The 72,089-nt window shown below is 31.1% G+C and overlaps 5 protein-coding genes and 2 long non-coding RNA genes across 10 annotated transcripts in view; 2 read left to right on the plus strand and 5 right to left on the minus strand.

The window, feature by feature from the left end:
- Positions 1–7,871, plus strand: part of LOC123267926 (protein max) — a 40,177-nt gene extending 32,306 nt beyond the window's left edge. Inside the window, exon 4 of the mRNA XM_044732816.1 lies at positions 7,418–7,871. Coding sequence (XP_044588751.1) covers positions 7,418–7,599 — 182 coding nt within the window. The 3' untranslated portion in view covers positions 7,600–7,871. The remainder of the gene's footprint in view (positions 1–7,417) is intronic.
- A 3,371-nt stretch (positions 7,872–11,242) lies between these two features.
- Positions 11,243–11,719, minus strand: LOC123258471 (mitochondrial intermembrane space import and assembly protein 40-B-like). The gene has a single exon (XM_044718539.1). The coding sequence runs from the start codon at positions 11,717–11,719 to the stop codon at positions 11,243–11,245; it is 477 nt and encodes a 158-aa protein (XP_044574474.1).
- A 1,319-nt stretch (positions 11,720–13,038) lies between these two features.
- LOC123267856 (transmembrane protein 245) lies at positions 13,039–17,828 on the minus strand. 2 transcript variants are annotated; one of them, XM_044732746.1, is made up of 7 exons: positions 16,675–17,828; positions 15,642–16,604; positions 15,204–15,567; positions 14,932–15,116; positions 14,761–14,861; positions 13,367–13,669; positions 13,039–13,279 (listed from the first exon to the last, which is right to left on the minus strand). In XM_044732746.1, the coding sequence occupies exons 1-7, from the start codon at positions 17,188–17,190 to the stop codon at positions 13,222–13,224; spliced, it is 2,490 nt and encodes an 829-aa protein (XP_044588681.1). In that variant the 5' UTR covers positions 17,191–17,828; the 3' UTR covers positions 13,039–13,221. The 2 variants fall into 2 exon arrangements, with proteins under 2 accessions (XP_044588681.1, XP_044588678.1); XM_044732743.1 differs by having other exon boundaries at positions 13,039–13,284; positions 16,675–17,824.
- Positions 17,829–22,142: 4,314 nt separating this feature from the next.
- LOC123258543 (beta-mannosidase) lies at positions 22,143–55,024 on the minus strand. The gene is made up of 9 exons (XM_044718659.1): positions 54,635–55,024; positions 54,397–54,472; positions 54,205–54,320; positions 53,604–54,134; positions 52,241–53,260; positions 51,828–52,122; positions 51,676–51,765; positions 42,179–42,936; positions 22,143–24,098 (listed from the first exon to the last, which is right to left on the minus strand). Exons 1-9 carry the CDS (start codon positions 54,644–54,646, stop codon positions 22,239–22,241), a joined length of 4,758 nt encoding a protein of 1,585 aa, XP_044574594.1. The 5' UTR covers positions 54,647–55,024; the 3' UTR covers positions 22,143–22,238.
- A 308-nt stretch (positions 55,025–55,332) lies between these two features.
- On the minus strand, positions 55,333–56,119 carry LOC123267952. The gene is made up of 2 exons (XR_006510143.1): positions 55,599–56,119; positions 55,333–55,519 (listed from the first exon to the last, which is right to left on the minus strand). It is a non-coding gene; the product is annotated as an uncharacterized LOC123267952 (long non-coding RNA).
- Positions 56,120–59,789: 3,670 nt separating this feature from the next.
- On the minus strand, positions 59,790–62,579 carry LOC123267944. The gene is made up of 4 exons (XR_006510142.1): positions 62,218–62,579; positions 60,791–61,830; positions 60,295–60,483; positions 59,790–60,209 (listed from the first exon to the last, which is right to left on the minus strand). It is a non-coding gene; the product is annotated as an uncharacterized LOC123267944 (long non-coding RNA).
- A 3,316-nt stretch (positions 62,580–65,895) lies between these two features.
- The window catches only part of LOC123267867 (tumor suppressor candidate 3), a 12,737-nt gene continuing 6,543 nt past the window's right edge, over positions 65,896–72,089 (plus strand). Inside the window, exons 1-6 of one of the 3 annotated variants that reach the window (XM_044732767.1) lie at positions 65,896–66,186; positions 66,295–66,300; positions 66,933–67,108; positions 67,547–67,664; positions 67,731–67,871; positions 67,996–68,136. In XM_044732767.1, the coding sequence (XP_044588702.1) occupies positions 66,975–67,108; positions 67,547–67,664; positions 67,731–67,871; positions 67,996–68,136 (534 nt within the window). In that variant the 5' untranslated portion in view covers positions 65,896–66,186; positions 66,295–66,300; positions 66,933–66,974. Of the gene's footprint in view, positions 66,187–66,294; positions 66,301–66,324; positions 66,722–66,932; positions 67,109–67,546; positions 67,665–67,730; positions 67,872–67,995; positions 68,137–72,089 lie in introns of those variants that run through there. The other 2 variants (XM_044732759.1, XM_044732754.1) reach the window with 2 other exon arrangements.

Genomic DNA, 72,089 nt, shown 5'->3' on the forward strand with positions numbered 1-72,089 from the left:
TAAATTTAAAAAAGCAACCAAAAAAGGGCTTTTTGTAGTTTATTGGAAAATTAAGCGCCTCATTAAGAATATCGCAGAAATCACCAATGTTAAGTGTGCCTTCTACAGTTCAATATAACCACAAAAACCCTACAAAATTTCAACTCCTGATCCAGCCAACCGTTTTTTTGTCCTACTCGATTAAATTTTTAAAAAAATTAAAGGAGGAAGAATTTTACTCCGAAAAGGTCATAATTTTTAGCAAAGTGAAAAAAATTTTTAACTTCCCGCTAAGAAAATTTAAGATTTTCGAAAATCGGGAAGTTATTGGTTTCACCCCGTTTTACGAAAATCGAGTTTTCATCGAATCTCGACGTTTCGAGGTCCTAGGCAGCTTCCCTGACTATTCCCGCGATGGTGTCTGTATGTATGGAGGGAGTGTGTGTGTGTGTGTGTGTAAATCTTTCATAACTTTTGAACGGCTTGGCCAATTTGATCGCGGTTGGTGTCATTCGAAAGGGCTTGACTGAACTTAGATTTTAAATATACTTTGGAACAATTCGGACCGGTAGATTTTGAGGAATCGTAAAAAAAGTACAAAAAAAAATTTTTTCAAATGTTGTTTTTTTGGAATTACTTTTAAACGGCTTTACCGATCAATTCCAAAAACTAATCAGCTCTTAAAATCAAAAAACCACTTCGATCGCCGCCAGTCCGGTCAAAATCGGTTCATTCATTCGTGAGTTATCGTTGACGAAAGAAAACCGAAAAAAGTTTTTTTTCGGAATTACTCCGAAATTTTTCGTTCTATCAATTCAAACTTGAAGATTCTTCATAAAGCTTAAAAAACTGCGTCGAATGCCACCAACCGCGTGAAAATCGGTTTATTCATTCAAAAGTTATTACGATTTGAAAATTTAAAAAATAGTGTTTTATCAAACTTTTGAGCTCGAAGAGCTCAAAAACGTCATAAGTGCAATTTCAAGCGTTTAGGTATAAGATTGGCGGTAAGTTGCAGGGATGGCCTTCAGGGTCAACCGTTTTCCTAATTTTTTTTTTCTATTTTTTTCTCAATTTCGCATCAGTGCCTTGGTAAAATTTGAAAAAGAAAAAAAAACAAAACAAATTCGAAAATTTTTGAAAAAAAATTTTTCATGGGTCAAAAGTACTCAAATTTGAAATTTTTCGAACTATAAAAATATTAACTTTATCGTGAAAAGTCATAGGACCTTTTTCATTTGTATTCCAATAAAGAATATAAATAAAAATTTGTCCGGTTGGAAAATAACAATCCCTTGTAATTGTTTAAAAAATTTCGGTTTTAACAATATACATGCTACATGGCAACATATGCATTTATGTCATCAGTAAGGAAATTTAAAGAGGATCGTATAAAAAAATTGAGGTGAAATAGTTTTCGGTACCCATGCACCGATTCCTCCCTGATTAATGGTGATGAATAAAAATGAATTTTTATTAAGGAACATAGCTCTCTTCAAATGCTTTTTTTCATATAAGTAGTATTTGCGTCGTGTTACTCCCTGGTTAAAAATACTAATTGAAAAGCGGTCACTCCATGCAAACTGTATATCTATATATACAAACAAAAGAATTGAAATTATTGAAAAGAATTCAAATTTCATAATTTTCAATTCTTTTCACAACCAATTATTTTTAAATAGGGCTAAATTTTGTCGAAATATGTTTTATTGTAGATATTCTTGCTGAAAATATTTTGTCCGGGGTTATTAACTCGTGTTACCATTCTATTCAAATATCTTGAAAACTGTGTCGATCGAAATTTCATATTCTGTTTGTTCTTATTAAATATTACTTATTTTTATATCAAATTTTTATTGAAAAAATTTAATGAACAGAATTGATAACTCCAATGAGTAATTTGTGTTAAAATTTTCACCATGGATTATTGATGTTTTGACGAAATTTTATCAAAACATTGCTGCAACTTCATTTGAATTTCATAACAATAAATGATAAGTAGAAAAAATTATTTAAAAAACAAAACGTTTTTTCTAAAAATCACAAATTTTAACAAAAAATCAAATTATTCCAAAAAGTATTTACATTATTATATATTGTGAGTAATTTAAAAATAAGTAATAGCCCACAGAAATTAGCCAAATCGGCTGTGCCAACTGGAAATAGATCGAAAAATTATAATTTCTTAAAATTTCGATATCAAGTAGGTTAATATGAAATTCTAACAAGTATCTAATGGCGGTCTCAATTTGTTTATAAATAATAGGCAAACAAAAAAAAACGTAAATTAAAAATTAAATATCTCTGAAAGTATTAATCTAGCGGGTTAATTTTTTACATAAAATTTGTAGAGCTTAAAAAAATCTAAAATTTTGCTTTTGGGTAAATTCCCGTCAGACTGATAGTTTATTAGTTATTAACAATCGAAGTTTTATAAACAAATTGAGCTAGCAAGCTGAAAAATCAACCGATTTCATTTTTGATTTTTTCCACGTAAGGTAAAAGCCCCAATTATTGACGGGGGTCTAAATATTGACACCCTAAATTATCTTTAAATATATTAAATTATCTGTAATAAGAATAACGATCAAATAAATTTTTATTAAATTCTAATTAATTAAAAAATTGAAAAAAAAAATCACTTTCAGTTCAAAATATTAAATATTAATTATTAAAAAAAAATAAAGTTACCACCAATTCATCAAATCAGCTTACGAGCGTCTATTTTCTTAACAACTTTGGTTAGAAAAGCATTTTTTTTAACTGCCGAGTTTAAATTAATTTTTTCATGTAATTATATGACCTATTTTTTTTTTAATTAACAGTACATGAAATATTTATAAAATTGAATAATCGAAATTAATTGTATGCTTTATAATATTAAAATAATGGGAGTCAATAACTAGTTCATAATTTTTATGGTGAATCCCATATTGACAGTGTTATGCTTCCATCTAGTGGATGTTATTTTTATTTATTGAAAACTTTACTTACTGTAGTTCTTTCGCCCGGGAGTATTAAGATACTCGGTTTCAGCGCGGGAAAGGAATAATTTTAAATAAAAGAGTTCTATTTAGACATTATTTAATTTTGATCAAAATTATTTAGTTGGTTTCAATTTATTATTCAAGTCGACAAAATATTAAAAAGCTTCAAAATATGAAATTGAGGTTTACAATAACGTGATCTTAGCAATCTAAGCTCTCGGTGAAAAGTGTCGTTACATAGTTTTTCCGAAGAGCTTCAAACTCCGTTCTTCTCCCACCATAACTTCCATACATACATCCACTCTAAGGAATACATAAGCACACACATTTTCTACTACATATAAATGATCCTTATATACTAACATGTATTTTCTCTATATCTATATATATTTATTTCAGCCTATCGGCCTAAAAGTTGGACTTCACTAATATACACTTTTAGCAATACAGTCATTATGTTTATTTAACTATTTTTATTAATTTAACAGACCCTTTTTAAAATCTATTTATAATAAAAATTAACTTATAATTAACTTGAAATTAAATTACAATAAAAATTATAATAAACTATAACATGAAAATATATATATTATATTGTATATAATATGTTGGATTAATGTTTGAGTTTGACTAATTAATAACTTGAATTAAATATTATTTCTATTATTTTACAATCGGATTTTCTAATAAAATTATGTCGGTTTAATTATTATCATGTATAAAAGAATAGACATTATTATTTAATTATAAATTAAATAATAATTAAATAATGATTTAATAGTAAATTAATTAAATAATAATTATTAATTATAAATTAAATACAAGATAATAATTACTAATTATTTTAACTTAATTTTGCTTAGCTACAATATTATATAAAGTTAGATTTTAACAGTAAATGTTATTTAACAATATTATTTTTGTTTAGTTACATATGGTTTTTTATTATTCTTTGTTACTTTTAGAACAAGGGTTTATTGGGTTTCACACGTGTCTTTTACGACTTTTCCTCATAGGGTTTTAAATTCCATGTGGCAAAAAATAGTCCTTGAATTACTCAAGTACTTTTTATGGGTTCTGAAAATTCGGTTACAATGTCCTTTTGTACCGAAATATGTTTTTCCCTTATTTTATTTTATTTTATTTTATAAATAAAACAGAGTTAATCAAAAGATGTTTATTACAACTGGTAAGAGTAAAAGCATGAAATAAATGATTTGAATATTTACTTCGAATATAAAATTTAACTAATTTTAATCATTTAATATTTACTAATTTGAATATTTCGTTTGAATTCACGCTCTCATAATAGATAGCGCTCTAATAACAGGTAGCGTCACCTGCTGGATGCACTAGGTGCATCACAACAGCCAGTCAACAGCGCTATGACGCCTTTTTTTTTAAGTATAAAATACGTTACGCGATTATATACAAGGCTTTTAACTGTCAAATAACTCGGCGTGTTTTGGTGTTAAATAAGTTTTTGAATAAATTGTTATATTTTTAATAATAATTAATCATTCATAGAAATTATTATTAATTAACTTTAATAATATTGATTACTTTATATCAAGTTTTGATAAATAAAAATATAACCAAATGATTCGACGCATGCGCAGTAGGGGCGTCAATAATTGGGGTTACGGTACGTTAATATTTAGATCAATCAGTTTTTTAACCCGTCAATAATTGGTGTATCCAGATTATCTATTTAATTATTTAAAATTAATTAGTAAATATCACTGATTATCATTTTAAAAAAAGAAATTGATTAGTTAAAACATTACTTAAGACATTAACACAAACAAAATTCAACGATATTTATATTTGATTGCTTAAAAAAAATCAAATCATACCTTTGTCTCTTATAGCGTCGATAAATGGGGCTTTTACCTTATTTCTGGTAATAAAAGGAACATTTTTCAAAATTTTTATCTCAAAAATTTGATTTTTAAAAATCAAAAAATAGCTTTTTTTTTGGAAGCCAATATCTCTGAAACTAAATTTACTACAGCACTCGCACCTACTCTAAAAAATCTAGAATTTAATTGCGAAAAACTTGGCTATTTTGAAAAAAATTAATTTTTGATTAGGGTCAAATAAGGTAAAAGCCCCAATTATTGACGCTATAAGAGACAAAGTTATGATTTGATTTTTTTTAAGCAATCAAATATAAATATCGTTGAATTTTGTTTGTGTTAATGTCTTAAGTAATGTTTTAACTAATCAATTTCTTTTTTTAAAATGATAATCAGTGATATTTACTAATTAATTTTAAATAATTAAATAGATAATCTGGATACACCAATTATTGACGGGTTAAAAAACTGATTGATCTAAATATTAACGTACCGTAACCCCAATTATTGACGCCCCTACTGCGCATGCGTCGAATCATTTGGTTATATTTTTATTTATCAAAACTTGATATAAAGTAATCAATATTATTAAAGTTAATTAATAATAATTTCTATGAATGATTAATTATTATTAAAAATATAACAATTTATTCAAAAACTTATTTAACACTTATTAACACTTATTAACACCAAAACACGCCGAGTTATTTGACAGTTAAAAGCCTTGTATATAATCGCGTAACGTATTTTATACTTAAAAAAAAAGGCGTCATAGCGCTGTTGACTGGCTGTCAATATGGGATTCACCATAAAAATTATGAACTAGTTATTGACTCCCATTATTTAAATATTATAAAGCATACAATTAATTTCGATTATTCAATTTTATAAATATTTCATGTACTGTTAATTAAAAAAAAAAATAGGTCATATAATTACATGAAAAAATTAATTTAAACTCGGCAGTTAAAAAAAATGCTTTTCTAACCAAAGTTGTTAAGAAAATAGACGCTCGTAAGCTGATTTGATGAACTGGTGGTAACTTTATTTTTTTTTAATAATTAATATTTAATATTTTGAACTGAAAGTGATTTTTTTTTTTCAATTTTTTAATTAATTAGAATTTAATAAAAATTTATTTGATCGTTATTCTTATTACAGATAATTTAATATATTTAAAGATAATTTAGGGTGTCAATATTTAGACCCCCGTCAATAATTGGGGCTTTTACCTTAATAGCGAGTTGAACGCGAGCGGATTTTCGATAAAGCGAGCGCGTTCGCTACCCGGACTGATGGTAGAGAGGGAACTCAACAGTAGTGCTCAACTGATATCGGCTCCCCAAGCACAGTAACAAGCAGTTGTACCAGTTGTCGCAATTAAATTCTAGATTTTTTAGAGTAGGTGCGAGTGCTGTAGTAAATTTAGTTTCAGAGATATTGGCTTCCAAAAAAAAAGCTGTTTTTTGATTTTTAAAAATCAAATTTTTGAGATAAAAATTTTGAAAAATATTAAAAATGTTCCTTTTATTACCAGAAATATGTGAAAAAAATCAAAAATGAAATCGGTTGATTTTTCAGCTTACTAGCTCAATTTGTTTATAAAACTTCGATTGTTAATAAGTTATTAATAATAACTAATAAACTATCAGTCTGACGGGAATTTATCCAAAAGCAAAGTTGTAGATTTTTTTAAGCTCTACAAATTTTATATAAAAACTTAACCCGCTAGATTAATACTTTCAGAGATATTTAATTTTTAATTTACGTTTTTTTTGTTTGCCTATTATTTATAAACAAATTGAGAACGCCATTAGATACTTGTTAGAATTTCATATTAACCTACTTGATATCGAAATTTTAAGAAATTATAATTTTTCGATCTATTTCCAGATGGCACAGCCAAACTGGGTAAAACTGACTAATTTCTGTGAACTATAATAACTTTAACTATAATAAAAAAAAGTTTGACAAATCCAAAAGTGTACGACTCATAATGCTCATTCGTTCGATAAATAAAAAATAGCTGTACTAGGAAGGTAATGCACAGGCGCCCCTGGTGGAATAAATGTTCATAATATGTATAGATATGTCATCATCCATGTAAATTTTACATGGATATACATAGATATACAGTCTTTTGGTTTTTTTATTTTGTTAATTGTGCATGAATGACACTGAATTACCTAACCATTCACATTCAGTGACCTACAACTCTCCTAAAGAATTAAAAAAAAAAAAAAAATTTTACTTAATTGATGCATTTTTTCGCAAAAGTTATAGTGTTTTCAGAGTTTCATACATGACGGACAGGAACATTTTTTGACCTATTTTGATATTTTTTTCCGTTTCTAGTGCACTAAATCAATTTTTGAAAAGTGTCAAATTAATCTCCATTGAATTATCTTGACAATAGTATGCAAAAATATCTTGATTCCGTGAACTAACAAGACTATAATAATGAAAATAGTTGCCGAAATGAGGCGAAAAAAATTTTCCGATCGTAAAGCACTCTCTGATGCTTCGCATCATGCGTCGTGAAATATTATTGACGAAGAAACTACTAAAGTGATCTATAATTTTTTGTTGCAGTTCGAACATTAGAAAAAGCTAAAATAACTGGAAATTTTGCTGCTGAATCTTGTGAAGTATCAAAAGTGGATTCTGTCAACATTGGCAACTACAATGATTCTGAATCTGAGTCGTCAGATAGTGAAACAGGTCGAACTATCCGTCATCCAAAAAAATTAAAAATTTCTAGTATTAATCATTAACGAAAATCTAAAATTTTTAGTCCTAAAATATATGATTTTTTATATTTTTGTTAAAAAATTCCGCAAAAAAGCTAAGCATTTTCTTAACAATATAAAAAAAATTATACTTTGATAAGCAATAAGTATATATTGTAATACTGAAAGTAAAATAAATATTGAATACTCTTTCTTAAGCTCATAAAAATATACTAATATAAACAAATTTATATGAGTAATAATATAATATTATCATTGACTTTAATTGTATTATTAATAAACTAATTTACTTTCAATTTGGTTGATGTTATATTTAAAGTCTGTAAAATTTTTCGCACGACTCAGAATGCAAAGCATCACACTTTTCAAAGAGAATCAGTCTATTCATCCAGTAACTTCATATTTTTCTGTAATTAATGGGCGAATTATATTTTTGTATTTGTCCAGTAATCGGATGAATTATATATTTTTATTTGAACGATAACAATTATTTATTAAAAAAGTAAAAAAAAATCAACTTCCTGTGTCATTTATGACAAATAGTCAAGAAGAATTTATTCAGTGTACGGTCAAAGGAAACTAATCACCACGATTGAGTTGGCTTGGAACTATAAACGCTTAGATTAATAAATAAGTGCTCTTAATTGCTGACAAAATGCTTAATTCAATTTTGCAATTTCTCACACTATTAATTAATTATTTAATTCGCTATTAATAATTAAAAGTATAAAATTATTTTTGCCTATTACCCGTAAACCAATGGACTTTTCTTAAAAAATTTTTTTCTAATAAATTGCTCACCGTATGTTTCTTCAATTTTTTTTTTTTTTTTTTTTTTTTGTGAATTTTATTTTATTATAAACCACTTTTTATTGCAAACCACTTCAAAATTCGTTGGTTTGTTTGACAAACAGTATTTGATTAAACTTCTATTAGACTTTTGAGCTCGAAGAGCTCAAAAGCATAGAATAGCTTACTCTTTGATCTCAGAGAGCTCAAAATAACACATAAATTCTATTTTCGAGCTCGAAGAGCTCAAAAACTTTATGTGCTATTTTAAGCGCTTGGATATGGAATTAGCGGAAAGTTACAGGGATGGCTTTTAGGGTTAACAGTTTTCCTAATTTTTAACTTCCCGCTAAGAAAATCGAAGATTTTCAAAATTCGGGAAGTTATTGGTTTCACCCCGTTTTGCGAAAATTGAGTTTTCATCAGATCTCGACGTTTTAAGGTCACAGGAAGCTTCCCTGACTATTCCCGCGATGGTGGCTGTGTGTGTGTGTGTGTAAACTTTTTATAACTTTTAAACGGCTCGACCGATCGGATCGAAATAGGTGGCGATCCAAAGAGTATCATTGCCATTAAATTTCGTAAAAATTTGAATCAATTCGGTTCGCTAGATTTTGAGAAATCTCAAAAATAAAATTTTCAAAAAATCGTTTTTTTGGAATAACTTCTAAACGGTTGCACCGATCAATTCCAAAAACTATTCCGTTTTTAAGTTTGAAAAACCACGTCGATTGCCACCAGTCCCGTCAAAATCGGTTGATTCGTTCGAGAGTTATCGAAAACAAAAAATTTCAAAAAGTGTTTTTTTGGAATTACTTCGGAATTTCTCGTTCTATCGATTCAAACTTAAAAATCCGTTATGAGGTTTAAAAAACTGCGTCGAACGCCACCAACCACGTAAAAATCGGGTCATTCATTCAAAAGTTATTGCGGTTTGAAAATTCAAAAAATAGTGTTTTATACATATATTCATCAAGCTTGATCTGATTTGATCTAACTTGATCTGATCATATCTAAACTTTTTTTCCCGCGTAATAATCAGATTAAATTATATCTGCATAGATCAAGTCAGATCTATTGATATCTAATTTTTAATTTAATTTTGATCAAACTTAATCTGGATTGGTCTAATTTGATCTGACCGGATCTTGTTTGATCAGAACAGATCTATTCATATCTACTTTTTAATTTCATTTTGATCAAACTTGATCTGGATTGATCTAATTTCATCAGAGTAGATCTAGTTTAATCAGAACAGATCTATTCATATCTACTTTTCAATTTCATTTTGATCAAACTTGATCTGGTTTGATCTAAGCAGGTCAAATTAGATCTGTCCATATCTACTTAGATCTAAATTTAGATGAAATCTGATCTGCTCAGATCAATTTTGATCAGGGTAGATCTAAACTTTTTTTCCCGGGAACTTCTATCAGACTTTTGAGCTCGAAGAGCTCAAAAGCATAACGAAGCTATCTCTTTGAGCTCGGAGAACTCAAAATAACACAGAAATTGTACTTTTAAGCTCGAAGAGCTCAAACACAAAATAAGTAAAATTTTAAGCGTTTAGGTATGGAGTTAGCGGGAAGTTGCAGGGATGGCCTTTAGGGTCAACCGTTTTCCTAATTTTTTTCTATAAAGTACATAAAAAATGACGATTTTGAGAAAAAAAAAAACATACCAATTTATTTGGACCATTATTAAAAAAGAAATGAGCAAAAAATCGGAAAAGAACGATTTTTTTTAAATACAATATATCTTTTAACGGGTCATCGTAGAAATATCAAAATTTGCCGGGAAGGATTTTTTGATAGATACTTAAAAATGTCAAAAAATTGAGAAAATCCAAAATAAAAATTTTTCATGCTGTCCAATTTGGCGTGGAATGCCCCACATACTTACTTACGACTCAATTTTATCTTATGAGAATTAATTTTTGAGTCAAGCATGGATATAAATGATTTCGTGATTCTTCTTATAGTGGAGTGAATCGTTGATAACATTTTGACGATGGAAATTGTTTAACATCGAATGGCGAGAATAGTAGCTGATAGAACTCCATTTGAATAAGCGAGCCCGATACACCCAACCTCTTGATCACTTGGACATAGGCCCGTAAATTATGCTCTGAAATCAATATCGCCGTACATAACATGAGCAGAAGGCAGTGTAAGGGTAGATATAGGGGCCAACAACAATAAAATACTAAATTTACATTTAAACTATTATATGAATATTGTTAAAGTTAAGAGTTGGATAGTAATTTGCGGATTAATGTTGTTCTCAAAGAATATAAAACTCTAAACTTTATATAACATAATATACCTCCATTTATAAAATCTAGACTTAAGTTCATCATGCAATAGAATTTGTTACTTTACGCTGTACATCTGGAATTCATCAAAAAATAAATGTCATCAAATAAATAATGAATAAATCATTGAAACTTACTATTTTCTAAACCAAAAAATATAGGTTACAATAATAAGCAATTAACCATATGCAATATATATAAAAACCTCCATAACACGTTGCACTTTTCGATATAAGTTTTATGTGTATTAGAATTCTAATTTTTTCAGCTAAACACAAAAAAAGTCTCTTCATTTATTAATACAGATTTAAAGTTTATTTCACAATCAGATAAATTAAATATTTCTTCAATTAATAAATAATCATCCATTTATTTGCTTTTGGTTTGATAACAACCAACTATACAATAATTTCCTTAATTATAAACAAATATTAATAAGAAACGACTACGAATATATAAAAAAATTATTCAAATCTTATATTACGAAAAATTTTGTTTTCAGAATTAGAAATACAATTCTTATACAACAATAATTCAAACTATCATGAAAAAATACATTTTCTTTTAATTATTTCCAACAATTGTTGTTTGCTCCATTTCTGTACTTTTTGCAAACGTCCTAGGTTTATCTATTTCATGATTTAAAGAAAGTTCACGTTTCAAACTATTTTCATTTTTACTTGAACTTATTTCTCGTTGTTCTTCCATGTCTATGTCATCTGCTGGATTGTCTTTATTGCCGTAAAGCGCGGGATATTCTGACATACATGTCTGCATCATTTTAAATGCATCATAACAATCTGAACCTTTTGGCTCAGCGGTAGAATAATGAAAACAAGAAAAAGCATCTCTAAATTCTAATCCACAAGGTCCAGTGGCCATGCCTCCTAAACAAGGGCAATTCCAATTGATTTCTCCATTTGGTAAAAGTAAACCTGGTCGTGGTTCCGGTTCAGGGAGATTTATTTTACTCGGGGATGAATGATCTTCTTTGGTAGCAAAAATGATGGTATCTTTTCCTTTCGTTTTAATGATTGACATTGTAAAATTAACTTATCCTTTCACGTGTTACTGTTTATGTTTACTAATTAATGAAAAATCACATCAATATTCAAATAAGTTACTTACTAAGTGAATTGTGATATTTACCTTATGAATAATTTTTTTCAAATAAATTTCAATCCGAAAAGTAATGAAAATGCTGAAATTTAAATTGTATAATTAACGAAATGTTATTAAACTTCAAAGGCTCCTAAATGTCAAAACGAACTATTTTAATTTAAAATTTGGAACAAAAAACTGGTCAATACTATAGAAAAAAACAAAATTTGAAAAAGATTTATGCAAAAAATTGTTAGAAATTTTGCAAAAAAACAACTATGATTGAGCTTAAATTTTTTTTTTACTCACCAGAATATATTTTATAGTGAAAATTTAAATATATCATATATTTTTGTAACGTTTAATAAAATAATAAAATATCTTGATAAATAAATACTTACCAAACAACCCGACGATGATTAATTCTAACACCGTATCTGTAAAATTTCAACTCTAATCTGAAGGTTTCAAAAACTAGTTGTTATAATGAATTAAAAAAAAAATGTTTTTTCACTACTAATTTTTTCTCTTATCATGAATTAAATCCTAAACCGGCCTCTAACAATTTCTTATTCAGAAACACGAAAAGCCTCACACCAAGCACGCATTTAAATTTAAATATCTATATTTCATAGGTTATGCTTCTATACGTATATATATCGGATTTATAACCACGTTTATATCAATACAGCACAAAAAAATAAAAATGGTACATACGAATAAACTATCACGCCAGCTGGTGGGAAAAATATTTCGTTGATTGCTGTCTCAAAATTATATCCGACATTATTTCAGATGTCACTGCTGATGAATTGAGCGGTAATTTGATAGATAATTTAAGTTAAGTATACTCGATATTTGAGTTGTATTTAAATTCGAACTATTTATGATTTTTTAAAGTATTTTGAGAATAAAACATCATTTGCTAGATTTTAAAAATTATTTTCTATGTAATTTTTTGTATTAAGAAAGAATTGAGAAAATTTATTTTAGGATGTTAAAGTATTAATCTTTTGGCAAAACAAGTCCTCCTGTTTTGACTATCTAATCACACTTTTTTGACTAAAGTATTAAATAATGCCACATATTCTCTAAAAGCTGAAGAATTATTGATGAACTTATCCCTATAAGACCGAAAAATAATGTTACTTTACGGTTTGAAACTTCTATTCAAAGAAAACGCAACAAAAAATTATAAATTTTATCGATTATATTTTGTGTCTCTTCTTATATGAATAAAATACTTTTCAAAAAATATATTAGTTTATTAAATCACCGTTTTTGATTTATTTTATTTTTAAGGTGTACATCGCTCAGTAGTTCGATTAATTTGATGCTGTAATGAATCTAACGTTTCTTCAGAAATAGAATGGACGTATCGGCGACTTAAATTTATAGCTACCATAATGCAACAAAGAAGAAGAGGACCAAAAATAGCTCCTTCAACCCCTAAACAAAAAATTCCTCCAGCTATTGATAAACCTGTTAAATACGGATGTCCTGCACTGTTCAACAAAAAAAAATAATCAAATAATAAATTTAATATAGTCAATTCAAAATCAAGATTTGCTTAATAAATTTTCTCACCCCTTAATTTCCTTATAAAAATCAGTAATCACTATATTATAAGGCAAAAAATGAAACATAAAAAATAGAATAGAAACTATTGGTTTTCGAGTAAACCAGAGTTCAATTGTGGCAGGAATACAAGCTAAATATGCATCCAGAAATGGTACTGCTGCTAACATAGCAGCAAAGGCTGACGGTAAATAGATGATTTTTACATAAAATAAGTTATGAATAAACCATGTCCACAAGCCAAAAAATGATGCTAGCTTAAAAGTTGCAGCGAAAACTTCAATGACAGCTTCTTGAAGTGCTACTGCAAACCTGTAAAATTTCAAAAATTGATTATATCATCACATGCTATAAATAGTATAATTACTAATTATTTGTAAAAGATAATAGATTTCCATGGGGCTCGTTTTTGAAAGTTTTTTTTTTTTTTCAAAAACCTATAAAGATCTAGTTTTTAAAGCTATGTAAGAGAAATAAAAATGGAATTTTAAGAACATCTTTTAAATAAAAATATTTTTATTGAACGTATTATTGAGAATTATTTTCAAAATGATACCCGCTCTGAGAACTATTACAGTTACATCATTCAAAAAATTGTATCAAATTAAAATTATATATTAAGATCCACGGAAAAACAATAATACCACCGTTCATCTAACGATCTAAAATTATAGCTTAATATTAGTTTACTATCATTTATTCTTTAATTATGTATAGAATATCATGAAATACTTTTACAGGTTTTAAAGTACAGATAATGTTCGATCTTTTATAATTTTGTTATCAAGATTCACGCAGAGGTATATATAATTCCATAAATCTACAATATCTCTACAATGTAGATAAAGCTGATTTCTGCAACAATTATTCTTAGTTCATTTTTATACAAAAAAAAAACAATTACATGTGTTGAATTTTGGATCTATCGAGCTTCATAAATAATCTTTTAGCATTTTCTTTGTCAGCATTATTCTCACGCTCATGAGTAAATATTTTTTACAAGCTTTTAACATTTCAAGATAACCGTGAGTAAAATGAGCATTTTGCTCATAACGTGAGTTATAACGAGTTAAAATTTTACTTTCAAAATAAATTATCAAATATTTTCTTAATGCTTCTCAAAAAATATCAGCACTTGGATTATTGCGGAAATTAAGGCATAAATGCAAAAGACCACGAGTTCGGAATTTTTTGGAGTTGTTCGTGTATCTTCGATAATTTACAGTATTCCATAAAACATTAGCGCGAAAAATGAGAAAATTTCTTATCATAGCAGTGAATGTTGCTGAAAAATTGTCGTAAATAATCTAGCATTTTTATGCTTTCAACTGGTGACAAAGAAAACTAACTACTACCAACATATTATTATATGAAAATAGAAGAGGATATATTAAAATACTCACCGATAGAAGCTAATGGGACTAAAAACTGCAATGAACTCAATAGGTTTATAAGTGTATCCACTTGAACTAAGCAGATAGAATAATGTGGTAAAAAATACAACCTATAAAAACAATTATTAATTTAACTTTAATTTCAAGCAGGCTTATGCTATTGAATAGAATTATATTTACAGTGCTTAAACTAAAACTTAAAACAGCAGATCCACTGATGAAAACAACGGAAAGTAGTTCTGTTAAAATACTTAAAACTATTGATAAATTTCCTCTAATAATGCTCCACACAGAATCAAGAACAGACATTAAAATACCAACATTATCTTTAGCAAAATTTTGGATACTACTAATATTAAACATTTCTACAAAAAAAAAAAAAGAAGGTTGAGTTAGGAATTATATGATACTGATTAATTATTTAATAAAACTTTGACATTAAATGAACTTACGGCTTGGTGATTTTACGAAACTTTCTTTCAAACTTTCCCACACTGAAAAAGCAGCATCAATATCTACTGATGGGCCAATTGTATCTGAATTATCGTGTGACATCATCCAAGCTTGATAAAGGCGATCCCATAATTCTAAAACTTTTCTCTCCATTATTTCAGCTTTAACTGGTTCTACATCTTTGGCAACATTTTTAACGGCATGGGCAATAGCACTTCTACCGTATGTATAAGCATTATCTAAAACACTGTTAACAGAGTCTTCCCACTGTTCTGGTACCCAGTCAATATCAGGATTATGAACTAACGTCGAATTAATTATTTCTCCTGTTACTTGAATCAAATGTATGCCCTCCGCATAAATCTTATTGGCAAAAATTAAATTCAATTGCAATTAATTGAAACACATATTATAAAATGTATAAAAATTTATCTTACTTGTATGATTATAAATATAGAAGCACAAACAGAAAATATCAACAGAAAAAAAATCACAGCAATTGTTGCAACTGCATCTACAGATCGTTTCAATATCTCCTTCATTTTTTTATCAATTATCATATAAATTTTATATAAACCTCTCACATGGGCTGGAATCAAAGCACTTTGCCTTTCATAATACCACATTTTAGAAGATTGAATCATCTTATTTATATGACGATGAGTAAAGCCCCAAAATTCAAAATACTTTCCTATTTTTTTGCCAACATACCAAGCTATTGGAACTGTCAGTATAGTTAATATCCATTTATGCTTCCACATTACCATTCCTACACACAAATAAAATGCTCCATACATATATTTATTTGTATCGGCTTTATGATTTTCATGTTTTATTATATGTTTGCTAAATTTCCGCAAAAAATAACGTTCATGAATAGGTTTTTGGCCGGTTGAAAAATTAGATTTATCATCTGATCTAAATTTCAACAAAATATCCTCTTTGCGATCCGTATCTAATGACATTGAACTTTTCAAAAATTGTAATGAATGCTTTTTTTTACTATGTACAGAAGGTGATACTTTTATATCTTCAGCCACGATAGGAGTTGACGTATCATCGATGAAAGTTTTATCTTGATCGTGTTTTTCATTAGTTTGTATAGAAGATTTATAAATTTCTTTACCAGTTAAAGCCAACTGTAGAGCTTCAGTGAAAGCCAAAGATGTACCTTGAACTTCCTTATTATCTACAATAAGTACAACCTCATAGATAAAACCAATAATAAATAAAATTTGTAAAATACAAAATATTATGCTTTGATAAGTTCCTAATATATTCGATACGTAAAAGCTAAATATAAGCCAAATCACAAGAGATGCATGATTAAATGAAGTAGCATTATTTTGACTCCAGTGGAAAAACAATATTATTAGATAACTTATAATACTCGTACTGATCTGCAAAAAATTAATTTAATTAATAATCTATTTTAATATTGTTGTAATTAGTAATAATTATAAATTATACCAGATAGATATTACAGTGGGTGACAACTAAATATAAAAGTGAATTACTCAATTCAACAAAGCGCCATATAAGACATGTCATAACGTTGGGAGTGTACCAATATATTATAATAGCAAAACTAGATGAAATTATGATAAGTTTTACATATTTAATATGTCCATAGAGGAAAGAACCAATACATTCAGAAATGGTATCCATAATTTTTATAGGAACCATTGTGAAATTTATGAGTAATATCTCATAAAAATTTTCTGTTTCAGCAAACCAAGACTTTACAGAACTTGTAATGTATAATTTGAATGGAAAAAGAACCGAACCACAAAGTAAAGCCCATATTAATGGTTTTACAAATGGTTGAAAAATCATGTAAAGTCCATACCCAGCAAAGCAAACTAAGCATAGAAGGAACAACGCTACTGCATTGTAAATACTCTGCTTCAAAGCTTTTTCGTGACCAACACTAAAGTTGGATAATACATTCAATAAATTATCTATAGGAGTTCGAGGCACTTCCATATTACTGAATTTTTTTAATCCAATTTTTGTTTTTATTTTATTTATCAAAACATAAACTTTTGGATTAAGTATTACAAATAAAATTTAGTTATATTGAAATATCTTTTTAACTTTATCATTAATAAATATAATAGATAAACGTGTGTCACTGGACATAATTGTTTTTTATTTAACCCTTCGTCACTCGCGTCTTTTTTAGTTTCTCGCTCGCACTATAGTGAGTCTCTATAGGTTGAGTAGTTGTTAGGCGGCGATCTGCTCATGACGCGAGTGACGAAGGTAGTAGTATTAGTATTCTTTAGGCTCTGGGCATTTTTCCATTCGGCCGCTGTACTTGATGCAGCCGATGTACGTGACGAAGGGTTAATATTTTATTGCTTAGAAAACATCTATTTATATAAATACAAATTTTTTTCGGTAAATACATGCATGTTCATCTATAAAAATAGACTGTTATTACGAACTTAGTTGACGTTAAAGTTTTGTTAAATAGTTATAGGTGATATGCCTCCATCTAGTGCACAGAAGTTCCTTCGCATGAGAAAATAACCAACTGGAATCGTAGAATGCTGAAATCCATCCAACTGAACTGATTCAATTTTCAAAATTTCAAAGCTATTTGTTTTACATCGATGTAATATGGATCCATATAAATGACAAATTATAATGTTATACACTGCTGTGTTGTTTCCTAGGGATGTTAGGGATGGGCGATATTAGCAAAAAAAATCGACATCGGACTATCGATTTTCGAAATTTTTCACCATCAAACCATCGATGTTTTGACAAAAACATCGAAACATCGATTGTAGACATCGATGTTGAAAATAAGCGCGAAAATTCGAAAAAATTATAATTACAACCAAATTTGGCGTAGAAAGAAATAATTTTACATTATTACGAATCATAATCTAATCATTAATAATTCCACCGGCACACAAAAAAAAAAGTTGTCAGTACTTTTGACCGGACCTACCTATCTTTATGTATTTTGACGCGCTGAATCCAAGTCTGAAGTCAGTTTTGCCCGTACACCCTCAAAATTTTGAGTAAAATCCAAAAAACCCAAAATAAGGCAAAAAATTGCGAAAAACTGCAGTCACAGCGATGAATAAAATTTTGTGGACTCAAATCACGCATGATTTTTATGAAATTCAATTCACTGAATCTGAATCTTAGTTTGGGCATTTCCGGTGAAGATTCAAAATTTGGCCGGAAGTACCCAATTAAATCTCCTGTTAAAAAATTCTATGAAAATCAAATACATCGTCTCACACCAAAATATCTCAGGAAATGCCCAAACGCAGCCCCTGTTAAAAGCGGAACTCAAAATTCCAATTTTAAAAGGTTCTCCACGGAAGTTACATTTTGGCACACCCTAATATATATATATATATATATAATATATATATATATATATATATATATATATATATATATATATATATATATATATATATATATATATATATATATATATATATATATATATATTTATTTATTTTGGAAAAAAATTTTCAAAAATGCCAAATTTGTCAAATTTTGAATTTTTGAAAATTGTTAAAAATGACGATCGAAGTTAAAATTTTAGCTCAATTTTTTTTGTATGATACATAGTAATCATCTAAAAAATTCTGAAATTTTTAGAAGTGTGTTTTTTTTTTCAAAAATATCAATTTTTGAATTTCAAAAAAAAATTTTTTTTCGTTTTTTGCAACTTCTAAATAAGGTAAAGTTATGCAGAAACATAGTATTGTAATTTTGAGGATTAAAACTTGAATTCATCACGTGGAAATATTGAACAATAAATTAATTTCAACTTTTTTTTATTTTTTTGACATGATCTCAAAGTCATCCTGAACGCATGGAAAATCCATGAAAAAATTTTCCACTCAAATTAAGAAGATTAAGTTCAAATATATTTACTTAATTCAAATAAATTTTTCTATATGTCGGATTTGGAAAACTACAATTTATTATTTAAAAGTATACATAGTAATGACTGTCAATTAGTTTTTTATATGAAAAAATTTTTTGAAGCGCAAAAACGTCAATTGATCAATTCATTGACGGAGTATATGTATACAATGATTATACATGTCTTATTATAATTTGTGAACGTTTAGATTGATCAAAATGTGGTTTGCAGTATTTAAAAGAGTTTCACTGAGATTAGATTTTCTGAAAATTCAAACTAAATCGGTCGAATAAGCTTAGAGAAATCTTAGAAATAAAATTCACGAAAATATTTTTTCTTTTTGTATAATTTTTAAACTATAAATGAAATCTAGATCATTACTGAGATCAAAATTAATTGACTTGTCAAAACGATTTCGGGTTGGAAAACTTTCAAAAAAGTGTTCCTTTGAAATAAATTTAGTTACTAAGCTGATCGATTTTTAGAATTTCCTCGTCTATAAAGAACTGCGCCGAATATCATAAGCTGAATCGAAATTTTTATTAACTTGTTACGCAAAAAATATTTCCTGAAGAAAAAATTTCATAAATCATGGACATTTATAGGATCTCTATGGGTTTATTGATTGACAAGATTTTTTACGGAATTTATTCATGTGTTTGTTCGATTTCTGAGATTTTTTCAACTTCCCGCTAAGAAAATTAAAAATTTTCAAAAGTTGGGAAGTTATTGCTTTTACCCCGTTTTTCGAAAATCAAGTTTCCAACGGATGCTGACAGTTTGAGGTCCTAGGAAACTTCCTCAAATGTTTCCGCGGTGATGTCCGTATATCTGTATGCGCGCGCGCGCGCGCGCACGTGTGTGTGTGTGTGTGTGTGGCCATATGTAAACTGCTTATAATTTTTGAACAGCGTGACGGATTGGAACCAAGCTAGTAACGTTTTAAAGAGTTTCATCAAACTTAGATTTCTTATGATTTTGAACCAGTTTGGACCAGTAGATTTCGAGAAATCCCAAAAAAACTAAAAAAATTTTTTTTTTCAAATGTGGTTTTTTTAGAATAACTTTTAATCGGCTCTACCGATCAATTCCAAAAACTATTCAGCTCTTAACTTTTAAAAATCACCTCGATCACCACCAGTCCGGTAAAAATCGGTTGTTTCGTTGGTGAGTTATCGTTGTCGAAAGAAAACCGAAAAAAGTCGTGTTTTTTCGGAATGACTCCGAAATTCTTAGTTTGATCAATTTAAACTTGAAGATTCTTCATGAGTGTTTTCTTAAACCTCTTTCGGAGAGCTCAAAATGACACGAAAATTATATTTTTGAACAAAAAATAGTGTTCTATGAAACTCATGTCAGACTTTTGAGCTCGAAAAGCTCAAAAGCATAGAAAAGCTATCTCTTTGAGTTAGGAGAGCTCAAAATGACACATAGATTGTATTTTTAGGGTCAGTTTTTCAATCAAAGGTAAAATTTTATCCAGGATAAAATTATCATTGACAGTTTTGCCAGTATATTTATGTTACGTCCCCACCTGCATTCGCAGATGTCTCTATAGTAAATACGCGCGCTAATTCAAAACTCTAATAATTATACTATAATTTCATAAATATTCTTATTTTATAAATAATAATGTAAAATGATAAGTAAAGAATTCCAAATGTTAAATATTAAATACTAAAATATTAGAAATAGAAAATGATAAGAAAAGTGAAACTCAGCCAACACCTGAGTAAACAGAATATTTTTAAGTTCACATTAACATTTTCTCTCGAAGAATGTTAATGGAAAAACTAGAATGATTCATTGTAAGACAACTAGCGTTGAGTACACAAGGTATTCGAGAACATTCGAGGAATGTTCTAAATAAACAAACGATAACGAACGCTCGCGTGTCCTGGACTCTGGAGTTGAGTCAGCGTGCGTCATCCGAGTGGGCCTCGGAAACGCCACGCACATCAACTCAGGAGAACAGGACGTTCGGGGCCCGATACGCAACCCTACTCTTCCCAGGGCGCGGCCCTTGGACGAGGACATATAAGCAGGGTGCACGGGTAGTTCGGGGCTCTTCTTAATCTTAAAGTTACGCACTTAAGACTCTTCATAATTTATACTTGTCGTGAGACTATTAATTCCGGTTACGAAATACCATTACGTACTTCACGGCAGTTGTCAAATCATATTAATTAAACGTGTATTTTAAATAGTTAAATAAAGCTATTTGTTAATTAAATTCACCGAAGTTAGTTATTTCGGAGTTAATTCGAGAACCTCTACTTACGACTCTGGAGGTCGTAACATCTTTATCTCCAGCTCTAGTTGTTCTACCGGCTACCTACAAACCTGTGAGGAAACCGGGACGTAACAGTTATATGTATGAAATATATATATATATATATATATATATATATATATATATATATATATATATATATATATATATATATATATATATATATATTTAATCATTGGATAAAATTTCATCCTGGATTGAAAAACTGGCCCTTCCCTGATAAAAAAAAAGTATTGAGACAAAGAAAAAAGTATTGGTTTTCTAGTCAATCCAATACTTTTCAATACTTTTTTCTTTGTCTCAATACTTTTTTTTATTCAGGGTTAAACTCGAAGAGCTCAAAAACGTAATAAGTGCAATTTTGAGCGCTTAAATATGGAATTAACGGGAAGTTGCAGGGATGGCTTTTAGGGTCAACCGTTTTCCTAATTTTTTTAATTGAGTCGTTATCGTAGGAAATTACTTTTCCAGTTCTGTTGAAAATGCACTCATACCGAACTCTTGATATCACTTCAAACCTGTCAGATGATATACTTTATGTTTACATATCCTACACATAAGTATGTACTGAAAATAACTAATGCTAGTGAATTTTTGTACATTTTTTCATGTTCAATATTAATTATTTACAATAATATCTGAAATTATAAGGTGAATTTATTAATTATGACTAATTGGATATACTTTTTTAATGCTATTTTGATAATTTTAATAATATTGATTACATTTGAAATTTATACACATTATGAAATCTATTTTCTGTCGTAAGTTTTAATAAACTTATTATTTTTTTTTTTTTTAGATTTTAATTTTAATTTAACATAAAAATATAACCATTTAGAGATTGAGACAGTTGATACAAACTTTATTGGTGGGCTGAGGAGTCATGTATAATTGACCTAAACTTACAACTTTCAAATGTTGAATAAATCCAAACAAGTCAAATGTCTCAGTATTCGGATAAAAATAAATTTTTTTGACACCTTGCATGACATGGAATCCATTTTCGGAAAATCTTCCAGATCTATAACTTGAAAAATCAAACCATACAAATAGCTGAATTCCGCAGAGAGATTGAAGAGTAACTTTATAGTCAATAGAATCGAAGGATACTATCATTTCACAAGCTGGTAAGTCGAAATTTTTGAGGGCAGAAGGATAAATATAGTTAGTTGGTGCTATTTGGTTTCCATCATGGTCTTTCAAGTTCATATCAATTAGACAATTCTTTTTCGCTTCAATTAAGGTAGCACCGCAAGAGGCATTTGTGAGTGTTTCTTCAAGGTTTACCGTTGATAATTCATAAGCTATATTTGCATTAATAGTAACATTGTTGAATTTTTGGGTAATAATGTTAGAAAATCTTTCTTTCTGTACTTTGTGGACATTGATTTCGACCGAACAATTATATCTCGGGTTCAATTCATCGGAAACAATAAATATTGTTATATCATTAGTTGGTGATAATCTTGGACTTATAATGATCGGTGCAAAAAAATTCTGAGCAAAATAATGAAGTATTTTCCAGCTGCCCCCTTCGTCAATTGATGACCATGAAGGTGCGGGCCAAACATCATTTAGTTGCCAATAAAGTGCGCCCATTGTATTACCTTCACCCGAGTCATAAGTATAACTTTTGGCTTGGCGATATGATTCTGTTTGTACTTTAACAGATTGGGCTTGATTTATTTGACTTAAATAAATATAATTATCAAAATAATTTAGTGCATCAGTGGTTTCGGGAAGTTTTAAATTTTTTGTTATCAGCGATTTCATAAATTCACATCCACCCGGCAAATGTTGACGATGTTGCAAAAATTGCGAATCTATAGTTAAATCTTTTAAATTATTGACTACAGTTTTTAAACTGTAAATTGATGGCAACGATTGGAAACCATACTCTGACGAAAACCGTGGGCGAGGATAAATATTAATATCCCATCCATTAGCTAAATAATTATAATAGTGAATGTCTCCATAAAAAGTAGAATATGGATCTGTTCCAATCCAACCATTCTGATCTGCCCAGTCTCCATTACTGGGGCTTGATACGACAAAAGGACGGGTTGAATCTAATTTTTTAACTTCTGATTTTATTAAATTTACGTACAGTTCAATGTAATCATTTTTGTAAATTTTTTGCGTTCCAGTACCATACCAATTGCCGTATAAAGCTGCTTCATTTTCGTTATTCCCTGCCCAAATAACGATTGATGCATGGGATTTGAGTCTCCAAACATTCTGCTTAACTTCCTCTTTTACTGAAGCTAAAAATTCAGGTGTAGTTGGATACATAGAACAAGCAAACATGAAGTCTTGCCAAATCATCAATCCTAATTCATCAGCTAAGTCATAAAAAAAATCAGACTCATATACACCACCGCCCCAAACTCGAAGCATATTCATATTAACTTGTTTTGCTGATTCCAAAAGATACCTTGCGTATGTCTGATTCGATGATTTACTTGGATATATACTCATCGGTATAAAATTACTACCTTTTGCGAAAATTGGAATCTCATTAATTTGAAAATAAAAACTCAAACCTTTTTTTAAAGGTTCCTGGACTAACTTAACTGTTCTAAAACCAATACGTTTTTTACGTATTTGTACACCACTTTTGGTTTTCAATTTGGTTGTTATATTATAAAGAGTTTGAGAGCCATAACCGTTTGGCCACCAACGATGTATTTGACTCTGAAATTAAAATTAACGATTATTATCTTGAGATTCATTTTTCGAGAGAGCATTTCTTTTTAGATATTTAAAGATCTACTTTATCTTTTCGAAATATCGCCATGCATGCAAGATTAGTCGATGGAAGACACTGTCATACCTTAATACTGACCAATTATATATATACAGAGTGTCCCAGAAGTAACGGACGCTATTGCAGCATCTGATAAACAAAATAATTCTGAGACGAAAAGTCCTTAGCCATTTTTTAATCAGACTAGTGTCAAGTCAAGTGCGTTCCAACGAAGACGCTTGCACGTGTGAATGTGTAAGTAAATATGTGTGACTACGTTAGCTATAGAAACTAGTTAGTCATACAGTTAGTTGTGTCTTTGTTTGGCACATACTTTACTGGACACTGGCGCTCGCTCTCTAACAAATAAAGAGACGTTATTTTTAATTAATAATGAATTATCTATGCGGTTAATTGAAAAATGGCTAAGGACTTTTCGTCTCAGAATTATTTTTTTCGTCAGATGCTACAATGGCGTCCGTGACTTTTGGGACACCCTGTATATATATCTATATATATAAAAATGAATCCCTATTTCCCTGGGTCACACCATCACGCGTAAACGGCTGGACCAGTTTCACTAATTCTTTTTTGATGTGTTTGTTATTGTCAAGAGAAGGTTCTTATGAAAGAAAAAATTAAGAAAATTGCGCCATATAAAATCTATATCTATATTTATAAAAATGAATTGCTATATGTTAGTATCGCTAAATCTCAATGTTTTATAAAAAAAAAAAAAAAAAAAAAAAAAACATTGAAAAAAAATCATAAATATTAAAAAATCGAAAAATTAAAAATTAAAGTGCAGCCAACATGTCATCGGGAGGTTCTGGGTTTAAGAAGGGTTTACATTTTTTCTCTCTCTCGTCCTCTATTGGACAAACGAAAGTATCTCTGTCATACTAGTACAACTTATGGAATCTTAAAACGCATTTTATGCATAAATAAATGAAAATTTTCTAAAAAAGCGCTTCGCTCTTCGATAGATAATTTAATTATCTATCGAAGAGCGAAGCGTTTTTCTCAAAATTTTATCTCATTCATGAACAAAACTCGTTTGAAAATCAACTATCAACCGCTCTTAAATCCCAGTCCGAACTATCCGAATTTTTTCTCACATCTATCTATCTTCTATCTTCTATCTATATATATATAAATAAATTGTTGTGCGTTAGTCTCGCTAAAACTCAAAAACGACTGGACCGATTTTCAAAATTGTTTTTTTGTTTTGTTCGCTACAGTTCAGAGATGATTCAATAAAAAATTTTTTTTGAAAACCCGAAAGTTCAGCTAAAAAAATCACTATCATCAATCATCATCAAATACACAGTAAAAAATTTTGCGTCATTGCGTCAAAAAATTTTGTGTTAAAAATTTTTATGTTAAATATTTAACACTTTTTTGTGTTAATTTAACATTTTTCTGTGTTAATTTAACACAATTAATGTTAAATTTACACATAAAAGTGTTAAATATTTAACACAAAAATTTTTAACACAAAATTTTTTGACGCAATGACGTAAAATTTTTTACTGTGTAGTAAAAAAATATAAAAATAAATTGCTGTGCGTTAGTCTCGCTAAAACTCAAAAACGGGTGGACCGATTAAAAAATTTTTTTTTTGTTTTGTTTGCTATAGGTCAGGGATAATTTAAAAAAAAAAAATTTTGGAAAACTCGAAAGTTCAGCTAAAAAATCAAAAATTTTTAATTTTGTATCGGAATCGCTATTGTTACGCTTGAGCCTCAAGGTTGCAAAAGTGTACCAAAATTGTTCAATATGTAGGAAGATACGTACAAGTATACTGCAGAGTTATACTATTTACTTATATTCAGTTTGTAAGACATAACTACAAATCTCAAGAAGAAACTCAAGAAGAACGTTTGTCATTACTTTTGTTTTGTTCGTGTTTATTTTCATATTGTTTATATCTATCTATATATATAAAAATGAATAGCTGTGCGTTAGTCTCGCTAAAACTCAAAAACGACTGGACCGATTTCAACAATTTTCTTTTTGTGTTGTTCGCTATAGTTCAGGGATGTTTTCGAAAGAATAAAATTTTTGAAAAACCCGAAAGTTCAGATAAGGAAATCAACAGATCTAAAATTGTTAGTCGGCTATCTTCTGTATATAAGGACAAAAAAAAATTTCATAAATTCAGTGTTCATTTTTGGAATCTTGATTTTCAGACGATAATGAGAAGCGGGTTTCATTTAACAACTTGGCAAAATTCTAACCGCACTTCATGCAGCCAGTATTTATTCTTTATCGAAGTAGATTAGAGTTTAAAAATTGATAATCGCTGTTCGAAAGGTGTAATAAAATATGTTGTAGGTGATATGAAGTTCACCGGGTCAGCTAGTATATATATATTAGGGTGGCGCAAAAAAACCGACTATTTTTTTTTTTGTCTCGAGTGAAAATATGTTAGTTTTTGATGTTTTAAGAGCTCTCTCCAAAGTACAGCTTAAAAAATAATTTTTAAGATGTCGCTACAAATTTTTTTAAATTTCAAAAATCGTCAAAAATCGAATTTTTTTTTTTTTTTTTTTTCTCGTTACGGTATAATTTTATAGACTAAAAAAAAATAAGTTTCTGAAAATTTCAGTTCAAAATTTGAATTTTGAAAGGTCGCTCATAATTTTTTTCAATTTATTAGTGCATTAGTTTAGATTTTTTCGAGCGACCTTTTACTATTCAAATTAAAATTCCATGCATTTTTTTTTTTTTTATTTAGTACAATAATTGATAAAAATACATCACGAGATGAACTAAAAATCAAGCACAACATAGAAAATATAATTTTTTTTTAATTTAATAATTTTATTTAATCAACTGCTAGGCGTGGGATCGAATCCCAAACTGGTCTTAGAAACCAGCTTAGTTGAGATTTGACCTTGCCGCGTAGGTTAAGATTTTTTCAAACCAAAAAGACCCCAACGTACCACACTCAACACTTAAAGTCGGCGATATGACTAATTAAAGAAAAAAAAAAAAAAAATTATGAGCGACCTTTCAAAATTTAAATTTTGAACTAAAACTTTCAGAAACTTATTTTTTTTGGTCTATAAAATTATACCGTAACGAGAAAAAAAAATTAAAAAAAAAAAAAATTCGATTTTTGACGATTTTTAAAATTTTGAGTGACCTCTTAAAAATTTTTTTTTGAGCTGTCCTTTGGTGAGGGCCCTTAAAACATCAAAAACTAACATTTTTTCACTCGAGACTCAAAAAAAAAAAAAATTAGGAAAACGGTTGACCCTGAAGGCCATCCCTGTAACTTCCCGCTAATTCCATACTTAAAATTGGCGCTTAAAATTGCGCCAATGACGTTTTTGAGCTCTTCGAGCTCAAAAGTCTGATAGAGATTTGATAAGACACTATTTTTTGAATTTTTAAACCGCAATAACTTTTGATTGAATAAACCGATTTTCACGCGGTTAACAGCATTCGACGCAGTTTTTCAAGCCTTATAAAAAATCTCAAATTTTGAATTGATCGCGCTAGGAATATCAGAGTTATTCCGAAAAAACACTTTTTTCGGTTTTCTTTCGTTCACGATATCTCTTGAACGAATCAACCGATTTTGACCGGACTGGTGGCGATCGACGTGGTTTTTTGAGGTTAAGAGCTGATTAGTTTTTGGAGTTGAACCATCAAGCCGTTCAAAAGTTATTCCAAAAAAACATTTGAAAAAATTTTTTTTTCAGTTTTTTTATGATTTCTCGAAATCTATTGATTTGAATCGGTCCAAATAGGTTTCAAAACCTAATTTTGGTCAAGCCCTTTCGAATGGCACCAACCGCGATGAAATTGGTCAAGCCGTTCGAAAGTTATAAGCGGTTCACATACTTTACACACACACACACACTCACACACACACACATACATACATACAGACACCGTGACAACCTCGCGGGGATAGTCAAGGAAGCTTTCTGTGACCTTCAAACGTCGAGATATGATGAAAACTCGATTTTTGCAAAACGGGGTGAAAACAATAACGTCCCGATTTTCTTAGCGGGAAGTTAAAAATAGTCGGTTTTTTTGCGCCACCCTAATCCTATATATATACTAAAATTGATGGTAGAATGAAGTTAGCTTAGTATCGAAAACATGGACCCTGATTCCTTATTGGTTCAAGATTAGAGCGCGCGCGTACGCGCGCAAGTTGATTTTCTAGTATATATATATATATATATATATATATATATATAGCATATATGCTATATATATATATATATATACTAGCGGTTTCCCGCCCGCATCGCTGGGCGAATTGAAAAGGAAATAAATTAAATTTTATGTTTTATTTTTATTTATTTTTTTTCATATTTTCTATAACTCAAATTTCTTTTCTATATCTCATGTGTTTAGAAAATGCAATGCTTTTAATCTGTTACATTTTCGCAATCCCGTAATGAGAACAATTCATCGATTATATGATCAGCAAAAATAAAATGTATGTAAAATTCTTAGTCCGTTGACTGAATAGCTATATGTAATGTTAAATTTTGGAAACGTTACAATGACTTTTTTGCCGCTGCCATAGAGACGATTGTTTTAAGAAAATATCACTATTAAGTAAGAAAAATATTTAAATCCGTTGACCTTGGAGGCCATCCCGGTATTTGTCTGTTTCTCTTGAGATTCTATCAAATTTTATATTTGTAGGAACTGTATTTGAAGAATATGAATATTTTAAAAATTATCATTCCCGCACTCCTATGTGGGGGAGGAACTTCGTAAGATCCTATTCGAGATGATTTTTACATTATAAATAAAAGATTCCAACAAAACTTCGAGTCTATAAAAACTATCGATTGGAAATGAGAAATTTTTATTGTTAACGCCCCTACAATCCCTTTTGGGGTTAGAATTCGAGAAAATCCATTTTCAGCTGAACTTGACATTGTACACGAAGATTCTTACCAAATTTAGAATCTGCAGCAGTTACAGTTTGGAAAAAAAAATTTTAGATTTTAATACCCACCCCCGCAATCCCTATCGGAAGTAGAATTTTTTTGAATCCGTTTTGAGATGATCTCCTCATGACAAATGAAAGATTCCGACCTAATTTCGAGTTTGTAAAAGTTACAGTTTGAAAATGGAAATTTGAAATTCTAACACCCAGCCCCGCAATCCCTGTCGGAAGTAGAATTTATTGAAATCCGTTTTGAGATGATCTCTACATGACAAATAAAAGATTCTTACCAAATTTACAGCTTTTAGAAGCTATATTTTGGAAATTAAGATTTTTTTTTGTTAACATCCACCCTCGCAATCCTTATTGGGGGTGATTCGTCGTTAAATCCGCTCTTAGATTATTTCTACATAATAGAAGACCTCTACTAAATTTTGAGTTTATAGGAGCTATAGCTTGGAAATTAAAAATTTTAATTGTTAACACCCACACCCGCGAACTCCTGTGAGGTATCTTAAAATTCGTTCGTATATTATTTCTACATCTCTTAGCGAAAATTCCTACCCAATTGGAGTCTGTAGGAGCTACAGCTCGAAAATTTAAAATTTTAATTGTTAAAACCCACCCCCGCACCCCCCTGTGGGGAGGGATATCGTAAAATTCGTTCATAAATTATTTTTACATTACTTACAGAAAATTCATACAAAATTATGAGTCTGTCGGAGCTGTAGCTCGGAAATTTAAAATTTTCATTGTTAACGCCCACCCCCGCAATCCATATTGGGGGTAGGCTGTCATTAAATCCGCTCTTGAATCATTTCTACATCCCATAGAACAGATTCTTACCAAATTTGGAGCCTATAGAAGCTACAGCTCGGAAATTTAAAATTTTCATTGTTGACCCACCCCCGCACTCCTCTGTGGAGTGGGATATCGTACAATTCGTTCATAAATTATTTTTACATCACTTACACAAAATTCATACAAAATTAGGAGTCTGTAGGAGCTAAAAGTCGAAAATTTTTAATTTTCATTGTTAACGTCCACCCCCGCAATCCATATTGGGAGTAGATTGTCATAAAATCGACTCTTAGATCATTTCTACTTCGCATATAGCAGATACTTATCAAATTTTGAGCCTTTAGGAGCTACAGCTAAAAAATTTAAAATTTTCATTGTTAAGACCCACTCCCGCATTCCTCTGTGGAGTGGGATATCGTAAAATTCGTTCATAAATTATTTTTACATCACTTACACGAAATTCATACAAAATTAGGAGTCTATAGGAGCTAGAAGTCGGAAATTTTTAATTTTCATTGTTAACGTCCACCCCCGCAATCTATATTGGGAGTAGATTGTCGTAAAATCCGCTCTTAGATCATTTCTACATCACATATAGGAGATTCCTACCAAATTTAAAGTCGATAGGAGCTATAGGTTAAAAATGGGAATTTTCTATTGTTAACGCCCCCGCAACCCCCTTTGTGGGTGGAATTTCGTAAAATCCGTTCTTAGCTGACCTCTACTCGGCGAAAGGAATATTCCTACCCAATTTCAAGTCTCTACGCTTTATAGTTCCGGAGATATCGTGATGAGTGAGTATATAGGTGGGAATCTCTTATATATATACTAGCTGATACCCACCCGCTTCGCTGGGCATACAATAAAATTTTATGTTGTAACCTAGATGAAAAATATAAACAAAATGATTAATTTCAAAAAGATAATTAATATAAATTTTGAATTAGAGAAAAGTGATTGTTTATGATAACCGGTGTTAGCGAGTATTAAATATATGAGAAAAGTATTTTATTATTAATAATCAATCAATCAATGGGTCAGTTAGTCAGTAAATCTGTCATTAGACAGATTTCCGCATCACCCATGACGTACTGTGTAGTGAGATGCGTTCCCATTATAATAATGTTATCCTAAACATTTAGTCTAGACCGGATAGGTCAAATGGTAGAGTAGCCGACATGTCACCGGAAGGTTCTGGGTTCGAATCCCTGTCCGAGCTATCTGAATTTTTTCTCGCATATTCTGTAAACTCTTATTAAGAAGGTCCTTCCTATTTCTTTCTCAATCTCTTCCTCCTCCAATTATTCTGTTACGTGAATGTTGGAACGATTCACGTAATAATTATCCGTAACTCCTATTCTTTTCCGCTTCATAGTATTATTTAATTTTAAAAAATGTCAATAATTTTTAATTTTAAAAAATGTTAATAATAAAATACTTTTCTCATATATTTAATACTCGCTAACACCGGTCATCACAAACAATCACTTTTCTCTAATTCAAAATTTATATTCATTATCTTTTTGAAATTAACCATTTTGTTTATATTTTTCATCTAGGTTACACCATAAAAATTTATTGTATTCCTATCGAAGCGGGCGGGTATCAGCTAGTTATTAATAAATTCATAACAAATTAAGTGGTATTAAAAATATATTTATTATTACTCATTTTATTAGAAATTATCTTAAATCGACCGTTTTTATAATAATTTAACGATATCGTTGTAAAATTTTAGAGAAGACGCATCAGACACAATTTACCATTTTAATTTTAATCATTAAAATCAGTATAATCATTTAACAATATCAACTTGATAATATTTATGTTTAATTTATCTGTGTTATGATATAATCGAGTTCATCCTTCATGATTATTCCAATACATATAAGTTATTTCAGTTATTAATGATTTAGCTATTCTTTCTTAAGAAACGTATGATTATGAATTCCTACTGTCCCAACAGTCAATCGATAAAATTTAAAATCAATCATTTTGACAGTTATTATAGCAACGGTAACCATGATAACGGTAACCATGGTAACGGCAACCATGGTAACGGTAACCATGGCAACGGTAACCACGGCAACGGTAACCATAGCAACGGTAACCATGGCAACGATAACCATGACAATGGTAACCATGGCAACGGTTGATTAGCGTGGGTGGTTGTAGGGGGGTTGAGTTCGATAATTTACGGGTGCCACTGATGGTTTCTTAGATTAGAGGGTCAAAATGATATTTCGCTCCCAAAAAAAGAGAGAGATATAGGGAAGGGGAAAGATTATAGGGCACGGGGGGGAGGAGAAGAATGAGAGGGAGGGGAGGGGAGGGCATATGTGATGGTAGACGAAAAATTCATTTTGGCTAGGAATTGCGTAAAATCCGTTCTTAGTGAGCGTCTACATCACGAATGGAGTAACTATGCTAAATTTCAAGTCAATCGGGCGAATAGTTTCGGAGATCTCGTGATGAGTGAGTGGTATTTCGCTTATATATATAGATATATATATATATATATATACATATATATATATATATATATATATGTATGTATATATATATATATTAGGGTCTGCCAAAATGTAACTCCCGTGGAGAACCTTTTAAAATTGGAATTTTGAGTTCCGCTTTTGACAGGGGCTGTGTTTGGGCATTTCCTAAGATATTTTGGGGGGAGACGATGTATTTGATTTTCATAGAATTTTTTAACAGAAAAAATCGGGAAGTTATTGTTTTCACCCCGCTTTACAAAAATCGAGTTTTTATCAGATCTCGACGTTTGAAGGTCACAGGAAGCTTCCCTGACTATCCCCGCGAGGTTATCACTATGTCTGTATGTGTTTTTTTTTTTTTTTTTTTTTTTCTTTTAAGAGGGGGGAATCCTTTTTTCGGATTCTAGGCATAGTTGTTTGGCCTGGATATGTGGCGACTCGACGCAGTGTCATACTAAAACTCGATGCTAGCGCCCCTACTCACTAAACTCTAAGCCCCTTTTCCTCTTTCCCCTAATCCCTCATGGAAACCGCCGTTAGGCATTACTTCGTGAGGGGCGGATCTAGCTACTGCTCTTTCTTCTGGTAGCTAAGGTGTTATTTTACCTTTCTTCTAGTTGTTGTCATTTGGTCTTCTTCTTTCGATGGAACGCAAGTCTATAAGGACTTCTGTTGCAAATGTGCTGATAGCGTTCCAGGAGGCTCTTGATGACAACATTGCTTCTACTATTGTCTCTGGTTGGAATTTTTTCTTCAGGATCATCTCCAGCTCATCGCGCTGTGGGTAAAATCGTGGGCACTCGAAAGAAAACGTGCTCCGCGTCTTCATTGATTCCTGGGCAGGACGGGCACTCCGGTGAATCATCATGCTTGAAGCGGTGAAGATACGTCCGAAAACATCCATATCCTGACAACAACTGCGTCAGATAGTAATTGACCTCGCCATGACTTCGGTTTAGCCAAACGTCGATCTTCGGTATGAGACGGTGTGTCCATCTCCCTGTTGACGCGGCGTCCCACTGCGATTGCCATCGTGCGATGCTGTTTTGCCGTTCTTCAGCTCTGAGTTCCTCGGCACTTTGTGTGGTTGTCCTCTTTCGTTGGTAAAGGTTCCGTCTTTCCTCAGCTAGGACTCTGAGCGGCAAAGTTCCGGAAATTACACACACTGCTTCCTCTGATATTGTTCGAAAGGCGCTTGCAACTCGTAGGGCACTCATACGATATATTGGTCCAGCTTTTCTCCATGAATCTTGCACCTCTAGTGCGTCAGCCCAAATGGATATTCCGTAGGTGAGCACCGATGTGACTACTGATGACAATAGTAGCCTCCTGCTCTGCTTTGAGCCTCCGACGTTCGGCATCAATCGTGCGAGACTAGCTCTCACTACTGACGCTTTCGTACAGCCGTGTTCCACTTGCTGCTTGAAGTTGAGTCGGGCATCAAGCATCACTCCCAGATATCGTATATGAGGTTGTGATGTGATTTCTCGGTCACCGACTTTTAGCTTAATTGTTTCAACTTCTTTTCGGCTGGTAATAAGCACTGCTTCGGTCTTCTGCTTGGCCAGTTGTAGGTTCACTGTATCCATCCACTGGTTGATCTTCTCAAAAGTGATGTCAAACAGATGTTGAATCTCGTCGAGGTGTTTAGCGACGATCACTGCGGCAACAACATCCGCATACGCTACCAGTTTGACACATCTTGGAAGCTTCAGTCTCAGGAGCCCGTCATACATGATATTCCTCAGAAGTGGACCAAGAACAGAGCCCTGTGGCACACCACCGGTTATATCATACTCTTTCGGACCATTCTTTGTATCGTATTTCAGCACTCTATCTGTAAAATAGCTAATCACTAGTCTGCGAAGATATGTTGGCACGTTTTTCTCGTCGAGAGCTTGTATGATGCAGTCCCAATTAGCGGAATTGAAAGCATTTTTGATGTCCAAGGCAGCCACCAGGCTGTACTTCTTCGTTCCACCCTTCCATCTAGTTCCTGCGATTTGTGTGTGTGTGTGTGTGTATGTGTGACTATGTGACTCGCTTATAACTTTTGAACGACTTAACCGATCGGAACCAACCAAACGACATTCTAAAGAGTTCCCTCAAACTTAGGTTTCCTGAGAATTTGAACCGATAGATTTTGAGAAATTTTGAAAAATCTAAAAAAAAATAAGAAAAAAATCATTTTTGAAAGTGGTTTTTTTGGAATATCTTTTAAACGGATCTTTCGATCAACTTAAAAAACTAATCCGCCTTTAAGCTTGAAAAACCACGCCGATCGTCGCTAATCCGGTCAAAATCGGTTGATTCGTTCGAGAGATATCGTGAACAAAAGAAAACCGAAAAAGTGTTTTTTTGACATAACTTCGTCATTTCTTCTCGGATCGTTTATGATACAGAATAATTTCAGAGCTTAAAAAACCGCGTCGATCGCCGCCAAAAACGTGGAAATCGGTTTATTGGTTCGAGAGATATCCTCGATAAAATATTTGGAAACAAGTGTTTTTTTAACATAACTCCGACATTTTTTGGAATAACTTTTAAACGGCTGCACTGATCGATTTCAAAAACTAATCAGCTATTAGCATGAAAAAATTACGTCGATCGCCGTCAAGCCGGTCAAAATTGGTCAATTCGTTCAAGAAATATCATGAACGAAAGAAAACCAAAAAATTAGTAAAACGGTTCACCCTAAAGGCCATCCCTGCAACTTCCCACTAATTCCATACCTGGGCGCTTAAAATTGTACTTATGACGTTTTTGAGATTTTTGAGCACAAAACATAAGTTATGTGATATTTTGAGCTCGCTGAGCTCAAAGAGATATTATTTCTAAGCATTTAAGCTCTTTGAGCTCAAAAGCCTGATAGAAGTTTCATAGAACACTACTTTTGGAATTTTCAAACCGCAATAACTTTTGAATGGATCAACCGATTTTCATGCAGTTGGCGGCATTCGACGCAGTTTTATCAGCCTCATAGAATATTCTCAGGTTTTAATTGATCGAACTAAAAATTTCAGAATAATTTCGAAAGAACACTTTTTTCGGTTTTCTTTCGTTCACGATATCTCTCGAACGAATTAACCGATTTTGACCAGCTTGATGGCGATCGACGTGGTTTTTTATTGTCTGGAGCTGATTAGTTTTTGGAATCAATCGGTAGAGCCGTTTAAAAGGTATCCAAAAAAAAAAAAACATTTGAAAAAATTTTTTTTCTTAGTTTTTTTAAGATTTCTCAAAATCTACTGATCCGAATCGGTCCAAATTATACTAAAAATCTAATTTTGGCCAAGCCCTTTTAAATGGCATCAACCGCGATAAAATCGGATGAGCCGTTCGAAAGTTATAAGCGGTTCACATACGTTCACACACACACACACACACCGTCTCGGGGCAGAACAGATACTGCTACCGGGCGCGTCTCCCCGAGCGGATGGGAGAACGCTCGCTGTCCTTGGATGACACTTAATCTCTTAGTTGATGAGGTACAGCGGGTAGGAGCCAAGCAAAATAACCAAACAAAATAAGCTCCCGTGGACAAAACTCCCTTTTAATGGGTTGGTCACACTAACTGACCTAGCAAGACGATTGATTCCTGCTGTAACTCACTGGGAGTGTCCGGAACCTGTATCGTAGTTTCCGATGATGCAGGTCACGGCTGATGTGAGCTTGCTCTGCCGAGGTGAAAGTTGGAGCAGTGGATCAGGAGCCAGCCACTTCGGGCCTTGATCAGGAAGTACGCAGTGAGTGTTAGAGATCGGAATCTTCACCGCTCCGAGCGAGTCTAGTCCGTCCGTGTATTCCGGGACTAGCTAAGTGTCGGCTAGGCCTCAGGGAACTGAGGTAGGAGTACTATCTCCGAGGGTACACCCGTTCCTAGTTATGGCAACCCGCTCCACTCCGTACGATGCGCTGGTAAATCAAAAAAGTATGAGTAACCCACAGGAAACAAACAAGAGTGGAAACGGGCTACATGCCCAACAAGCAGCGATTGAAACGAGCGCTGAAATGAAGCGGTCACAAGCATTGGAACGCCTAGAGAAACTGACCAGCGAGTTAAATGTTTTCGTTCAGTCAAAGGTCAACATCCACAAGGAGATAAAAAACAAGACGACTAATGTAGCGAACGCACTTCAACATTTCAAAAAACTGGACGAAGAATGGCGCTCATCATTACACCGCACCCCTTGTGCTACATCGGAGAGAAACAGTCAAGTGGTTGTTGAAGAAGCGATGGACACTGGATCCGAAGGTGACGGAGAATCAGTCGCTGAAGAAGAAAGTGAAACTATCACAACGGCAGAGACTGAATCCTTTGACCAAGACGGCCGCAACCTGACGAAGTTGAAAAGAAAAATTCGTTCTCCCGAAGTCGGAGCTTTTCATACTCCCAAGAAGCTGAAAGACCTTGGTCCTGGTCATCCCATCAAGAAGCAGGAAGTGGTTAAGGATCTTCCACAAAACTCTGGTGAACAGAACAAGAAGCCAGGCTGGGAAAAGGTGCAGTCCAGAAAGGACAAGAAGAAGGAGCGCAGGAAACTGCCCCCAGAAAAACCTCTGGTGCCTCCACCGAAGCCGAACCAGAAGCCAAGAAGAACAGCAACGAGACCGGAGGCACTTATTATCCGTCCAGCGAACAAAGATAAGTATTCTGAAATACTTACACGGATCAAGGCGGACGTTCGCCCGGATCAGGTCCGCAACACAGTCGAGAAGATACGCAGGACCGCGACAGGGAACATTCTCATCACGCTGTCGAAAGGCAGTAGTGATAGAGGTAAAGACCTGCAGAAGACTATCGCGGGAATACTTAAGGAGGACGCAAATGTCATTAGTACAGGACCTGAAGAAGACCTGGAAATTCGCGATATTGACGATACTACAACTAAAGATGACATTCTAACAGCTTTACAAGAGGCAGCTGGAAACGATTGTGGTATAACAGTAGAGGACATTAAAATTCGTAAGGTCTTACGTAGCAGAACACAAATTGCGTCGGTGACTCTGGCAGCAACGGTAGCGCAGAAAGTGGTAGGAGAACACGGCAAGATTAGGATCGGCTGGACCAATTGTCGTATTAGAACAGTACTAAGACCAGTCCGATGTTATAAATGCTGGCATTTTGGACACCGTGCAGTTCAGTGCACAAGTGAAGTCGACCGCTCCAAACTTTGCATTAAATGTGGAGGAGGGACACAAAATCGCCGAATGTAATAAGCCTGCTAAATGCACACTGTTTGCGGATCAACCCGGTACAGAGAATAACACCCATCATGCCGGCACAAGCAGATACCCAGTATACCAAGAGGCACTCAAGAAGATAACTGATAAACGAAAATGAGAATACTGCAGCTAAACATCAACCACTGTGAGGCGGCACATGATTTGCTCATGCAGACAGTACGTGAACAGAAGCTTGACCTTGTGCTTATATCGGAACCGTATAAACACCTCGGCGGCCAACCATGGGAAACTGACTGCACCACAAAAGCTGTCATATGGTCCTGTCGCAAGCTCCCCTTCCAGAGTGTCGTTAACAATGGCAGCGCCGGCTTTGTAGCAGCATCGGTAGATGGCATCCGCTTTTACAGCTGCTACGCACCACCTAGCCTCACTATTGTTGAATTTATGGACTTTCTGGATCGACTGACGGAGGACGCGAAGCAGTACTACCCAGTGGCAATAGCTGGAGACTTCAACGCCTGGGCAGTGGATTGGGGCAGCAAACACACCAACGCTCGAAGTAAAGAACTACTGGAAGCTTTTTCTACGTTAGATGTAGTATTGTTAAACAGCGGCGATGCGCCGACGTACACTAAAGGAGACGCAAGTTCTATTGTGGATCTTACTTTTGTCAGCAGCAGCCTCATCAGAGGAAACTACGGCTGGAAAGTGATGGAGATCTACACGGCCAGCAATTACAATTCGATTCTCTGGGAAGTATCAAAGGACCAGAATCCTAGAAGACCGGCTAAGAAACTTGACATCGTTGGGTGGAAGGTGAAATCCTTTGACCCAGGTGCTCTAGTAGCTGCCCTAAATAGTGAACCGCTTACTACTGGATCTGCAGAAGAAATGACCAAGGACTTGATGAAGAGAGTGACCCAGGCTTGCGACACCTGCATGCCCCGTAAACGGAGCATGAACCAAAGACCTTCGGTGCACTGGTGGAACGAACACATCAGCTTCCTACGGAAAGAGTGTCTCAAGAAAAGAAGAATATCTCAGCGTGGTTATCAGCGGCCTGACTCAGCGGAACTAGTCGCAGAATACAAGAAAGCTCGTCGACATTTAAACAAAGCCATCAAAAATAGCAAGAAGAACTGCTGGAAAGAGCTAATCAACGAGGTGGACAAAGACTTGTGGGGTAGACCTTACAAGGTAGTCATGGCACACCTGAAATATCAGCCAATGCCGTCTCCTACGTGTCCTCAACTCTTACAGAAGATCGTGACTGCGCTGTTTCCACGACAGCGCGTTTTCAACTATCTGTTGACACAGAACGAACTGAATGATATTCCACCTGTCACGAAAGAAGAACTGATGGAAGCTTGTAACCGCGTCGGGAATAATAAAGCATCGGGATTGGACGGAATCCCTAATATTGCCTTGAAAACATCTATTAAAGCAGCGCCAGCGTTATTCCTCGACGTCTACAACATCTGCTTGAAGGAAGGGATTATTCCTCGGAATTCGAAACAACAACGGCTGGTACTACTTCTTACAGGGAAAAAGCCACCGGAAGAACCGTCATCTTATCGTCCACTCTGCATGCTGGATACAGCCGGTAAGATACTAGAACGTATAATCCACCAAAGGATAGAAGCAGTTGTCGATCCACTCTTAGCAGACAATCAGTACGGATTTCGGAAAGGACGATCAACCCTGGACGCGATCAACCTGGTTGTCGGTATAGCCAAAGACGCAATCGCCGGTACCAGATGGAAGGGGGGAACGAAGAAATATTGCCTGGTGGCAACTTTAGACATAAAAAATGCCTTCAAACTACCAAGAAATGTCAAACTGGTAGCGTACGCGGACGACGTAGCCGTAGTAATCATCGCCAAGCATCTTGATGAGATAGAACATATGTTCGCTATCACCTTTGAGCGAATTAACCAGTGGATGGACACAGTAAATCTACAACTGGCTAAACAGAAGATCGAGGCTGTACTTATCACTAGCAGAAAAGTGGTGGAAACGATTAATCTAAACGTCGGAGACCAAGAAATCACATCCCAACCATTCATTCGATATCTGGGAGTGATGCTCGATGCCTGACTTAACTTCAAACAACAAGTTGAACACGTGACCGCCAAAGCATCAGCAGTAGTAGCCAACCTAGTACGATTGATGCCCAACATCGGTGGCCCGAAGCATACAAGGAGGTCATTGCTACCATCAGTAGTTACATCGGTCCTCACATATGGTATATCCATTTGGGCCGACGCACTTGAGATCCAAGAATCATGGAGGAAAGCATGTCCAGTTTACCGACTGAGCGCGCTAAGAGTAGCCAGCGCCTTTCGAACAATATCAGAGAAAGCAGTGTGTGTCATTTCCGGAACTTTGCCGCTCAGAGTCCTAGCTGAGGAAAGACGGAACCTTTACCAACGAAAGAGGACAACCGCACAAAGTGCCGAGGAACTCAGAGCTAAAGAACGGCAGAACAGCATCGCACGATGGCAATCGCAGTGGGACGCCGCGACAACAGGGAGATGGACACACCGTCTCATACCGAAGATCGACGTTTGGCTAAACCGAAGTCATGGCGAGGTCAATTACTATCTGACGCAGTTGTTGTCAGGACATTGATGTTTTCGGACGTATCTTCACCGCTTCAAGCATGATGATTCACCGGAGTTCCCGTCCTGCCCAGGAATCAATGAAGACGCGGAGCACGTTTTCTTTGAGTGCCCACGATTTTACCCACAGCGAGATGAGCTGGAGATGATCCTAAAGAAGAAAATCCAACCAGAGACAATAGTAGAAGCAATGTTGTCATCAAGAGCCTCCTGGAACGCCATCAGCACATTTGCAACAGAAGTCCTTATAGACTTGCGTTCCATCGAAAAAAGAAGAGCAAATGATAACAACTAGAAGAAAGGTAAAATAACACCTTAGCTACCAGAAGAAAGAGCAGTAGCTAGATCCTCCCCTCACGAAGTAATGCCTAACGGCGGTTTCCATGAGGGATTAGGGGAAAGAGCAAAAGGGGTTTAGGGTTTAGTGGGTAGGGGCGCTAGCGTCGAGTTTTAGTATGACACTGCGTCGAGTCGCCACATATCCAGGCCAAACAACTATGCCTAGAATCCGTAAAAAGGATTCCCCCCCCCCTTAAAACAAAAAAAAAAAAACACACCGTGACAACCTCACGGGAGTAGTCAGGAAAGCTTCCTATGACCTTCAAACGTCGAGATCTGATGAAAACTCGATTTTTGCAAAACGGGGTGAAAACAATAACTTCCCGATTTTTGAAAATCTTCGATTTTCTTAGCGGGAAGTTAAAAAAGTCTTTTTTTGGAATTACTCCAAATTTCCTAGTTTCATCAATTCAAACTTGAAGATTCGTCATGAAACTAAAAAAATTGCGTCAAATACTGCCACCGCGTGAAAATCGGTTGATTCATTTAAAAGTTAGTGTGGTTTGAAAATTTAAAAAATATTGTTCTATGATACTTCTATCAGACTTTTGAGCTCGAAGAGCTCAAAAACGTCATTAGTGCTGTTTTATGCACCTAGGTATGGAATTAGCGGGAAGTTGCACGGATGGCCTTCAGGGTCTACCGTTTTTCTAATTTTTTTAATAGTCATTGCGATGGTAATTTTCGAAATATTAGCAATTAAAAATCGTACATCTAACATGTATTCTCTATCCTTCCCGTAGTTAGAGTGAACATTTTATTGAATAACAACCATACTTTTCTTCAAATTTTTTTAAAAAACTGAGAATATTTAATTGAAGTTATAACAAGTATTTTTTATCAAAAATAACATAAACGAGCGGTATTCATTTTTTTATAAAAAATGTTTGAAGTTAGCGACTTTCGATATTTTACGTGAGTGGAAGTAAGTGAGCGATAATCTGTAAAGAGAGGCAGCACACTAGTGCGTGAGAAAGAAACCAATAGCCATAATCTATTGGTGTCTTTATTTGCCGCAGTGCCTCCGTAAATTAAAAAACACATAGAATCGTAAATTTTTAAACTTCAAATGAAAAAAAATCACCAAAATATTCAATTTTTCACACTCAAAAATATGTCGAGCCCCACTTCTGCATAATTACCTCAATCAACTTTTATCAATATCTTTTGAACGGTTATCAAAGGTGACAGTGAAACAAAATAAAGTAGTGCATCCTAAGGATAAATAAAAAACTTGTTTGAAAAGATTAATGTCAATCCGTTGCATATGTTTTCTTGAAAGAGAGTAAAAGAAAAAGATTGAGTGAGCTTGTCGTAATTTTCAACAAATTAATTTCTTAAAAAAACTAATAAAAAAAATTTTTTTTAGTATCGTATTGTAACTATATATTGTACTGATTAACTCATCAGTTTTATTTCTTAAAATCTGCATTATTAAAAGTTTCACATACCGAATCAAAATTTATCAATTCACTAAAAAAAATCATATTATCATTAAGATAATAGTAAGAAATAGTTTGTTTTCAGTAACATTTTTTGAGTTCAAGATTAGCTGAAATATGAATAAAGAAATACCTTGAAGATTGAATCGTTTTTCAAATTTTTAAACTTTTAAAAAGAAATACTCCCTTTTATTAAATTTATTATTATCATCATACCTCAAGAACATCTAAAGATATAGATTGCTGTTGACTATTGAGCAGATTAATTGTTTTTGAATTATTTAAATAAGAACTATTTATTTTTAAAATGATCGATAATTCACATTGAATCGGCTCACTTGGACTAATGAGAGCTATTTCGAGAAAAACAGTTACATTTATTCTCCAGTTCGTTTTATTAATTTCATACAAATCTACTGTATGATCCAATATTACAGCATCTTGCACTATCATAAGATCGACATCACGCCAAATTCCACTAGTAGGTATCGCTGGACCCCAATCCCAACCGAAGCTTGCTTGCATTTTACGAATATGATTAACATGACACTCGCCATGATATGTTTTTGGAACACATTTTGGATAAACAATGTATTTTTGACTATGATTATAATATAAATCTTTAGCTAATTTCATCGAAGATTCAATTATTACCATCAACTTGTTACTTGAGCTTGCATTATTTTTTATGTAATCTTTAATATCAAAAACATATCGTGTAAACATATTATCCGTTTTGCCTATTTCGTGACCATTAAGTTCTATTTTAGAAAAAGTATCGATCCCATGAAAAATGAGTAAAAGCTTCTGAGCCTGAAGCATATTCAAGGTTGATGGGAATTGACTTCTAATTAAAAAGGTGCTATTGCCAACCCATCTATTTTTTATATCATTATCATCAATAAAAGTATTATTAATATATTGTTGTTCTTCAAGAAAAATATACGATTCGACAGGGACCATCACGTTAGAACCTTGAAAAATAATTAAAATCAATCACTTAATTTTATCCTTTATAACTGGAATTCGAATAAAATTTATATTAAAAAAAAACTTCTTATGTATTTTTATAGTTAATTGAAATTGAATATAATAATTATTGATATTTACTTTATTTTGAAAAATAGGAAACATTATGATATATAATATTCATATTGATAACATTTTGTTACACGTAGAATGTAAAAATTTATACTCTAGGTATAAAAGAAAATTTTTATAGATTTACAAAAATCACTTATCGAAAATTTATAAAACTGTGGGATTTAAAATTAAATACATATTATATGTGGTAAAAAACTATCGTTTATTTATCTTCTAACAATTATATATATTTAATATTTTTACTGTACTTTTTTGGATAGACACAAAATAATATGTAACAAATAGTTACATGACCTGGCTTATACGCAGATTATTTACAGTTATAATCATCTCTATTGGATACATCATGTATTTTTTTTTTTTTTATAAATATAAATAAATAAAAGTGTGGGTATCACCTCGGAGATATGTAAAAAGTAAGAATAATGCTTGTCTGTAAGGGATCGAAAGTGAAAAATGAAAAATAAACCAAATCTATTGATAAGATTTTAATAAAAATAATTAATTAAGAAAAAAGTCATAAAATTTGTATTGAAATCTTACCGAAATTCTTTATATTTGCATACCACTGAAAATTGAAGTCGCTACACATCGAAAACTTAAAAATACCGATTAATATTAAGGAATATGAAAATTTTTCCATTTTTAAGTTCATTTAATATTATGGTTTAATTAATATTAATATGAATACAGAAAATCTTAAGCTACTGTTATTTTTGGCAAAGTAACATATAATCTCCAAGCTAACCTAGAAAAACATTGTCTCATATACCTATCTCGAATATGTGATTATTCCTTTCCAAGATAGCTTATATCTGTTGCTGTTGTACTATCAATTTAATCAGTATAGATATATTTTTGAAAATTAAATAAAAAACAAAATTTATTGGTAGCGAGCTTCAACTAAATTTTAACAATTTATTTTTATGTTATAATATTGATTGTAATAGGTAACACTTTAACAAATTTTTTCGGAATAAAAATTTTTCTTACTATAAAATGATAAAAAATTTGGATAGTAAGGTAAAAGCCCCAATATATGATCATGTACCAGTATATGATCACTCCATGTATTTGTATACCTATATTTGTGAATATAGATTTACAAAGATATACAAATACATGGAGTGATCATATACTAGTACGTGATCATCTATTGGGGCTTTTACCTTACTAGATATCTCTCAAAATCATAGAAATGCTTTTATTTTAAAAAAATTCGCTATCATAAATAATTTTCATAGAATATATGAATTATGATAAAATACTACACAATAACATATATAAAATAATAAAGCGAGCAAAATAAATTGACTTAAAAAATTCGGAATACTTAAGGAGGTCCTTTCGCCATCAATGTTAAATAAAAAATATTAGATTATGCATAAACTTAATTTTTATCTAATAGTTAAAGTCCTTATGTATCTACTAGTGAAGTTTAATTTATTCTTCACCGTGCAAATTTTTGAAAAAAAAATTTCTAAAAATGTTAGTATTTTTTCCGAGTCTTACGAGAAAGTCAGACCTTAACAACTTTCTCGAATTATGGCATTAACCACCGATTAGATGGAGTAAAAAAAACTCAAAATAAGGTTTTTGAAATATTCAGGTTTCATTTTTTGCAATAAAATATATAGGTTGCCGTGGAATTTATGGAGAAATTATAATTATAAAATCACAGAAAATTTTTAAGTAACCTACTTTTAAGAAGATCCACGCGAAGTAGTCAAGTTTTTAAAACTTCCTGAAGATTTGTAAATTTAATCTACATAGCCTAATAATCAATAAAAAAATTAAAAAACAGTAGGTTTCCGGGATATTTAATGAAATAATTAGGTTTGAAAATTTAAATTTTTACATGTAGTTAAATGGAGGTTTCACCAGCCGTGTATTTGGTTAAGAATTTAATGCAATTAACGATTTAAAAAAAAATTTTTTTTCATTGAATTTGATAGAAAATTTAATAAGCTTTCGAATAAAACAATAAAAAAAGTAGGTTTCCGAACGTTTTACGGAGATATTTTATATTTTTTATGAAAAATCACAAGGAACTTCCGTTCTTTAAATTCTTGTATTTGACTTGGCAACACCGCTTGCGCAGTTATCCGGCGCATAAGTAACCGCGGTTTTTTAAATGCTAGAAAATCTTAGTCATTTTAGTTAGACAGTAAACATATTTTTTTAATAAAGTAAGTTAAAAATACAAAGATACGTAGGGCCAGTTTTTCAATCCGGGATAAAATTTTATCCGAGATAAAAGTACTGTCAATATAATAAAAAAAAATAAATAAATAAATAATTTAGCGACGTAATATTGCTCTCAGTTAGTTCTCCATGAATTTGGTCATTTATTTAAATAAACAATAAATATATCATACAAATAATAATAACCTCTTATTGTGTCATTTAAATTATTTTAAATTAATTAACATAATTATAGATTAATAATAGATATGTCAAACGCAAAATGTGAGCTCGAAGAGTTCAAAAGCATAGAACAGCGACCGCTCTGAGCTTGGAGAGCTCAAAATAACACATAAATTGTAATTTGAAGCTCGAAGAGCTCGATAACGTTACAAGTGCAATTTCAAGCGCTTAGATATGGAATTAGCGGGAAGTTGCAAGGATGGCCTTCAGGGTCATCCGTATTCCTAATTATTATTTTATTTATTTACAATCAGCAAGTTATCACAGTTGGAGATTAATATTTCTGTGACATGCGGCTAATGTTTATTTATTTTAATTAAAAATAAGTGACTGATTCAGGGAGAACTACTCGTATGCAATATCACTGTGCTGAATTATTTAATTTTATTATTATATTCGCAGTACTTTTATCTTCGATAAAATTTTATCTTGGATTGAAAAACTGGCCCTTACAATTAAAAGTTGGAAATCATTTAATCGATGAGTAAGGAATATAATTTAATTAACAGGATTGCATAAATAAAATTATATATTTCTTTATAAAAAAAAAATATACATTTGTACGCAATTTAATGCAAAAAATATTTGATAAACCAAACTGTTTTTCATTCTGAATATTTTTAAGAGATAAGGGAATGTCACATTTAAAACACCACAATTCTTTGGCAAGTGTACTTATTTCAACTATTCTTCGACCCCAATCCGTCGAATTTTGTTAGTGAACTTTAGATTTATTATATAGTGCCTCGTATGTTTTTTTTTAGTAGTTTTAATAAAACGTGTAGAAAATTTTCCAAAATGCGCTCTCGCAAATTATGCTGGTTCATCTGAGACATGTTTACAAACAAATAAATTTCAAGGTTAGGGAACTGTTGCGGTGTTGTCAAGTGTTTACCGGTAATTCAGAGTGCTATATTTTTTTTAGTCAATTAAATAATTATTAAATGTTAATAATTATTTAATGCGTAAATTTTTCGGAAATTTCCTCAAAAATGTTATTAATTAATTTAAAAATTAATTTTAAGATGCATAACAAAAGTATTTCTACGCATTATTTTTTTTTAGACATTCTTTACACTAGCAGGGTACTTGGATTTCCTTAAATGGCGTCAGAACATTTGGCAACGTTGTGTAGCGCGTGAGCTTCAGACCATTCAATGTTTAGTCGACAAGTTGAAAATGGTAAAAAAAAATAGAGATACGGCTCTTAACAGCCGAGATCAGTGATTGCAGTTTCAATCGGCTTAGCGAAACGAATGGAAATTGTGAAAAAAAGTTTTTAGAGATAATAGATAATTTAATAAAATATTTCACCACAAAGCGTTTTTTTCAAAAATTTCATTCGTTTCGTGAAACCAATCGAAACTGCAATTGCTCTGCTGTTGGGAGTGCGACAGAGATAGTTCCGTTGAACTCCGTGAGAGCAAAGCGAGAAAAAGATAGTCTCGCCTGTTAAAATTATGTGCGATAGCTCATTGGATCCGGAATGACGCCTAGAAAAATGTGCCAGAAGCGTGTATTAGCACATAAAAAATTGCAAAAGTTATAAACAACTAAAGATGAAAAAAAATGGCATTTCGTTTTTTGTCAATATTTCATAAACTATTAATATTTAAGAAATTTCAGAAAAAGATTCTGAAAGAGGAGGAAATTTCCAATAAAAAACTGCTGACTCCCGGAACTCTATCTCCATTATTTATAATTTTAATTTAACGCTGAAAACAGGTCTGCGCGCGACATTTTTAGCTTGCGCGCGCGGCGTCAAAAGCGAGTACGGCACACTAATTAATTTATTTAAGGTATTGAATATTTTTTTTTTAATTTGAAAAAATTCTGGTGTGTTCTGAACACTATAAATAATTTATTCCCGTTGGAAATTTTATTTAAAATTAATTTTTCAACAAGTTAAACAATTGTTAACTAACAAAATTTTCTCGAACTTCCGTCTTAATTGTAAGTAAAAAAAAATGTTTAAATAATTGTCGTAAAAAATTTTCACTTTGTAAAGCCTTACTTGCATACATACTTAACAAGATCGCGCCATAAAAGTTAAAAAAATATTTATACTTTGTTTATAATAATTTTTTTACTTGAACAAAAACTAAAAAATCCAAGTAATGTTAAAAAAAATTTTTTTTTTCTTAATCATGATATTATCGTTTTTTTCATTAATACAAAATAATAATTGATTTGCAAAAAAAATTTTTCCCGCCATTTGTTGATAAATTTTTTATAAACAAATTGATTATTTCAATATTTTTAAAAAATTTTTTTTCACAACTTTATTATATTATAAATATTATGATTTTTAAAAAAATAATTTTTCCTTAATAATAATTTTTAATTGTTTATAATCGTTTTTTTTTATATTTCTATTGTCTAAATAATTAGTTAAGAAATTATTTTTTTTCTAAAAATCATAATCGACAGATCTCTATAAAGTCACAAAAAAAAAATTTTTTTTATCAACAATTCTATTGTTTATTAACTTACCAATTTGTTATAAACAAATTTTTAACTTTTTTATATTTTTTTTCTAAAACTTCTAAAATTAACAAAAACAACCATATATAACAAAGTATACAAAAAAAATTTTTTCAATTTTTTACTGTACATTTAAAAAACACGTGCTACAAAAGTTGCAGCGGCTGCTTTGTTTGTCTACTAAAAAACTAACATAACTTTTAAACTATTAGAGATACGAAAATAAACATTCAAGTCGATTTTATAAATGATTAAACGATCTTTTAAGTAAATGATTTAAAAAAAATTTTAGATATTGTTAATCTATTGTTATGCGCATTTGTTTACAAAAACTTATATTTTTTACAATGTTTTTCGAACTTTCGTGACTCCTAACTTTTTAAATAATGCAAATACGGTTACAGACCTTTAAGGCGATTCTAGTCTAGTCGAGAAGTGAGTTTTATGCGAAAAATCGTCGTTCCAATCTTAAAAATATGGCGATTGATGCATTGGATTCAGAATTTAATTCTGCGAAATGCGTAATTTTTAATTTTTCCGCCATTAAAAATTTCATTTGTTATAAACAAAAAACGAAGAGACAAAAAGGGAGTCTCCGTTTTTTAGCTATAACTTCAAAAATATTAAAGATATCTGAAATTTGAAAAAAGATCCTAAAAGAGGAGAAAATTTTAGTAGAAGAAGTCTTGACTCCCGGAGTTGTAGCTCCATTATTTATAATTTTAATTTAACGTTGAAAGTTAGGCTCCGTGCGGCCGTTTCGGTGCCTAGGCGTTCCCGCCAAGCAAAGTATGCAATACAAAATAATTTTTTTATAACATTCAATATTAATTTAAAAATCTGAATAAATTATAGTGTCATCTAGACACTTAAAGGAATATAGCTCCGCCAAAAAAAAATTTTTAGCTTGATTTTTGATTAAGTTATTCAATTGTTAATTAACTAATTTTTCGTAGACTTGAGTTTTCATAAAATCTCTTATAAATGTTTAAAAAATGTGTCTATAAATTTTTTTTCTTTTGGAAGCTCTTGTTATATAAATAATGAAAAAGACCGCGTAGTAAAAGCTTATAAAAGTTTTTTCATTTGTTTATAATGATTTTTCAAAGTTATCAAAAATTGAAATATCCGGCTAATGTTATAAAAAAAAATTTTTTTCCTAAATTTTTAATTTTGGTTGTTTTTGTATTGATATATTGCGTCTAGTAGCTTGACTAAAAAATTTTTAACATTAATTGTTTAAAAATTTGTTATAAACAAATAGACAAATTGAATATTTTTGAAAAAATTTTTTTTGCCATATTATTGTCTTAATAAAATAATGATTTTTAAAAAAAAAAATTTTTTCCTAAAAAAATTTTTTAATTGTTTATAATTTTTTTTTTCATTTATCCACCATTTAAATTATTTATTAAGAAATCATTTTTTATTTTAATTTATCGAATATTGACTACTACAGTTGTTGTAACTCAACTGGAGCGAAAGGACTTCCTTAATTCAAGTATTATTTAAGACTTATTACACACACTATCAAGTACAAAAAAATATTACTTTAATAAATTTTTATTTTTTAAAATATAAAGCATTAAAGATAATTAGAATAAAAATATTATTTGAAAAAAAATAGTGGCATTTTTTAAAAATCAAGTTAATTGCTTATGAGCAAGATCACGTCAAGTGAACCCCCCTTTTTCAACTTGATTATTAAATTTAGGTATGAATATTTTTTCATGAAGTGTTTACTATGAACAATTAATTCCTAAAACAGTTTTTGAAAATTTTTATGACTTTTAATTAAAAAATCAATAAATAAAAAGCTATTAAAGATATTTTAATGAAACTTTCAGGATTCATAGCTAATAGTTGTACTTTGATATGATATATAAAAGTTCAAATTATTTATTGATTTTCATATTGTTAATTAACTTTTAAGTTAACAAATGAAAATTTCAATGACTTCTCCCTCAAAAAATAAAATTTTTTTTTCTTGGTATTATGCACTAAACATCAAAGTATTTTTATAAATATAAATATAAATAATGCTGTGAAGCGGGAAAGAATAGGAGTTACGGTAATTATTACGTGAAGCGTTCCACATTCACGTAACAGGATATTGGTAGGAAAGGATTGAAAAAGGAATGTGGAGAGGATCATCTTAATGTGAGTTTACAGAATATGCGAGAAAAAATTATTAGATAGCTCGGACTGGGATTCGAACCCAGAACCTTCCGAAGACATGTCGGCTACTCTACCATTTGAGCTATCCGGTCTATACTAAATTTCCTTTCGCTTATTCTATATACATTAAGCCACACCGTCCATCTTACGGTAAGCATTTTAATAACTAAATTCCTATTAGTTATGAGCTTTTTTGACAAGTGTCAAAAGACAAGCTTATCGTGCAAGTCTTCAGAGGGATACTGATAAGCATATAACTAATGGGATTTCATTGTTTGAATGGACTGAAAAATCATTTAAAAAACTAAATTTTGGTTCCTGCTCTCAACCAGACCATGACGCTCATTAACAACAATATAAATCCCGGTATGAGCAATCTGTAACAATTAAAAATACACGACAGTATCATCTTTATAAAGTTTTAGATAATACATCACTCGAGTGCGAACTTTTTTTCAAACACATCAAAATTATTACAAATAAAGTCTTTAAAAAAAAAAAAAATAACGTAATACCGATATATTTATAATTGAATTATACCTTATTTAATTTCTTCGTTTATTAAATAATAAGAAAAACATTTTGTTAATTAATTTTATGTCATGTGTTTTAATAAAATTATTCATTAAATAACAATATTCTTATTTAAAAAATAAAGTATTGCTTCTTATTTACAAATACTGAGTAGATAAAAAGCTAAGTGAACGATGCGCGGCAGCGCGCCGTATCGACAGCGCTCACCGCTCGTCATAAATAAATTTTCTGTTTGTTCAATCTAATCGCGAGCAGTCAAATTTTTTTGCGGGTTCTGTTACTTTGATGTTTAGTGCATAATACCAAGAAAAAAAAATTTTATTTTTTGAGGGAGAAGTCATTGAAATTTTCATTTGTTAACTTAAAAATTAATTAACAATATGAAAATCAATAAATAATTTGAACTTTTATATATCATATCAAAGTACAACTATTAACTATGAATCCTGAAAGTTTCATTAAAATATCTTTAATAGCTTTTTATTTATTGATTTTTTAATTAAATATCATAAAAATTTTCATTAAAAAAAAAAATGTTAAAATGAAAATTTTCAAAAACTGTTTTAGGAATTAATTGTTCATAGTAAATACTTCATGAAAAAATATTCATACCTAAATTTAATAATCAAGTGGAAAAATGAGGGTTCACTTGACGTGATCTTGCTCTTATTTGATATGGATCATTATAAAATTATTAATATTTTCACCAGTAAAAATCTATAGTGAAAGGTTCATTATCACAAAATAATTTGATGAAAAATATAATATTAAAATAAAATAGTAATTTTTTTTTTCTTTTATTCATTTTGGAATATATATTATCCATTGGTTGGAACATTTTTGTCCGGAACAAAATATTAAGGCAGTACTTTTAAATTTAAATAACAAAAACTAAAACATAAATTTTTAATCTCAAATGTTAATTAGGATATAATTTAGGTGTATATCAAACTTGTTGAGATATTTTTTTATTTAGTTGCATATTTAGCGTTTTCTTTTTCTACTTGATTGATCAGACGTTGATGATGTGGGCTGGACAGTCATAGACATTGTTGGTTTTTTATTACTCACAGTATCTAAACAATAAAATTTAAATTTAATTATTTGAAAGCCAATTATAGCTATAAATAAAGGTTACCTTGGTCATTAAAATTCTGATCACATTCATATGAGCAATGCGTTTCAAAAATTTTACTGTCTCTTGTTCTAAAGTTGTTACAGTTTTGACAGGTTAGTAATGGTGGCGAAGTTTTACTCACTTCAGAATTTTCTTCGCTTTGACTACCATGCTTTTGTACATTATCAGAAATTGAAGCACATTGATCAGCATGAGACTCTATTTTATTGGGAGTAAAATATTTATTACAAAGTGGGCATTGAACATTTTTGTATCCAGTAGAAGTATCTTCATCTGAACTTATCTCTTCTTTTCCCTAAAATAATATTTACGAAAATATTTATAACTAAATCATTATTGTATGACAATATTTTGCTGTAAATAATAAAACTATAAAATCTTTGTTTATTATTAGGGGAAATTTTAATTCTTACCATCATAGACGACTCATCATCCGAGTTGACAACTATTGGCTGTTTACTCTGAGAGTGTTCAGCGTCTAATTCATTTCTTGTAGTTAACCACTTGTTTGATCGTCGTGTTGTTACATTACGATATTTATTTTGTTGTTCTTGTTCTTTTTTTTCTTCTTCTTCCCGTTTCAAAGCCATTACTGTATGCTCTTTAATTCTACTACGGAGTCGATTTTCTTTTTCAAGTTCTTTACCTTCAACAAATAATTTTTTCCACTTTTCAGCCTCTTCTCGTTCTTTATTTTCAATAAATTTAGATTGCTGTAACAATTTACTTGATCTGTTTAATCGATCCGTACATTTTTCGGGTTCTTGAGAATTTGGTACAACTTCATCATCTTCATCATCTGTAATCATCGATTCGATTTCATCGGCGTTTAAATTTTTAGATATTTTATTTATTTTTTCTTTTTGTTCATCCATTGAAAACGTGTTTGGTTTACTCGATTGACTATTATTCAATTTAGTTTCCGTGGAGTTTAGTGAGTTCGATGTTTGACTTGGTACAATGATTCTTTTTGAGCTATTAAGCTCAGGATATTCAGGGGTTGGTGACTTAGCTGCTCGTTTACGTGAGTTTGTCGACTGATTTTTGGAGTTGATTGAATTTTTTGCAACTGAATGACTTTCTTCTTCTGTAACGGATTCTTGAAATTGCTTTTTTTTGGTTTTAACAGCACTTCGTTTTCTAACCGGTGGCTGGACAGGTGGTTTTTGGATAGAAGTAGATATTTTTTTACGTTTTTGAAATATCGGTTCAACGTCATCACCACCACCACCATCATCATCATCATTATTATTGTTGTTTTTAACATCATTATCATCATCAAGAATGACATCATTATAATTTTTCGGTGCTAATCTTGGTCGAAGACCAGTTAGTATGGGTGTTTTTTCCACATTATCTACTTCTAAAATGTCTTGATCTTCATCTGGAGGTAAATATGGTTTTTTATCCAAACTTCCATTAGCTATTTCAACCTAAAAAAATTAAATGACAGATAAAATAATATTGCACATTATAAATAATTTTATTTTGCCTGTTTATTTACTATTTATCAGTATTGAAATATTCGAAAGTGCCAGTTTAAATGCACTGATATAAGCATTTGAAAACACAAAAATAGATAGTTTATTAATGAGAAAAAAAAAAATAAAATGAAAAAATCCTTAATAATTTCCACATCGTATAAAAGTAATGATCTATACTTTGGTAATTAAGTATCTAATAAAAAAAACCAGAAATACATTTTAATTATGTGAAGATCATAAATATGAAATATAAATACTTAGTAATAGTAATAATAGATGATATATCACCCACCTTAATAGGTGACCCCCATTGAATTTCACAACTTTCCGATTTTGTGTTATAATTATGCCACATTATTGCCATTTCATTTAGAGTTTTACATTGCTGATCGAAAATTGCATTGAAATTATGAGAGAAGTCACCAACCATAGAAAATTTTTGTCGAGTTGAAGGTAAACAATTGAGTTTCAAAAGTTTATGATTGTCCAGTTTTTTACTGTTTAATAAATTTAAACGATGATTATCTTCTATACTACAAACATTTTCAAAAGATTTTGATTTCTGGTAATCTGTTGAATCAGAAGACTTCAACTCACTGTTAATAAAAGAATCAGCAGCGCAATGAGATGACATTTTCTCATCTATTTTAGATTGATGTAAATCTAAATTACTTTCTGTTTTTGGTGATAACTGATGTAAGTTTTTTAGTTGATCACTAATTCGTGATTCTGAATTCAGATCTTCATCTTTTATTTGTTTATTTACATAACTGTCAATTGGTGATGGTGGTGTCTGAAGTGATGTAACAACTTTATCTAAATTCTGAAAAAATTAATTAAAATTAGTTTATAACGATATTTATAACATAACATAAAATATTTTCTGAAACTACCGGTTGTGGTGAAAATTCCATAGAGTCCTGTTCAACTGATAGTTTAGAATTATCAACAACTGTTAAAGTGTCTTTCATTTCTGTAAAAGACATTCCTTCTTCGTACATGCCCAATTCTATTTTAAATAATTTATTAATTAAGTTTGTATATTAAATATTTAATAGTTAATACATTTATAATTGACTACATACCAGTAAGTTGTTTTTTCATCTCATCTTGACCAGTTTCACGATGATCAATTAAGTTGCTTCTTGATTTATTTTTAATCTAAAAAATCAATACATCAATAAAAATAAATTGAAAGTTTTTTTATTCAAAAGAGTAAACAGTATGTTTTGTGTCATTTGTAAGTTCAATAATATAAAATTATAGTTGTATACTAAGAAAAGAAACATAAATATACATAATTAAACCGTGTAAAATACCTACCCGAGATTCCATACTGACGTATTTTATACATTTGTATTAAAATCTAATTGCTTAATTATCATTTAATACAACAATATTCGGCATTTGAAGTGTACAAAACAACAATGGTTATGTATTTTTTTTTAAGGTTATGGTAACGTTTTAAGAAAATAATTTACTATTGGACAATTCACAAATATTTTCAAAATTTGCGAATTCTGATTGGTTATAACGAGCACAATACCGTAAAATGAGTAAAATGTACATCACGTTTGTTATGTTTTCAAGCAAAAATTGATTTTTTTTTGGTAACCCGTAATGATGACTTCAAAAATTTTGTTTTTTATATTATATCTCAAATATTTTGACAGAATTAATTAAAATAAAGTTTCCAAAAGAGAATATACGGCTTATTTTTGTGAAAAGTTTTATATTAACTGATTTAAAAAATTTTCCAAAAAGGAATTTGACGAATAAAATTTGTGAAAATAAATTAATAACGGCCTACTATTAAATATTTATTTATATTAAATATTTATTTTGTATATATATATATATATATATATATATATATATATATATATATATATATATATATATATATATATATATATATATATATGTATATATATGTTTTTTCGTTATTACAGTCAACGCTCTCTGTATTTGACTCGCCCGTACAGGACCATTCTCTGTATTTGACTCGTCCTTGTCCATAAAGTTGTAACCTCATGATGACGCTTGACGCTAGCTTTGAGCGTCAAACTATAGCTCCACCTAGCTGAAATAAATAAAGACATATCCAGCGTCAAATGCCAGCGTCAAATTAAAAAAATCAGCGGCGAAAAAAATGTATGAATATCGAAAGTCGATATCTCGAGATATACCTAGAAGCTAGTTCTTAACCTAATTTTTATAAAAACACATGGTAATAGTAAAATAACTTATGACAACAATAAATGTTAAACATTAATGAAATAATTACATCAAATTTAAGTGACTTATCGAAATTTCAATGGCAGATGAATATGATTATCAATTGTGGATTTATCAGTGTCAAAAAATAATTCGTCAAGCGCAAATAAAAAAAAAAATTCGACGTAAAAGGATCATATGTGCTTTATTATGCAATGAAATAGTTATCCAGAGATCTAAAAAAAAATATACACCAAAGAAATTTTGGATCCATCCTTTATTTAAATTACGACGAGAGCATGGATTTTTCGAAGCCGTCTTCCCAACTCTTTCTTCATACTCTGAAAAAATTGAAAATTATATTCGAATGACAGCTGTACAATTTGAGCAACTTTGTCAAAATCGATTATTTTCGAGTTCGATTATATTATTTGTAAATTGACGCTCCACCCTCAGCATAAAAAGCTAAACCGAGTTTAGCTTTTTACGATTTGACGCTACTAAGTTTTTTCCAGGTGGCAGCACGGCCTAAATTAACCACGTGACCCAATTTGACGCTCATAACCAGCGTCAAGCGTCAGCATGAGGTTACACCTTAAGAGCTGTGTAAAATCGTCAAATACAGAGGAAGAATGTGGTCAAATACAGAGAGGTCCAATACAGAGAGCGTCGACTGTAATAAATTATAAAAAAAATTTTAAATGACTTATTTTCAAAACAAACAATTATGAAATTTAAATTTAAATTATATACGCTCGATCACTTTACAAAATGTTGTATATGTTGTATAGGTTGTATGTATGTATACTAGAGATGCGGAATGACGGAATGACCGTCATTTTTATTTTTGGTCAGGACATGGTCTTATAAGACCGTCCTGTGACCGTCACATAATTTTAAAAAGTTTCTTTAATGCTGGAATGACCGTTACGTTTCAAACGGTCACAAATTTCGTCATTTGCATCGATATAGATGTTTTTTTTGACAGAACTTTTTAATAAAGCATTTGTAGACAATTGATGCAAAATTTACGGTCACATTCATAACCGTCATGAATTTTTGGTCATTTACATCTATATAGGCGTTTGTGACGAAAATTTTTAATTATAATTTATTCTCAAATAAAAACTATAAAATAAATCGATCATTCGGGTAGACCTCTATCGCCCACAAGTGAATTGTGTGAATTGGCTACACTGTCGATGGAGTAGATCCCAATTGCCCAGATTTGAATATCCCGGAATCCGGTCACTCATATTATCGATGACATGAATTTTCGATGGGATAGAATTCCAATTACCCTAAATTCCGATGACACAGATCCCGATTGCCCAGAATCCCGATGACCCTGAATTTCAATTAATTAGAATCCCTTGTGATATCATATCACGGTTTAGCTGAATCGCGACTGGCGCCGCCTCGCGAGCACTGACGATACCCTTTTTGATAGCGCTAAATTTAACATTAGATCTATTTATATTTATAAGAAAATTTTGGGAAAACCCCACAACCTAAGTCTAGAGTTTTAGCCATTAGTAAAAAAGGTTATTGTTAAAATGTATTTTTACTCTCTGAAAATTTATCACAATAGACTAGGAATAATAAGATAGTAAAGAGGATTAAGCCATAAATATATAAATTTACTACCTAACTGCTCTTGACCTAAGTAATTATAGAAATTAGAAAATATATTTTCATTTCTTAAGAAATATAAAATGTTGTATAAAAAAAATGCGAGAAAATAGTCTGAGCCGACTAGTGACCCTCATTTATGACGAGTCTAGCTCAACCACTCAGTCCGGTAAATTCCCAGAGATGATGAAACTTCGGACAACTCTGCTAGCGAGCCTACCCTGATAGCCACGCTTTGATTAAAAGTAGTTGCATTTCAGCAGTTACAGTTAACTTGACATCAAGTTTGCCGTAAATTTTTATAGTACAATAGTTGTAAACAAATTGAATGCAATTTACAGCCCCAATTTGAATACAAGTTAACACCGAACTTTTAGTTAAATTGTACTACAATTTTACTACAACTTGAATAAAATACTTGTACTGCAAGTCTTGACGTCAAATTGCACTGTAACTTGTAGACAACTTAAGTAAAAACGTTTGGTTTGCAACTTTTTTCATCAAGTTGGCTACAAATTTCGGCAGTAGCCCTGATAGCCACGCTTTGATTAAAAGTAGTTGCATTTCAGCAGTTACAGTTAACTTGACATCAAGTTTGCCGTAAATTTTTATAGTACAATAGTTGTAAACAAATTGAATGCAATTTACAGCCCCAATTTGAATACAAGTTAACACCGAACTTTTAGTTAAATTGTACTACAATTTTACTACAACTTGAATAAAATACTTGTACTGCAAGTCTTGACGTCAAATTGCACTGTAACTTGTAGACAACTTAAGTAAAAACGTTTGGTTTGCAACTTTTTTCATCAAGTTGGCTACAAATTTCGGCAGTAGATTGAATAAAAGTTTAAGTTAAGATGGCTATCAGGGAGATTGAATAAAAGTTTAAGTTAAGATGGCTATCAGGGCAGGTAGTTCAACAACGGTCGGAAAGGACGAGTACCTGAGTAGGAGTACAGCTAGGACCCAGTAGGAAGGAGAGGGACCAATCAACGTTGCCAAAAGGCCAGTACAGCGGAATACTCGGATGGTAGGGAGAGTCGCCCCCGCCACTTCTAGTGCTAGGAGTCGGACTTAGACATATTTGAGAAATATCAGAATATTATTCGAGCTCAGACCTATCACCTCATTTCTAATTTTGTGTAAAGTCTTTTGAATACTTATTTCAATTTAGTTAACTTAATTCCGTTCAAAAATTTATTTAATTTATATTCACATATTATCATCTTCCTCATCCTATAAATTCCCGTTGATAAAGTTGAGTATTTCAATATTCCCGGGCGAATCAAAGACCACGTCGGTAACTTTAAATTTAAATCAAGATTTCCATCGTTGTCCACCAGCAGAAGGACATAACACCCTATTGCCTCAAATTCCGATTATACCAATCCCGATTGCCTAGAATCCTGATATTGTTGATCCCGATTACCCTGAATTTTTGTCGGATAGAATCCCGATTACTTAAAATCCCGATGATACAGACGTGAGCATTATCCAGGGTTAAAAATTTTTAATTCTCATCCACTCTATAAAATTATCGAGTTTATGGCAATATCTTGTATTGGCAAAACTGAGATCGGAGTAGAGCGTGAACTTAGTTATAGTGAAGGTAAATATATTTATGATGGTTAGTAGTGACAGCGTGTTTTGACAGCTTGTAAACATTAGGTGAGATTATAAATTTAATTAAAATAAAAAAAAAAAAAAAAAAAAATTAACTTGATCAATAAAATTAAAATTATGATCGGGATAAGTTTTTTAAAAAATCTAAATGTTGATAATAATTATAATTTACCTCAAAATTAATCAGTTAAAAGCTACTCTAAATTTTCCATATTTTTTTTTTTAATGTAATATAGCTACTATTAAAATTTTTATTTTTTAAATTAGTCCATAAAATTATAATAAATATTATGTTTTAAATTTTATTTAAAAGTGCCGAATGATAAAAAAATATTAAAATATAATTCTAAAATTTTTTTCTTAATATATTAAATTATTATTAATATACTAAAATATAAAAACAAAAATATTTAACCAAATCTATTCCAAACAGGCCTTCTACGACCAATAATTATCAGCCATTATTATTTTCCATAATTATACTCTCACATTATAATGTAAGTCTTTATTTTAGTGATGAAGATAATTCAATTTCTATTTATGCTTCAAGAATTTGATCATCCGCATGTTTTATTTCAAAACGAGAATGGGTTTTTATTTAAAATGGTTCATGAAACTGGCCCAACAATGATAGAGGTACTTAGAAATATCGTCAAACAGAATTATGAACTGCGTAAGCCACCTGTCACAATCACACTTTGATCCTAATTTTTGTACTCTAAATATTAAATTTTTTAATCTAATTTTTTTTTTTTAAATCAACAAATCGTTATGATTATTAGTAGTAACGATTACGATAACGAATTTATAATTCATATTTGAGGACTTTTTTTTTAAATATTTCTACTAAAAAAATAAAGACAATAATCTATATTAAACGTGTCTTAATAGATAACGATAAAAAATGAATAAATTGTAATTAGTAATTTGTTAATAATCATAAATTTATAATTGTTTACTTATTGCATGTAAAAGTCGGTGACTTAACTATTTTGACAAACGTCGATAATTATTTATAAATTTACTCTACCATTTAATTACTCAGTGTTATTTTTAATCGTATTTCTAATAACAATAAAGTTTATTTTACTTATAATTAATTAATTCTTGATTTATATAACCTAAATAACATTTAAATTGTCCAATGAATAATAACTAATGAATGCAACGAAGTAAATTTATGCATTCCTTGACCAATTCTTCAACTTCATGGCCATCGATAACTAAAGCATGAAATCCAAATGCCTCGAAGCGCTTTTGGTATACTTCCATTTTAAGTTGCAAAAAAGTAGGTTCACTTTGACCGAGACGATTGATGTCAAAATTGGCACAAAGATTATCAAGTTTGTAGTAAGAGGCAAAGTGTAACGCTTCCCAAATTGAATCTTCTGCTGATTCTCTATCACCAATTAAATAGTATACACTGAAATGAATTATTTACAGATCGATTAGTAAAATATTCAATATAAAAAAGTTTATTTTATAGCGCAAGCATTGAAAATGCTTACCGGTAATTAGCCTTGTCATAATTTTTTTTGACATAAGCTACACCAGCAGCAACTGAAAGACCTTGACCCAGGAATCCAGTACCCACATCAACGAAATTCAATCTTGGATTTGATGTCCCTCTAAGTCGCTGTCGATTTTACGTAAATTGAGTAAATCATCAACAGGCAACAACCCAGCTTCTACCAATGCTGTAAATTTATAATTTATCATTTAGGTATTTAAAATTAGCTCTCACCCGTTAATTATTATTCATCAATTTACAACAATGAAATAATCAGAGCATCTTTGTCGAGCTGTAGCTGATAATTATTACTTTAAATAACTTTCAATGAGATATTGAAAAAAAAAAATAAATAAAGAAATATTAACAATAACTAATCAATAAAATTAAAAATTATACTAAAAAAAATGAGCGAAGTTGCTACTAAATAAAATAGTACCTCAAATAATTTTACATGGTTCCTGAGGCACGAGTTTTAAAAAATAATTTAGTACCTTAAGATTCCAATAAACTGCCAGCAGTGCCGCATTCTTCAGCCCACATGACACATTCAAAGTCTCTGAGCATGGTCATGTCAATAGAAGAGACAACAGCTTCTTCATCGATACTATCCGGGGAAGGAGAGGCTTCCTCTTCCTTTTCTTCATCAGCTAACTCGATCTCCAGCCTGCCAGACTCTGGATCGTCGTTTTAGTCCCCGGTCAGAGTGTTTTTAGCGGAGGGCAACTCGAAGTCTTTGTCAGTCACTAGGTTAAAATTATCCTGGTTGCGAACGTGAGTCGAGGGCCAACAGGTGTTCATTACATCAGTCTGCAGGAAGTCGAGACTCCTACGACCGGGTCTGGAGACTAACTTGCATCATTGTTCGTTCTCGTTCTTGTTATCGTTTTCTTTGTTAATCGAGCCGACTTTTCCGCCGTAGAAACTCCCCTTGACAGTCGGACAGGAGTGCAGGCGGTTGCTAGATAGAGAAGCGACTAAGTTTGCTACAAGTGGCGCTGATAAATGCGCTTCTTCTAATTTCAAGTGCTCATCTCTGTCAGCTTGCTCGGAGGAGAGTCTCTTTGCCGGAGGGTCAGCTGGCTCTTGGCCTTCAACGAGTCCGCGGTACAGTCGCTCGACAATTGACCAAGGTTGGATATCGATATCTCGGGGCTAACGATCATCGGGGAGGTTATCGCCGGGGTGGACAGGACTCGTGGCAGACTCGGTCCCTGCCAGCAGGACACCACTGGTTTCATTGGTAGACCTAGACTTGTCACTGGCACCCTTCATTGCTCCCCTTTGCTTTTTGTCTCCGTTTTTTACGTACGTAATGCTTACGTAGTTTTTTGTTAGTTGGTTCAACTGGTGCACCTGGATTCTTAGCGCTGGAATTCTACGACTCCAACACTGTGATACAGTTGAGTCTGGGCATTGCACGGCTAGTGGGCTGCCAGTTGGGTCGCTGGGGCTCGGCGATGACCCGACTCGCGAAGAACTGCCCGAACAATATACCTGGATGGCCCTCGGCGAGTCGTTGGTCGTAGAAGGCCTGTTTGGAATAGATTTGGTTAAATATTTTTGTTTTTATATTTTAGTATATTAATAATAATTTAATATATTAAGAAAAAATTTTAGAATTATATTTTAATATTTTTTTATCATTCGGCACTTTTGAATAAAATTTAAAAAATAATATTTATTATAATTTTATGGACTAATTTAAAAAATAAAAATTTTAATAGTAGCTGTATTACATTAAAAAAAAAAAATATGGAAAATTTAGGGTAGCTTTTAACTGATTAATTTTGAGGTAAATTATAATTATTATCAACATTTAGATTTTTTAAAAAACTTATTCCGATCATAATTTTAATTTTATTGATCAAGTTAATTTTTTTTTTTTTTTTTTTTATTTTAATTAAATTTATAATCTCACCTAATGTTTACAAGCTGTCACAACACGCTGTCACTACTAACCATCATAAATATATTTACCTTCACTATAAATAAGTTCACGCTCTACTCCGATCTCAGTTTTGCCAATACAAGATATTGCCATAAACTCGATAATTTTATAGAGTGGATGAGAATTAAAAATTTTTAACCCTGGATAATGCTCACGTCTGTATCATCGGGATTTTAAGTAATCAGGATTTTATCCGACAAAAATTCAGGGTAATCGGGATCAACAATATCAGGATTCTAGGCAATCGGGATTGGTATCATCGGAATTTGAGGCAATAGGGATTCTAATTAATTGAAATTCAGGGTCATCGGGATTCTGGGCAATCGGGATCTGTGTCATCGGAATTTAGGGTAATCGGAATTCTATCCCATCGAAAATTCATGTCATCGATAATATTAACATATGAGTGATCTGTTGTATCCGATGATATAGTAGATGTCGATTTGATGCATTACGCGGCAAATTCACTATAATTTTAATTATTTAATTTAATTTATAATAAATTATATATTATAAATAATGCATTTTGTTTATATACAAAATTTGTTGTAGCACATAAATTAAAGTATAGTAATCTCCTTAAATAAACAATCAATAAACTAACTTTGTCAACATTTCTCAGAACTATAAAAGTACCCGAACAAGCTTGCTTGTGTTACTAGACAATTAAACCTTTGTGAAAACTAATAAAAGAAAAACCATGTGTTAAATGTCCTTCAAGGGTTTGTTAGTTACATATACATTCTCGTTAAGCATTTTCAAGAGGTCGTAAATTATAAAATAGAATAAGACCATAGAACCAAGCCAACAATAATACTATTCGTTAAATAAATAACTGATAAACTATTGGAGTTACGTTTAATAATATTAAAAATAATAGTTAATATTTAATTAAAATAACAATATCTCATATTAATTAATAAAACAAAATCATAATTAATCTGCAACACATATATTAAATTTAAACGTCTTAATCATAATAATTTAATAAGTAACATTTATAAATTAATATCTAAACTTATAGCTATGATAGATAAACTTTTGTAGTAATCTATTTCTTTGGTTTTATAATTTATTCAAGTTATAACTATACTCTTTACAATATTCGAATGAAGTTAATTAAATCTCACAATAAATAATCAATCCCGTAGAATATAGTTATCAGAAAACGATACAATAGATAAAGTTCGTGTATAAATAATAATGTCAAGATAGTACTTCGCGATTACAATAATACGATACGTGAAATAAAGGAAAATAGGATGTGTCCTAGACCGTAGGTGTGTGTATCTCAGAGGCTGAGGAAAATCTGCCTCGTGCCCCTTGACTCTTGAGGGTGTTAGCCTTTGCTAACACTTAGCGTTGGTCTTGGGGTCCCGTGACGTCATGAGCCCCTTGAATGCCGGGGAAGGGATTTTATGGCCCAAAGAGTACGGTGGTTGACGCAAAATTTTCGAGAGTGGAAAAGTACTCCCACACTTTACATAATTATATTTATAACATTTATAATAATTTAGTTATAATAATAATAATAATAATGTTCTAAAGTTAATACTTTTGTTAATGGATAAACCATAAGAATTTAAGATATAATTGTGAGCCCAGGTATACATTTGTGCATGTACCAAGCAAAATATATGTAGGCACAGACATGGACGAGAATAAGTATTAGTGTATAAGTTAAAATAAGTATTAGTATATATATGTTAGAATAAGTATAAGATGTAATAGACTAAGTATATTGGTTTGAAACATAGAGGGGGAAGTGAAGCCGGGAACTACCGACTTCGAGCCGATACTTTTGTAACTACACTTCTCCCTGAGAACTTTAACTGAGCACTTGCTGTAGCTGAAACCACCGAATAAAATCAAGCTCTTCGTTAATTATTGTTTATCATTTAAAACAGTCCATCTAACTAAAGTTTTCCTTTTTCTTCAACTTAACCCTCCAGATTTCATTATCAAAAGCTGAATTAATGAACAACAATAGATTTAAATAGATCCCGCGTGACTACAACTCACACCTCAGTCCAGAAGGCGGCAGTACGAGCAATCTAGTGACCTTGCTGGACATTGTTATGCTTCCATCTAGTGGATATTATTTTTATTTTATTTAAGGTTTTACTTACTGTAGTTCTTTCGCCCGGGAGTATTAAAATACTCGGTTTTAGTGCGGGAAAGGAAATTTAAATATATTTAAATGACATAAAACGTTTCGAGGGTTTGTTTGTTGATCAATTAGAGATTATTTCGATTCTTTTATTTTAATAATATACTAAATCAAATATTAATATAGATATTTTGAAAATTTACAAAGTTAAGCTCTAGCATTTTATCGTTTCGAATTCCCGAGGAGAAGTGAGTTACAAAAATGTCGGTCCAAAATCTCCGACCTCACGTCTCCCCTCCATACTTCACACTTACATACTTAAACTAATACAGTTGTGCTTGTCCTTAACGTTGCGCCTATACATACAATAATACTTATCCAAGATGTACACTAATACTTATTCATATAAATATATATATAGTATGCCAAACTGAGACTTATATAGTTTTAACTAAGGATTTTCTTATTACTCTAAGGTTCTTATATTTTTAGTTTTCATATCTTATTAATTAATTATTTACTAAGTCCTTGGTATTTCATTATAATTGTTTTGTCACTGTAATTATCACAATTACTAGCACTATCCTTATCATTATATTTCAATTATTGTTGTTAATTTTACATTTTAGTTTAAAATTAATATTATTATTATTATTACAGTATCATTATTACATATAATATTTCAGTTCTATAATATTGTTGACATTATTGGACATTCGTAAGTTAATTATTTCCTATACTATTGCTATTTCATTATTTTCGAACATCATTTATTAACGTTTCAAAGTGTTATTACGATAATAAAATGTAATTATTGGTTAATGAATTTCTAAACGTTGCGGCTGTGGTCCGTCTTGTGCATTCTGTATCGCATTTGCCCTGTTCTTCACCCCTTCTTAGGCTCTTGGAACAGTGACACGGGGAAACCACAGAGAAAACCCATGTCGATACATATATTACAATGTGAATCTACTGTTGTAAATACATTAATTAATTAATATAAAATACAATTCTTAGATCAAAATATTAAAGTTATTAAAATTATAAAGGTTTGTTAGCTATTTATGTAACAGTCAATGTGACTGTTGGTTGAGTTTTACAATTTTCAGTTTTTCTATTTCTTTTATGTTTATATTTTACGACTTTCTAGAAAATATTCGAGTAAGATGTCTAAATAACCAAGAGAACCCTTGAAAACTTCAACACGTGTTTTCCTTTTATGTGTTTTCACAAAGGTCTAATTGTTAGACAACACATGTTGGTCTTATTCAAGTATATATGTTTTTTTTTATTGTTTCTAAGAAGTTTTACCCGAGTCTATTTATTATCATTTGGTTCGGAAGAATGTTCAACTAAAATTTACGAGTTACAAAAATCTTCTTGTGAGATTTCAAACTAAAAATGGAAATATTTTATTCTATATATATATATATATATATTTTTTTTTATTAAATTATTTTGAATTCGCGCTTCGTTGATTGTAGCGTCACCTTTCGGATTCAGCTGATGGCATTACAACATAACAGGCAAGTGGATGGCACCCATTCTGGATTTGATGGTAAAGATAAGGGGATTGTCAAATTAATATTTTGCCATCATACCGACGCTGACATAAGACGCTATGCTGTCTTTCAACCCGTTAATGAAGATGATATTAAGCATCACGCAGTTGTCACTATTTACATTCTTACTCCTGAAAATTATTATTAGCCAATCGGACGAGAAATTCTTCGAATTGACACAAGGATGAATAAAATATACAGAAAACATATGGTTTTCGTGGACGAAGAGGAAATAAAAGGCTGGGCAATAGGATTTAGAAAGCCAAGGTTAGAAAGTATATTGCTTAGATTAAGGACACTTTTTTTTTATGTTCATCGAGTCATAATTTTAAATTAATATTTTTTTAGTGACATAAAACCCTTTGTTTTATATAGTCACAGGTGAGATTGATGAAAAACCGTCATTGTTTCGAGTTTTTTCCCGTGACTTTAACCACCCGTGGATGGTGTCTAGTCACTCCGTGGTACGTCAGCCTAGCCGAATGAAAAACGACGAAAAATTCTGATCTTCCTATGTAAATCTACGTCACCTCAGCCACGTTGTTCATGTTTCAAGTGGTTACATATACGTATATTTAGATTTTAGATATATTCCATATGTATACGTATACAAACATCGAAATTTTTAAATTTACTTGACATTCATTAAAAAATTTACCATAGCTTAAAAAATAAAATCTTGTCAAAAACTTTACTTAATATGAATCTAAAAAACGTTATACTGCAAAATATAATTATTTTTATTACCGTATTTATTACGTTTAACATCGATTTTATTCAATGTCAAACTCGAATTAAGCCGGTAAGTAAATTAAAACAAATTTGCACCCTTCTTTGTTTTAGTAAAATAACACATCACATTCGAAAGATTGTACTGAAGGAGTACGAGAAAAAATATTTTGTTTTTATTCTGTACTTTCGTCGGTTGTTGAGCCCATATTCATTTTTATTTATTACGATTATAAATTAATTGTTTAATTTTAGAATATTTAATTGTTCCATATGATTTTCAGGGTCAAAATTCTTTATCCGAACGTGTACAACAATTAACGGAAATGGCTATGAAAAAGCCTGTTTTTAAATTTAATGGAGCTAAATTCAAAGAGTTTGTAAAAACACCACCGAGGAACTATTCTATTATAGTTATGTTTACAGCTATGGCACCGCAGCGTAAATGTCAAATATGCCAGTAAGAAACAAAAATTATGAAAACTAATTTGACAGATATTTCATAGTTCCAAGAATTTTTTTAACAAATAAATTATGGTAAAAAAAAATTAACCTGTAGAAATTTTAATAAATTAAAAATGAAATTTTTTTTAATAATTTTTCAAAACAAATTTGTTTGTTAAAAACAAATTAAAAAATGGTCAAGACTGCTAACTTTAATATCATACAAAAATTAATTTTTTCTATTATATTGAATATTAATTATTTTTTATTGCTTTCACTCTCTGTCTGACTGGAAAAGTCTTCAAAGATGGAAATTACATGTATAACATCTATGAGATTATACGTGTGTTTGTCTATATTTTTATATTTACTTTTATAGTTCATAAAACTTTCAAAAATGGTAAAAAACCAAAAATTTCAGCTCTTTTATTTCACTAAATTATTATTTTTTCAGACATGCTCATGAGGAATTTGTTATAGTGGCTAATTCATTCCGATACTCTCAATTTTATTCAAATAAATTATTTTTTGCGACTGTAGATTTTGATGAAGGATCAGATGTTTTCCAAATGGTAATATCGATAATTTATCTACAATTTATCTATCACACACTATAATAATAATTAATTCTTATATAGATGCGATTGAATACTGCACCTGTATTTATACATTTTCCTGCAAAAGGGAAACCTAAATCAGCCGATACAATGGACATACAAAGAGTCGGATTTAGTGCAGAAGCCATAGCAAAATGGATTTCAGAACGTACCGATATTCAGGTATGTTATAAATTATAAATATAAATAAATATCATTTAAATTATATTATAAACTTATTTCTTATATACTGAAATTTGAAAAACAAAAAAAAAAACCTCTAATCAAATATCCTTTTTTTTTTTAGATCCGTGTGTTCAGGCCTCCTAATTATTCTGGCACAGTAGCAGTTATAATGTTATTACTTTCAATTGGAGGATTCTTATATTTAAGGCGTAATAATTTAGACTTCATTTACAATAAAACCATTTGGAGTTTAGGAGCTATGGTAAGCTAAATACAAATTTTTCAATCAATCAATAATAATTAATCCAGTAAAAATCACGTAAACTATATATTTTAAAACTGAAACTTCAATCGCTGATATAATTGATTCAAGTATACAGTATTTCATTCACTTTTAATTATGGAAAAAAACTTCACGTCACTAGAACCATAAGGGCGTATCTCAAAATATACGCCCTTATAGTTCTGCAGAACCATAAGGGCGTATAAAAAAATGTTTTTTGCTCCAACCAATGTGAAAATGTTGGAAACACTAACATCGATGGAAAAAACAAAAAAAAAAATGTTTTTTGTTATACGCCCTTATGGTTCTAAGAAAAAATTTTTCTAAAACCATAAGGGCGTATCCTGTTTTTTCGGTTTATTATCAATTATAGGTCAAAGTAAGAAAAAAAATTGTAAAGGTAATAGAAATTATCACTCCACAAATTAATTTATATCAACAAATATTTAAGAGAACCTGGGGCACGACGGCCCCCCTTAAAAATAAGGCAAAAATTTGTTTTTTTCAATTTTTGTCAAGTTATGACCTCTATAATATTTTTATGATATTTTGGGCCAATATGTGATATGAGGTGGGGCATAATGGACCACTCGAAAAAAAAATTCTGAAGTAAAGTCCATTGCGATAAAGACATTGGCAATCATCATTATGTTTTGAATGGTTTTTTTTTTACAAATTTTTTGATTTTATTTTTTTTTAACTGAGGTCTTTTTTTGCTTTATTTTGATTTTTTTTTCTTTGAGTTACTCGACTCGTAAGAATCGTGGTTTTCCCTCGTAGACGTTTTTTGGGAGGAGAATTTCTAGATTTTGATGATAATGGCTTCAGTGGAAAAAAACTTTTTTTTTCAGTTTTTGCAAAATTTCTACTGATTCATTCGAAATAGACAGAAAATAAACGAATTTGATGGTTAAAAGCCATAAAAAGAAAAAATCGGCTTAAGGGAGCCGTCATGCTCCAGGCTCCCATATTTAAGTGAAAAAACGAATGAAAAATTAAGAAAAAATTAGGAAAACGGTTGACCCTGAAGGCCATCCCTGCAACTTCCCGCCAATTCTATACCTAAACACTTGAAATTGCACTTATGACGTTTTAGAGCTCTTCGAGCTCATAAATACAATTTGTATATTATTTTAAGCTCTCTGAGCTCAAAAAAATAGATTTTGAAAGCTTTTGAGCTCTTCGAGTTTGATCGAAGTTTGATAAAACACTATTTTTTTAATTTTCAAATCGCAATAACTTTTGAATGAATGAACCGATTTTCACGCGGTTGGTGGCATTCGACGCTGTTTTTTAAGCTTCATGAAAAATCTTTAATTTTTTATTGACAGAGTGGAAAACTGCGGAGTAATTCCGAAAAAAACACTTTTTTCGGTTTTCTTTCGTCAACGATAACTCACGAACGAATCAACCGATTTTGACCGAACTGGCGGTGATCGACGTGATTTTTTGATGTTAAAAGCTGATTAGTTTTTGGAATTGATCGGTAAAGCTGTTTAAAAGTTATTCCAAAAAAACCACTTTTGAAAAAATTTTATTTTGTAGTTTTTTTGCGATTTCTCAAAATCTACTGGTCCGAATCTTTTCAAAGTATATACAAAATCTAAGTTTGATCAAGCCCTTTCGAATGGCACCAACCGCGATCAAATCGGTCAAGCCGTTCAAAAGTTATAAGAGGTTTACATACATCCACATCCACATCCACACACACACACACACACACACACACACACACACACACACACACACACACACACACACACACACACACACACACACACACACACACACACACACACACACACACACACACACACACACGCACACACACATACGCACACACACATACATACATACAGACCTACAGACACCATCGCGGGATTAGTCAGGGAAGCTTCCTAGGACCTCGAAACGTCGAGATTCGATGAAAACTCGATTTTCGTAAAACGGGGTGAAAACAATAACTTCCCGATTTTTTTAAATCTTCGATTTTTTTAGCGGGAAGTTAAAAATAAATTCATCAGGGTATTAGTCCTATGCCGTCTCTATTGTTAGGATTATCTGTACCTAAGATTATAAAAAAGATTTTTTAATTTTTTTTTTAACTTAACTTGATAATAATGAAAATATAGGACTAATACCCTGATGAATTTATTTTTTCATTCGTTTTTTAACTTAAAAAAATATTTGTTGATATAAATTAAGTTGTGGAGTGATAATTTCTATTACCTTTGCAACTTTTTTTCGTACTCTGACCTATAATTGATAATATACCGAAAAAACGGTTCTCAGTCATTATATATATAATGGATATCCATTGCAATAAAATCCAATGAAAAAATATCTAGTAAAAATATCCAAGGGGCCATTCATTAATTACGTAAGGGTATTGAGGCGGAGGGGGGGTTAAGAAAAACTCTACATGTCCTTGTGTTGGAGGGGGGGGGGTAAAATTCATTCTTACGTAATATTTCGTGAATCAAAATTCATTATTTAAAATCTAATTTCATTTTGGATTCCAAATAGTATTTTTAATTTTAAAGTGTTCAGTCAAATTTTCATTTTATTTAAATAATTGTTATTGCTTATTGAAAAAAAAATAACTTATTGAAATTTCATATGTTTTTATTTTTATCCATCTTTGGTTCTATAGAAAAAATTATAGTATTTTTCGTGCATTATCGTATTTTTACTATTTAAGAAATAAAAAACATTTTTTGTTAAAAAACATAACTTGTTGAAAAATGAGAATGATTAATCCACGTTGACCTGTTAGTGTTGTGAAACTGATCCTTTTCTTAAGTAACAATTTATTATTTAGAAGATCAAGCTCTTACGTAAGAAAGAGGAGGGGGGGGGGTTCAAGAAACCTTACGTATACTTACATGGGGGTAGGGGGGGGGGTCATAAGTCACCAAAATTGTCCTTACGTAATTAATGAATGGCCCCCAATGACAAAAATATCCAATTGAATAATGTCCAATAGTAAAAATATACAATTCAAATATATCCAATCAATAATTAATTATTATTGATGTACAATAGTAAAAATATCCAATCAGAAATTATTTATTATTAATGTTCAATAGTGGCCCCGGGACCACCTCTAATTTTTTTTTTTCCTCATCCGGCCTTTTGACTTTTTAATTGGGGGGCTTCGCCCCCAAACCCCCAGCGGGGCTCTGCCCCTGGACCTCTAATTTTTTGTGTACTCATCGTCATCATCATCATCATCATCATCATCATCATCATCATCATTATCATCGCCATGATCATCATCATCATGATGATCATTATGATCATGATCATCATTTGGATATTTTTATTTTGAATTTATTTGCAATTGGATATTATTTTTGGACATAATTGCCTTGGATTTTATAACCGGTTACCGATTTGTACATATTGATTTACAAATATGAATTAAAGTATTGGGATTAATTAACGTTGGATATATTTGTCTTTGGACATTTTTATATTGGATTTATTTGCAATTGGATATTATTGAATTGGGCGTTATTTTTTGAGATTATTATCATGGACATTATAGCCTTGGATTTTCTGACCGTTTACCGAAAAAACAGGATATGCCCTTATAGTTTTAGAAAAATTTTTTCCTAAAACCATAAGGGTGTATAACAAAGAAAATTTTTTTTTTCGTTTTTTCCATAGATGTTAATGTTTCCAACATTTTTACATTGATTGGAGCAAAAAAAATTTTTTTATATGCCCTTAGGGTTCTAGTAACGCGACTTATAAACAATTGTTTAATGCATGAATTGAGGATTTTATTTGAAACTTTCCTATCTTCATGTGTTTTGAAGAAGACATGACGATTTCAGAAGATTGATTTTTTTTTCTTAATACTTCGGGGATTGTTGTTCTTACTAAAAATCAATAAAAGAATATTTTCATTTTTTATTTGTTTTCAA

Source organism: Cotesia glomerata, linkage group LG1 (assembly GCF_020080835.1).
Source record: "Cotesia glomerata isolate CgM1 linkage group LG1, MPM_Cglom_v2.3, whole genome shotgun sequence".
In the NCBI taxonomy this organism is placed as follows: Eukaryota; Metazoa; Arthropoda; class Insecta; order Hymenoptera; family Braconidae; genus Cotesia; species Cotesia glomerata.

Bases quoted from the DNA above. Each gene is read 5' to 3' on its own strand.
- LOC123258471 (XM_044718539.1), bottom strand. From the start codon at position 11,719: ATGTCAATCATTAAAACGAAAGGAAAAGATACCATCATTTTTGCTACC.
- LOC123267856 (XM_044732743.1), bottom strand. From the start codon at position 17,190: ATGGAAGTGCCTCGAACTCCTATAGATAATTTATTGAATGTATTATCC. The intron at 16,605-16,674 runs GTATAATTTATA...AATTTTTTGCAG, and splicing joins CCCACTGTAATATCTATCTG to ATCAGTACGAGTATTATAAG. The intron at 14,862-14,931 runs GTAAATATAATT...TTGTTTTTATAG, and splicing joins TAAGTTTTAGTTTAAGCACT to GTTGTATTTTTTACCACATT.
- LOC123258543 (XM_044718659.1), bottom strand. The intron at 54,135-54,204 runs GTAGTTTCAGAA...TAATTTTTTCAG, and splicing joins TGGAATTTTCACCACAACCG to AATTTAGATAAAGTTGTTAC. The intron at 53,261-53,603 runs GTGGGTGATATA...TAATTTTTTTAG, and splicing joins AATGGGGGTCACCTATTAAG to GTTGAAATAGCTAATGGAAG.